At 36.4% G+C, this 60948-nt stretch overlaps 13 protein-coding genes across 15 annotated transcripts; 3 read left to right on the top strand and 10 right to left on the bottom strand.

Annotated features, from left to right (window-relative positions):
- Window positions 1-2758: 2758 nt before the first annotated feature.
- On the top strand, window positions 2759-4570 carry LOC116136626 (diphthamide biosynthesis protein 3-like). Its single transcript, XM_031422296.1, has 2 exons — window positions 2759-3092; window positions 4295-4570. The coding sequence occupies exon 1, from the start codon at window positions 2825-2827 to the stop codon at window positions 3071-3073; it is 249 nt and encodes an 82-aa protein (XP_031278156.1). The 5' UTR covers window positions 2759-2824; the 3' UTR covers window positions 3074-3092; window positions 4295-4570.
- A 912-nt stretch (window positions 4571-5482) lies between these two features.
- LOC116136633 (pentatricopeptide repeat-containing protein At2g15630, mitochondrial) lies at window positions 5483-7948 on the top strand. The gene is given in 2 exon segments (XM_031422305.1): window positions 5483-7657; window positions 7853-7948. A coding segment is annotated over 1 exon segment (1938 nt). The 5' UTR covers window positions 5483-5606; the 3' UTR covers window positions 7545-7657; window positions 7853-7948.
- A 2472-nt stretch (window positions 7949-10420) lies between these two features.
- On the top strand, window positions 10421-11493 carry LOC116136643 (transmembrane protein 45A-like). Its single transcript, XM_031422315.1, has one exon. It carries the CDS (start codon window positions 10591-10593, stop codon window positions 11476-11478), a length of 888 nt encoding a protein of 295 aa, XP_031278175.1. The 5' UTR covers window positions 10421-10590; the 3' UTR covers window positions 11479-11493.
- A 715-nt stretch (window positions 11494-12208) lies between these two features.
- On the bottom strand, window positions 12209-15508 carry LOC116136639 (xanthotoxin 5-hydroxylase CYP82C4-like). Its single transcript, XM_031422310.1, has 2 exons — window positions 13782-15508; window positions 12209-12997 (listed from the first exon to the last, which is right to left on the bottom strand). The coding sequence occupies exons 1-2, from the start codon at window positions 14733-14735 to the stop codon at window positions 12362-12364; spliced, it is 1590 nt and encodes a 529-aa protein (XP_031278170.1). The 5' UTR covers window positions 14736-15508; the 3' UTR covers window positions 12209-12361.
- A 137-nt stretch (window positions 15509-15645) lies between these two features.
- LOC116136640 lies at window positions 15646-16304 on the bottom strand. The gene is made up of 2 exons (XM_031422311.1): window positions 16163-16304; window positions 15646-16062 (listed from the first exon to the last, which is right to left on the bottom strand). The coding sequence occupies exon 2, from the start codon at window positions 16040-16042 to the stop codon at window positions 15668-15670; it is 375 nt and encodes a 124-aa protein (XP_031278171.1). The 5' UTR covers window positions 16043-16062; window positions 16163-16304; the 3' UTR covers window positions 15646-15667.
- Window positions 16305-17052: 748 nt separating this feature from the next.
- Window positions 17053-19959, bottom strand: LOC116136627 (B3 domain-containing protein At5g60140-like). Its single transcript, XM_031422297.1, has 5 exons — window positions 19477-19959; window positions 19067-19152; window positions 18018-18477; window positions 17740-17888; window positions 17053-17372 (listed from the first exon to the last, which is right to left on the bottom strand). The coding sequence occupies exons 2-5, from the start codon at window positions 19145-19147 to the stop codon at window positions 17076-17078; spliced, it is 987 nt and encodes a 328-aa protein (XP_031278157.1). The 5' UTR covers window positions 19148-19152; window positions 19477-19959; the 3' UTR covers window positions 17053-17075.
- A 695-nt stretch (window positions 19960-20654) lies between these two features.
- Window positions 20655-23779, bottom strand: LOC116136628 (putative B3 domain-containing protein At5g66980). Of its 3 annotated transcripts, none has more exons than XM_031422299.1 (5): window positions 23467-23779; window positions 23029-23110; window positions 21974-22433; window positions 21696-21844; window positions 20655-21328 (listed from the first exon to the last, which is right to left on the bottom strand). In XM_031422299.1, the coding sequence occupies exons 2-5, from the start codon at window positions 23104-23106 to the stop codon at window positions 21032-21034; spliced, it is 984 nt and encodes a 327-aa protein (XP_031278159.1). In that variant the 5' UTR covers window positions 23107-23110; window positions 23467-23779; the 3' UTR covers window positions 20655-21031. The 3 variants fall into 3 exon arrangements, with proteins under 3 accessions (XP_031278159.1, XP_031278158.1, XP_031278160.1); XM_031422298.1 differs by having other exon boundaries at window positions 23490-23779; XM_031422300.1 differs by having other exon boundaries at window positions 23574-23779.
- A 441-nt stretch (window positions 23780-24220) lies between these two features.
- On the bottom strand, window positions 24221-25584 carry LOC116136673 (B3 domain-containing transcription factor VRN1-like). The gene is made up of 3 exons (XM_031422349.1): window positions 25442-25584; window positions 24808-25350; window positions 24221-24717 (listed from the first exon to the last, which is right to left on the bottom strand). Exons 1-3 carry the CDS (start codon window positions 25550-25552, stop codon window positions 24445-24447), a joined length of 927 nt encoding a protein of 308 aa, XP_031278209.1. The 5' UTR covers window positions 25553-25584; the 3' UTR covers window positions 24221-24444.
- Window positions 25585-30948: 5364 nt separating this feature from the next.
- On the bottom strand, window positions 30949-32059 carry LOC116136589 (B3 domain-containing transcription factor VRN1-like; the record flags this gene model as incomplete). The annotated part of the gene is made up of 3 exons (XM_031422263.1): window positions 30949-31269; window positions 31360-31902; window positions 31994-32059. Coding segments are annotated over 3 exons (930 nt in total), but the record flags the coding sequence as incomplete, so codon positions are not given.
- An 8671-nt stretch (window positions 32060-40730) lies between these two features.
- On the bottom strand, window positions 40731-42665 carry LOC116136588 (heterodimeric geranylgeranyl pyrophosphate synthase small subunit, chloroplastic-like). Its single transcript, XM_031422262.1, has 2 exons — window positions 42648-42665; window positions 40731-41543 (listed from the first exon to the last, which is right to left on the bottom strand). Exons 1-2 carry the CDS (start codon window positions 42663-42665, stop codon window positions 40977-40979), a joined length of 585 nt encoding a protein of 194 aa, XP_031278122.1. The 3' UTR covers window positions 40731-40976.
- Window positions 42666-45386: 2721 nt separating this feature from the next.
- Window positions 45387-50036, bottom strand: LOC116136587. The gene is made up of 6 exons (XM_031422261.1): window positions 49695-50036; window positions 47931-48891; window positions 47335-47552; window positions 46616-46860; window positions 45997-46381; window positions 45387-45887 (listed from the first exon to the last, which is right to left on the bottom strand). Exons 1-6 carry the CDS (start codon window positions 50034-50036, stop codon window positions 45459-45461), a joined length of 2580 nt encoding a protein of 859 aa, XP_031278121.1. The 3' UTR covers window positions 45387-45458.
- Window positions 50037-52623: 2587 nt separating this feature from the next.
- Window positions 52624-53729, bottom strand: LOC116136586 (B3 domain-containing transcription factor VRN1-like). Its single transcript, XM_031422260.1, has 3 exons — window positions 53619-53729; window positions 52973-53527; window positions 52624-52881 (listed from the first exon to the last, which is right to left on the bottom strand). Exons 1-3 carry the CDS (start codon window positions 53727-53729, stop codon window positions 52624-52626), a joined length of 924 nt encoding a protein of 307 aa, XP_031278120.1.
- Window positions 53730-58577: 4848 nt separating this feature from the next.
- LOC116136585 (B3 domain-containing protein At4g01580-like) lies at window positions 58578-58995 on the bottom strand. The gene is made up of 2 exons (XM_031422259.1): window positions 58933-58995; window positions 58578-58847 (listed from the first exon to the last, which is right to left on the bottom strand). Exons 1-2 carry the CDS (start codon window positions 58993-58995, stop codon window positions 58578-58580), a joined length of 333 nt encoding a protein of 110 aa, XP_031278119.1.
- Between the last annotated feature and the right edge of the window lie 1953 nt (window positions 58996-60948).

Here is a 60948-nt window from a genome sequence, read left to right as displayed (position 1 = left end):
TTAAGACTTGGCGAATTTTAGAATTTCAGTCTTCGCCACGGCGACGTATGTCCTGAATTTCTTCGCTGGGGCGAAGAAACTTGCTTCGCCGCAGCGAAGAGCTGACTGAGATTTTTGTTGAAGTTTCTAGATATTTTTTCCCTAAGGGCAAAATGACCATTCTACCCCTAATTAGCAGGAAAAGTGGGGAGTAAAATGTAAGGAAATTTCATGGAGAATATGTTAGAGTGAGGGTGTGAGTGTAATGAATTAAAGGACAATAATGGAATTTCTAAGAAAGTGCAAGGGCAAAATGGGAAAGAGTGGTTATATTATGAGCTAATAACGGTTAAGACTTAGCAAACCCTTCATTCTTCTTCTTCCACCGCCATTCCCATTCCCCATTTTCTCTCAACCTTCCACTCAATTTTCCAAGAATTTTTAAGGACTTTTGGAGGGCTTTTGAGTAGTTTTTGGTAGAGAGTTAATCTAAAGCATCCTAAGGTAAGGATTCATGCTTTAGATATGAAATTTGATTATGGATGTGTTGAAGTCTTATGGTGTTATTGTTTAAAGTTGTAGAGAAAATATAAGCTACCAAAGGGAAAAAGAAGTGCTAGTGAAGCCACTCACTCACAAGGTAAGTAAATCTAACACAAGTTAAGATTTAAGCAATCAAATGATTTGATATGTATTTATATACTTATAATTGTGAGATTGATTGCTAAGTTTGTAATTGTTGATGAGTTGGGTTGATGAATGGTTTTTGAGCCATGAGAAGTAGAGTCAAGGTTGGGATAGCCAATTGAAGTTTGGCTAAATTTGAGAAGAATTTGAGTAGATATTTTTGAATAGATATTTTTGAAGTGCCTTTCCTTGACAGGTTTAGAATTATTATGGAGGAGTTTTACTCCAATTATGGATGGTCAAGAAAGAAATAGAACTATAGTTAAAGTAGAATTTATTTATGCATGCTTATTATTTGATGAAATGCTTGAGAGAAGCATATGCATGAGTAGAGAACCTTAATTCTTGCAACATTACATATTGGCATTTCATAAGTGCATTAATGAGCATGAGCCATCCATATGCATTAATTGTGCACTTGAGAAGTAGCTCAAGAAAGAGTAGAGAATTGGAGTGTAAGCTACTCCAAGAGTAAAGAGAAAGAGAGAATAAGCACTAGAGAACAAATAAAGAGTAGTGCTAAAGAAGAGAATATAGTAGGTTGTGCGATGGGGAACCCGTGAGTGATGAGTAGACTTGTCACGAGAGTGGGTGCTTTGTGATCTCCCAGCCATGCCTCCGATAAGATGGGGTCATGACATTTGAGTGAGTAAAAGTCACGAGAGTGGGTGCTTTGTGATCTCCCAGCCGTGCCTCCGGTAAGATGGGGCCATGACATTTGAGTGAGTAGAAGTCACGAAGAGTGGGTGCTTTGTGATCTCCCAGCCGTGCCTTCGGTAAGATGAGGCCGTGACATTCAAATAGAAAGAATGAGAGAAGCCCTAGAGAAAAAAAAAAAAAAAAAAAAAACAGAAGTCATGAAGAGTGGGATGAATCCCAGCCGTGTCTCCGATAAGATGAGGCCGTGACATTCGAGAGAGTATGTAAGGAAAGAATTAAGAGAAAGAGTTACGGGGATAGATGAGTAGATGATTTACTTACTAAGCATTATTTGTGCTCACCTCGTTGTTTCTATGTGTTTTGTAAGATCTAGGTGAGGATGTGATCGGATGGACGTCAGCAAGCGAAGAAAAATAGTTACACTGTCCACCACATTTTGATGACTTTTTGTATATGATACTTTATTTTGTGTAAAGAATATGTATTTTTAATGAAAGCAAAAAATTTGGGCCCATCTATTTATGTTATCATACATGTATCTTATTATATGTATTTTTATGAGTATATGAGTAGAAATGAGTCGTTACATAAGATCAAATCCCTATTAAAAATCCAACCAAAAACCTTCAATTTCCTTAGCAAATTGGATGAAGAGATGAGAGAAATAGAGAGTGGAAGTGGTGTATGGGGTGTAGAGAATGGGAGGGTTTGTAAGGCTAAACCCTTATTAGCTCATATAAATAAACATGCTTTCCCATTTTGCCTTTACACTTTCTTTAAATTCCATCATTGCCATTTATTTCTTTACAAATACACCCCTATCTCCAATGCATTCTTCATGAAATTTTCTTACATTTCACTCTCCACTTTTCCTGCTAATCAGGGATAGAATAGTCATTTTACCCCTATAGAAAATTTCTTTAGAAACTTCACAAGAAAATCAGCTAGCTCTTCGCCTCGGCGAAAAATTACAAAGTGTACGTTGTCGACGAAAAATTACAGAGCGTACGTCACCGCAGTAAAGCTTGTTCTTCCCCCCGGCGAAATCTGTAATTCTACAATTCGCACATCCTTCACCAAAATCAGGGCATCCAAATAACTTTAACAACTTGCAAAATTAACCAAGGGCAATTCAATCAACAATATGATCAAACAAGTTCATCACCAAAGCAAAATAAGCATATAGAATTACATATCTCAAAGTGGGCGTTACACTAAATCTCTAACATCTAGTTTAATAAGCTTTACTAGAAAGTATAATTAGATGAATTGAAGTGGAAAGCTTAGGGGGTAAAAAACACTCATATAAACTTCTGGGGGGAAAAATTATAAACATAAAGGGACCAACAAAATATTTGAAGCCCACAAAAACTTATAAAGGCGAACGCCGCCTCTGTGGAGACCAGAGAAGAAACCGTCATTATTCTGGTTCTATCGTTCTTCTCCTTAAAACAAATAAACCCTAGGCCCCCAAAAAAAGACCCTAAAACCATAGATAATGTCGTACGACGACGTGGAGATCGAAGACATGGAGTGGAACGAGGAGCTGCAGGTGTATACGTACCCCTGCCCATGCGGCGACTTGTTTCAAATATCCAAAGACGAGCTCCAACGCGGCGAGGTAATGGCGAATTGCCCCAGCTGTACCCTTTTCATAACGGTAATTTACAACATCGAAGATTTCCTCGACAAGAAACAGAAGGATAAGTTCGAACCCTCCAAACAACAGCCAGTTGCCGCCGCGTAATTTGATGAAACGTTTCCAGGTGATTATTACTATTAATTTTTTATTTGTTGTCGATTACACTATGTTAGTTTTTATTGTGTATGAAAAATGGCTGTTATTTTGGTTTAATAAATTTTGATTTGTGCTATGATACACACATTGTTAAAAGACAGGGTTGGAATTTATTGAATCGGTTTTTCCATATTTACTTAGGTTGTTTTTATGAATTAAATGATTGTGGCTTGTGAAATTGATATTGTTAACGGCTGATTTGACCGTACTGGTAATTCTGTGGTAGTGGGTCGTTGTTTAGCTTATATTGTGTTGCTACCATTTTGTCGACTTTTGTCTTGCTTAGCGATATATTCTTATATCATAAAGATGGATGCTTTCCTTCATCTGACATCTATCTGTTGGAGATCTATTCTTATCAGTTATAGATCTATTCTCATGTCATAAAGGTGGATGCTCCCTTCATTTGGATCAGTTAGAAATCTATTCTTATGTCATAAAGATGGACGTTTCCTTCGTTTGACATATATGAGTTGAGCATATTGTTAGAGGGTTTGTCAAGTTGCTAGGCTTGTGGTCGGCCTTGTCAAGGTATAGGGTTGGAGTAGTAAGGATCACCTACCCCACAAATAGCATTGTGTTTCCTCTTTTCCAAATATTCTTGAGTTCGTTAAGGCGGGATCCTAGTTTTGAACTTGAGTTTGTTAAGTGGGTTTGAGAATTTTTTAGGTTCTCAAAAAATTGAAATTCTTTGTTTTAGGTTTTCCTTTCTACTTTCTATTTTAGTTGCCTAAATTGGATGTAACAAGTGTGCCATTTACATAAGTTGTATCTTTTTCTCACGGAGGTAAATTATTATTATTTTCTTAAAATTACAGCTTATTTACCATGGCTTCCTCACTGTTGCCCTTGATGTATGGACTTTTAGAGTCATTTCTTGTCTCAAAGAGAAAATTAATGAAATTTTCTCTCTATATGAGCATTGGATGATCAAATCCTGTATCACCTATTTCCTCGGTTCAGCTTGTTTTCTTTCTTTGAAACGTTCTGTTCGATCTGCTTTCTTGGCACCATTTTATTCAGAAAAATCAAAGCTGGCTTAGAAAATACTATTATCATTTCCAAGGATAAAGAAGATATGTATTTTCATGCACTAATTATGATTTTATTTGCAACTTGGGTTTTCAGTTTTTGTAGATTCTGCGCATTGCTGATTATCTCACTTTGCAGGTAGCTTGGGCTAAATATGGATACTAAATGGCAGAAGATATCTTTCCTAAAGAGTTAAGAAGTTTTGTTCGGGATTGTCAGTAATTGATAGTGTTTTTTTTTTTACTATTATATATATCTGATTGGCGTGATTGTTACAAGGGTCTTATTATGGATACACAATGGCATAGAGGGATCTTTACAGGGGATTTTAAGTAATTAGTGAACAAATTTTTGTGTCCGGGTAGAGTGATTGTTGTAAGGTTCTTGTTATGTATTTATTATGACTTGATATAATTCTTTTGTCTTCTTAAATTGTTTGGTCCTGTATTATGGAGTTCCGGATTAAAGACTTCTTAGATATCTAATATAATTTGATGCATTTAATATTCTTGATTCGCATTTGAAAGGGATGTGTTATAAAATGGAAAACAAAGCTAAAAACTATTTCTTGAGCAGATCATTGTTCCTATGGGCATGCCAGCAGAAAGGGTTTCTGGAGCTCTATTGTATGTTTATGTGGTTTTTTTTAAGCTTTCTGTGGAGAATTTTCACAGCTTTTCTAGGAGCATTATATCCAAACGAATTTGATCATCTGTACTCAAAATTTGTAGAAGTAAATGGGTTAACGCAAAGATGAAACTCTTTACCTAATATTTTCTCAGATTTTCAACGAACTCGTATATTTAATATGTGGTGTGACGCGAATTTAGATCCTTTTAGATTATCTGGACACAGACAATGGCTTCAAGTTTCGACTCTTGCTTGAACTGTCGAACCAGAATATGTTCTACTCACCCTTAGGTGGTTAGATGGGACGATAGAGACTTTTGAGTGTATTATTCAAAAAAATTTGTAGTCAATTTTCTTTGGTTGTTAATAGGAATGGCTATTGGATCGATAACTTCAGGATCCAAAGAAATTAGTCGAGATGTGTAAATTGATCTGAAAATCGCTGATAAAGAACAAAAAAAAAAAAAAAGAGATTAATATAGGATTGTTCCTTCAAACTCAAGCCAATTTTAATGATACTAATCTGATGATAAAAAGATCAGAATGACTAAAAGCTATGGACCTCTTGTGGAATATGTAAATAATTAGACTGAAAATGGAAAGACATTTATCACAAATTTTGAATTTCCACGACTTATCATCTTCATATCTACACGGGGAATTACATAACCCATTATGTAATGATTAATGAGCCTGTACAAGGTTTCAGTCGCTGCAGGCAGCGTATAAGTACCCATTAAGCTAAAACCCCTCTCTGGTATGCACTACTCTCTCCCTCTCCCTCTTGACATTCACAGAAAGCATTCTTTCTTTCTTTAACATGAAACTTCTCAAGGTCTGTCCATTATTCAAACACTGTAACGTCAAAACTATAATTTCTACAGTACAATCTCACTCCTATAAGGTTTTCTCTTCAACCCCACGATCAAACCCCACCCGACAACCTCAGATTCTCTCCCCAAACGCTCCGACAGAAAACCCAGTTGATATAACCCATGAACAGCTCGTTAACTAAATCCACTCTTCTCAGTGGCATTCCATCAAACACCTTGCGCCAAAACTCACTCCCGCTCTTATCAGAACAACTCTTTTAAGTCTTCACAAAACCCCTGACTTAGCTCTCCAATTCATAACCCATATCGATTTTAGTCGCGTTCTTGATATCAAAACCCGTTGCCTAGCTATAGCTATAGTCTCCTGGTTACCTTCACCAAAACCAACATTGCAGCTCTTAAAAGAGACCTTACTTAGTGGCATTACTTCAACTAACGTGCTCTTTGATGAGCTGACACTTGCCCGCGATGAGTTAAGTACTGAGAGTAGTATTGTTTTCGATTTGTTGATAAGCGCTTGTTGTGAAATGAAGAGAGGTGATGATGCTGTTAACTGTTTTAATATTATGAAAGAAAAGGGTTTTGTTCCAAAGACTGAGACTTGTAATAGTATGCTAAGTTTGTTTCTGAAGTTGAATCAAACGGAGTGCGCATGGGTGCTGTATGCTGAGATGTTTAGGATGAGGATTAAGTCGAGTGTGTACACGTTTAATATAATGATAAATTTGTTGTGTAAGGAAGGAAAGCTAAAGAAGGCGAAGGAGTTTATAGGGCTTATGGAGGGTTTAGGAGTTAAGCCTAATGTTGTTACGTATAATACAATCATTCATGGGTATTGTATGAGAGGGAGAATCGAAGGGGCTCAAATGATTTTGAATAAAATGAAGAGTAAAGGGGCTCAACCGGATTCTTATACATATGGATCGTTTATCAGTAGGTTGTGTAAGGAAGGCAGGCTTGAAGAGGCAGCTGGGATGTTACAGAAGATGAAAGAAAACGGGTTGGTTCCAACTGCTGTGACCTATAACACCTTGATTGATGGGCATTGCAATAAAGGGAATTTGGAGACGGCCTTCGGTTACAGGGATGAGATGGTGAAGCAGGGTATAAGGCCGACTGCTTACACTTATAATTTGTTGATTCATGCTTTATTTATGGAAGGCAAGATGAGCGAAGCTGATGATATGATAAAAGAAATGGGGGAAAAGGGGATTGTTCCTGATTCTATAACATATAATATCTTGATTAATGGCTATTGCAGATGTGGGAATGCAAAGAAAGCCTTTAGCCTCCTTGATGAAATGGTGACTAGAGGCATTCAGCCAACTACTGTAACTTATACATCACTTATCTATGTTTTGAGTAAGCGAAATAGAATGAGAGAAGCAGATCAATTGTTTGAAAGGATAGTTGGTAAAGGCATTTTGCCAGATGTTGTTATGTTTAATGCCTTGATTGATGGACATTGTGCTAATGGTAACTTTGAGCGTGCATTTGCACTATTGAAGGAGATGGAAAGGAAGAAAGTTCTTCCCGATGAAGTGACCTACAATACCCTAATGCAAGGGCGCTGCAGAGAGGGGAAAGTTGAAGAAGCCCGTGAGCTTCTAGATCAGATGAAGAGAAGAGGGATTACGCCTGATCACGTTAGTTACAACACCCTTATTAGTGGTTATAGTAAGAGAGGTGATATGAAGGATGCTTTTAGGGTTCGGGATGAGATGTTGAGTATCGGTTTCAATCCCACCCGTCTCACTTACAATGCCCTTATACAAGGTTTATGCAAAAACCAGGAAGGAAAACTTGCTGAAGAGCTCCTCAGAGAAATGGTTAGTAATGGAATCAATCCTGATGACAGCACATACTTCTCTTTGATTGAGGCAATAGGGAATGTTGGTAGTGTTGCAGAAACCAGTGATTCATAGCAATTTGTTAGCCTGCAGCAACTTAACTACTAACATAAAATGGAGTGCTTCAGAGGTGCATTCTTGCTTGTTCACCAGAAAAGGTTCTTATTTGGGAGACTGTAATTACTTTGGTAAGATTTGGTTCTTCTACAGCTCAAGTCTCTGTAATGTTGAATTGTTTGAGACAGTAGACTAAAAAATTTATTTATTGTGGTTAATAAGAAATTATTTATGTTAGTTTAGTGAGTTGGCACATTTTGTTGTCACTTGTAATATTCTATGGAATTCTTTCTCTCTTTTCATTTTCTTCTCTTTTTGTATACCAGGACTCAGGTCTGCTGCTGTATACATCTTGTATCTTGATGTCTTGGATATGTAATTGGTGTATTGAGCATAATTTCAAAAACAAGTGATATTTCTGATTGCAATTTCTGTTAGCTTACCAGAGAAATTATTCATTTGACTACAAATTAACCAAGCTTGAAGGTCCATGACAGATATAACCACTGCTCGTTGCCAGTTTAAGACTGGTTGAAAGTGAAGTGAGTGTTTTTGGTTCTGGGACTTGCCATGGATCTAGATCTGGCTATCTCAAACTGGAAGTGTAGTTTTTCACCCACTACCAAACCAGTACTTCATATTAATGATCACATCAATGTCTTATTGGTTTGTAATAATGTGACCATTATATATCAAGTATTGGTTTGGTTTGTGTTGATTAAAGGGAGAGATTTTGCTAGCATCAATAAATGGGTAACAATACAAAGCCATCACTTTAATCCATTTATTTCATGATGATTTACATATTGAAGGTTTATAAAACAAAACAGTAAGCTTATTACTACCTTATTATCAATATCTCTCATTTCGTATTCCTGTATCTGTGAGATTCTAATCACTTTAGGAAGGGGATAAGATGGGGAATAGATTTTCAAACCCCTCAAAGTGGCTCAACTAAGGTTTATTGCAGTGACAATCCTGAGATTTGGCCATAAAGTTCTATTTCTTGAACAAAACTCTTTCTCTTTTCATTTTCTTTCTTTTTATTTAAACCAGGTCTCAGCTATGCCGCTGTATTCATTTTGTATCTTGAAGTCTTGGATATGTAATTGATGTATTGAGCATAATTTTCCCTGCAAACTTCACTGTAATGGGGACATGCTTTTCACAATATCATTGCAAAACAAATGGAACTGAAATCGACCAGCAGGGTTAATCTGTAGCTCTGAAGAATCATGATCGACAACAGTTCAGTCTATCATGCTGACAGCTGACAAACTTGATCTGCAGAATAAGCAACCTCAAACTTGTCATGCCACTGAATATAGTTAGCTTATTACAGAAATTTTTCATCCAACACCAAAACCCAGCACTTAATATTGATCACAGTAATGTCTTATTTTCCTTCAAGAAATCTACTTTATTCAGTGGCATTAATGGCTTTATCTTATCTTCGTTCAGGGAATCCCCCATATTCAATGGCTTTATTGGCTTGTAATAATGTGATCACTAAAATCAAGTACTGGTACCGCTTTGGTTTGTGTTAACTAAAGAAAGAAACCATCACTGGATAGTCGAGCGGTAAATTAGGACTCTTAAGTGTATTACTTAAGAGGTCTTCAGTTTGATTCATCTCGACTGCTAATAGGGGTGGCCATTGGAGGCGAGGGATTTGTTGAGGTGCACACAAGCTAGCCCGAACACTCCCGATCATAAAAAAAAAAAAAAAAATTTGCCAACATCAATAAATGGGTACAATACAAGAAGACTTACATGATGCAGGTTTAATGAAACAGGAAGATAATTAAATGCTACCTCAGTATCAATTTCTGTAATTTCAGTATAATAGAATATGTGAATTATTTTGTTATTGTAATATTTCCCATCGCCAAAGAAAGGGGATAAGATTGAGAATAGATGTTCAAGCCCTTGAAAGTGTCTCAATAAGGGTTTATTAAGTAAGAGCTACACTTGAGGTTTAACACAAAAAAGATTTCACTTTCATTTTGAGAAACTAATGCTGTTACCTTCAATAGTGTTTATGTCAGATAAATGTACAGGTTTAAATGGCAAACATCTATATGGGGGTGTTGGTATAAATTTCTCAAAATTGGAGGGGAAAAATGTTTATACACAAAGCTTTAGTGGTGGAGATTAATTAACTCGGCTCAATAATTCCAAGACTTTACTGAAAGCTTGAATTAGAGGCCTAGGTGGTCACTATGGTGCATCAGATTTTGTATTTATTATCCTCAGGAAGGTGGTCACTATAGCTTCACTAAATTTTACTTTTTCTTTTGCAGGTGCTGTAAACTTCAACTTTAAGAAGTGGGGCTGGACAAAAATTGATGCAACAAGCTCTTCTATTCTGAGAAACCACTGTAATATGAAGGGGAATATACCTGGAATCTGCAACTTCAATATTAATTGTCATTACATTTCTAGTGAAATGAGTTTCCCATTAGAATTATCTTGACAAATGGAATCATATAATTTGCCATTACATTATATTGGAGACATCTCATTCTCCACTATCTGCAGATTGATTGGGGTGACTAAGTGGCTCTCATAGTCTCTAAGGGACAAGTCTTCTTCTTCCCTGACACATAGGCAAAAACTTTATTTGGTTATATAGAAAGACATGGAAAGTAATCTATGCATAAATGAGTCCATGAAGGTCGATTCTTTTGATTTTTTGACAAGTTTAAAGTTGAAGAAGATCATGAAAGCTATGTAGGACACTTGAATACTCAATTAAAAAAGATTATTTGAATGGTCTTGAAGTAACAACCGATTGTCATTTAGTTCTTTAAGATGTATTCTTTTAAAACAGTATTTCCTTTATGATAACCCATCTTCTTTATTTATTGCACTATATGTGTGTCTTTTTCTTGGCGTTTTTTGTTTGTGGAAACACATGCACCATGCACCAAAGATATGAATAGATTACCATCTTGTTCTTTTGTTGCCAGGACGTATCTGCAATTGCTTCTGGTATTTAAATTTTTGAGTGGAGAGCAAAGCAAAGACCAAGTATTGTTTCTCTTAAAGAAAAGGAGCTTCCATGGGAACGTTTGTTGGACACTTAGTCCCGGGTTTAGCCCTCACTGTTCTTGGCCTATGGCATACCATCAACACTATCAGAGCTTACTGTCTCAAAGGCTCTAACAACTTTAAAGTAAGGTTTTGGTTTCCATTCAATGGCCCTTCATCGAAGCTTAAACATTTGGAGCTCATTTTCATCTTATGCTTCTCTCTTCTCGCGATTTTTATGCAAGTTCTTGACTTCCCTTTTCTTCACTTGGCGTTCAAGCTTGACAACTTTGAGCATGCTACCATGTTTCTCCATCTCGCCATATTTGCAGGTTTCACTCTTTGTGCGGATATAACTCATTCATCTGACATCCTATCTGGAGTTCCAGGAATGCTTGTAGCTTCCGTTTTCGGTCAAGAGCTGTTCCTAATTCATTTCCACTCCGCTAATCATGTTGGCCTGGAAGGCCATTACCATTGGCTCTTTCAGCTCATAGTGTTCATCTCCTTTGTGGCAGCTATATCAGCAACAAGTTTCCCGAACAATTTTCTTGCTGCTCTTGTTGTTTCGATTTCAGTTGTGTTCCAAGGCTGTTGGTTTGTGAACATGGGGTTCAATCTTTGGTCTCCAGAGTTTGTTCCTCAGGGATGCAGTATGCAGCTTGCAGAGGAAGTCAGTAGCAACATGCATGGAGCAGTCATTTGCGCATCTCATGAGGCAGATTTTCGAGCACGGGGACTAGCTAACTTGCAATTCAGTTGGGTACTCTCTGGAATATTGGTATTTACAGGATCCGTTTGCCTAATGTTAGCTAGAAAATATGCCCCCAGATGTCAGTCAACCCAATATGAGCAACTTCACAGTAGAGTCATAGATGTTTCCATAGCAGCTGATGGCTTAAAGCTAGTTCATCCCTAAGATGTAGAAATTTAAACATGAAAATATCATGTTCACTTAAGATCATTGGATCACTCAGAAGCTGCTATCAATAATAAATAGATTGTATTATTATTCCTATAGCCGCAATACTTCCTCAGTATTGTTTGTATATTATGTGCTCCTTGCTTATTGTATTTTCTTTTTCATGCTTCGTATGATTTCTTTCACCTCAAGTTGATGTAACATCTGGCCTAGGGTTGAAAATCGAGTCGAGCTACTCGAACTCGACTCAACATTAGTCAAGTCGAGTTCGATCATAATAGAACTCGACTTGATATCTTTGCCAGTATTTTCAAGTTTTATGGTTAAGTTGATAGTTTTTAAAGTAATAAAGGCTATATGTAATTTAAAAGTTATAAAAATTATAAATCCACCCCTGTTAGATGAGGTCGAAATCAAGTTCGAATTTGAACTTGATTAAAACTCAATTATACGAACTCGAATTCGAACTCGATTTCCAATTTCAAGTACCGAGTTCAAGTTCAAACTTGATTTCTCATACTCGACCAGGCTCAAACTCGATACTATAACGATCAAGTTGAGTTCGATTTACAAGATGCTCGACTCGACTCGATTCGATTTCACCCTTAATCTGGCCCTCATCAATCAAACGTTACAATTACAAGATTATTGAAAAATGAAAATATTAAAATTTTAGAACAGGGAAAAGAGGGTCTTAGTAGAAACACATATTGTGATTTTACTTGTAAATTCTGTTTTAAAAGTATCACAATAATGAGATAAGTGATAAAACTTTTAGACTCAATAGTTTTGAGTTTGTTTTTACATAAATATGATCCTGTACATAGTTTACATGTTTGATACATCGATGAGCACGAAGCAGAAGAGGCTATTACTGTTCTTAGTTTTTAGTACTCGAATAGCAGATGGAATCTAGCCTTGGAGTAAGGGTGACCTCCAATGGTGTTGCTTTGGGGACAGTCAATCCAGGACCTTCAGTCATATCCACTGGTGTATCCGAGACTGTCCCTAACTCGAATGCATGAAGCAGCCTAGCCAGGGTCAAATGCAGGACTTGAAGTGCAAATGAGATCCCTGGACACTTCCTCCTTCCAGAACCAAATGGTATATATTCAAAATCCTGACCATTAAAGTCCAACTTGGCATGGTCATTAAGGAACCTCTCAGGTATGAATTCTGAAGGGTTTGACCAAATGCTGGGGTCACGCTGCAACTTCCACAGGTTAACAACGAGGTGTGTGCCTGCTGGAATGTGGAAGCCAGATATGGTGCAGTCCTCCATGGCCTTGCGTGGTGCTGAAAGTGGCAGTGCAGGGTATAATCTCAATGTTTCCTTCACAATGGCTTGTAAGTATATCAGGTTCTTTATATCTGACTCCTCTACTTGCCTATGTTTTCCGACATGGACGTTGAGCTCATCTTGCGCTTTCTTTAGCACATGGCGATTGTTCAGTAACAGAGATATCACCCATGTAAGTGTTACCACTGTGGTGTCATTGCCACCTAAAATAAGGCTCTGCAAAGAAGATATAATAGTTTAGGAGATAAAGATAAGCTGACAAACACTTCTCACTAACTTCTCTCACAAAAGCTGATATGACAACTCACAATTGGTCGGTTCACATTTGGGTATTTTATGCATTAGTTTTGACTGGTTCAAAAACCTCACACTCACAGAACCATTGTAGTGTATTTTTTAAGGGTGTTTTGGTTGGTTTTAAATTTTTATTCCACAAATACCCCATCCAATATAAAACTATCCTAATTATATCCAAAAATCACTATTGCCTATAAAATACTCACAAAACAGCAGGAAAGAGAAAAAGACTTGACTTCTTTTCATTCGATTATTTGTTCTTCAGCTTTTATTTTTATGGGCATATATGTAAATTTATTATTTTAAAAAACTGTCAAAGTCGTTAGAAAATAAACTCTCAAGCACAAGTTGGTATTTTAAACCCCTCAAAACCGTTATAGTGGTTTATCCTCATAACCGCTACCGTGAAACTCCTAAACAGACCCCAGGATTGAAAGGTCATATCATTAACAATTAAAATTTTTCTACTTTTCTCTACCATGGTTTAGTTGATTAGCCATGATCTTCTCCAGTGGGATTTTTGCAAGTTCACTTTAGATATGTGAGGAGAGATCTATAATAAGTTCTATTAACACTTTACATGTTAATCAAAATGGTAGTGTTTTGACAATGAAAGACAGAAAATTCCTTTCTTTTCTTTTATTTTCAATTCATAAAATATGATTTGGGAAAATTTGGAGTAACTGAATAGCCAGGAATTTACCAAGCAAGTTGCCTTAATGACAGTATGTGCATCATCTTGAGCTGAAATCCTGCCTTCATCCATGATAGACAGCATCACATCTATCAAGTCATGCTCCTCCTCATTGATGTTTCTGTTGAGCCTTTTTTGATGATGCTCTTGCACCCAACTCTCAAAGATGGAATCTAACTCCCTTGCAGTCCTCTTCATTTCACCTACATATCCCTTCACATAATCTAACCAACCAAGACATGGAACTGCATCTGAGGCCAAAAATAATCCCACAAAGTAGAAGAAATCACCCAAGGCCTTTTGGCACCGCCTTGACTCTGGATCATCACCACTTGCATCAGTACCAAAATATCGTTTACCAGCCATCAGTCTTACTATGATATTCATTGCTAAGTCCCCAAACCTTTCCTTCAGGTCTACAGCAACAAGGCCTCCATTTTTGACACTTTTTTTATATAACCCTTCTATGAAACAGTTGATTTCTGTGTCACGGACATGCTTGAGCAACTCAAGGCGGCGATTTGAGAGAATCTCAACTGCGACTAGCTTCCTAATCTCGCGCCAATATGGTCCATAAGGAGCAAAGCCAAACATGGCATGGTCATATCCCATAAGTTTTATAGCAAAATACCTTGGACGGGTAGGGAAAATCCTGTCATTTACTGTGAAACATTCTTTTGCCACTTCCCAGCTACTGATTACCAGCACTTGATGAATTCCAAGGTGGATCAACAAGGTTGGACCATACTTATCAGCCATGGCTCCAAATGTTCGATGCAGCAGCTGGTTTGATCCAAGAAGATGAAGATGACCGATAAAAGGCCATGCCCCTGCTGGCTCCGGTGGCCTCCTGCCTTTGTTCTTGCTCCCTTTGGCAGTTTTTACAATCACACAGAGAAAAATAATAGCAAAAACAAGTGCCAACAACGCCATGGTATCTCGCAGCTGAAGGTAAAATCCCATCGTTTTTCACTGTCCAAGGAAATAAGATGATTGAAGATGAGGATTCAACGCATATAAACCCAGTTTCTGCAGCATGAAATAAATATCAGACTTTGCACAAAAAGACAACATTGATGACTGTACAAGTTGTGGAATTTCCTCATCCACAAACAATGTGGACCATTCTCCATAAGTAAATGACAGTTTAATGTGGCCTATGCCAGATTCTTCCTTCTGTAAGTCGTTCAACCCAGTAATGAGTCATAGTCATAGCAGCAGTTCCTGCGCCTAACTTCCAAGCGACGGCAGGGCTAACAAGTCAAACATACCCAGTTTCTCATCACAGATATTACAGAATCACAAAACTTCAACACAACACTTGATTTTTAATTGTTGCCTGCATTTACACATTACTTGCAAATGTGAAATCTTTAGTTCATGGATGCAGCAAAAATGAAGAAGTTAAAGATTACCATGCCCAGTTTAAGAAAATACATCAAATAATCAAATTGATAAACTCATTTCACTGATAGCTAATCAAATTCTGCTTAGTGCCAAAGCAAGTTAAGATGGATTGATCCTAAGTTCATAATCATCTATTGGTTGCAGGAAGATGACACCCCCTTACTATTTATCTTAATGTAGTTTTATTGTTAATTCTGACAGTCCAATAGCAAATGATGTAGCATTGTTGATATGACCAGAGTTTCATTTCTATTCAACAAACGGCCAGTCATCCACCATTTAACAACATAAACGACTTGTCAGCTGCCCTTTGAATGTATTTACGACGTGTAATACATTGGTGTGAAAATAATTGAGAACTCAGCTTATGAGTTTGGTTTATGTATGCAAAACAATCAAGTTCTACATCAAATGATGAGATTTGTAAAGATACAAGCTTGATGAAAAAGAACACATAAAATCAAACTTTTTTTTTTTGGCTTCAATGCTCACTCAGCCTCCTCCACAGATGCTTCAATTCGGAGAAGAACAAACCCGACTGCAACTCCAACAAGCACAAGGCCATTCATGATTGCTGCAATCCTGAAGATCTCACTGGCTGCATCGCATGTTGAAGACAAGGCACCCCCACTTCTTCCTTTGCCTTTTCCAGGAGCTCTCAATGAGCTCACAATCTTAGCAAAACTTTGCTCAGTGCATACTGGCAAGCCTAGTGAGGCCACATTGTTGTGTGCTTTTAGCCCACCAAATGAGTTCAGCCCTGTTATGTAACTCACATTCATGCTTCTTCTTCTCCTACTGGAGCCTGCCACTGTGGCAGCAACAAACGTTGATGAAGAGAGTGTAGCTGAGGCTGCTGCCATTGTTGATCTTCACCCACTACCTGAAAAAGAACAAAGAAAAATGGAAGAAGATTGTGAGAAAAGTACTATAAGTTTATGCTTTGTTAGCAGTAGTAGCAGAGATTAGAGAGGTTGGGTTACCTGATTTTGTTGGTGGTTTTGTGATTCTTGTTTATGTGGGTGGAATTACAAAGACGATTGGAAGTGAAGGAAATGAAGATTTGTATGGAAAAGATAGGATAAGGTGGGGAGAGGATGGTTGGTTCACAAGTAGAATAGATAATTCAGTAACTTTTAATGTTAGCCAAGAAAAATGAGACACAGAACTTGCAAATAAAGACCGCCACCAGTTTGAGCCACCTTTATATTATCATCTTCAGGCCCCAGTCCTTGATGAACCAATCAGGACCCTTGAAATAATTTTTTTTTTCTTTTCTATTTTTTTTTTTTTTTTTTTTTTTAAAAGGAAAATAATATAAAGAGCAAATAGTATCAGATTAGTAATCAACATGGCCATTTTAGATTTTGCCATTTGGCCAGCAGAACTTATGCAAGCCCAGAAGTAGAAGAGGAAGTGTTGCATAATCATTTTCTTCTCAATTTCACAAAATAAATGAACTTTAGACAGCTTACCATCTGCAGGAGAAAATGTAAGAAGCTGGAAATACTTGAACAAAATAGAAAAGAAAATGATATCTATTACAAGCACAGAAATAACTGTTCTGGAAAAGGGGGCTCAGAACACAAAAGCCTAGAAATTGGTCTATTTGGATGAAATAAAACCTGATAGGTCAAATCATCAATATGAGGGAAGTCATAAGCTTCTTGTATAACAAAGTAAATAGTTGTAGAAACTCCATAATACTGCAATTCGACAAGACCCTATTTCGAACTAACTTGTACCCAACCCAACCCTTGACAACAGAGACCTACAGAAAAATTCTAAATATTGTTCATCATTTCATAACACATCTTGTTCTTGAAAGCATAATATTTATATAAAACATTAGCAGAGTTTGATGTGGAAACTTAAACAAAACAGTAGCCCCCTACTTCACTGGTCAGCCTGATTTGGTTCTTGGTTGGTGGGTTGGCTCTGTGAACCATCACCTCGTTTAATATGCACCAAAATATTATTCTTTGTCCCACCTGCTTCCGGAAATTCACATATGCAAAGATCATCTTTTTCCACATCGTTCCACCGGCAGACTGAGCCCCATCCTGTAATCCAGGTTCGACCATCCTTCCAGCGCATAACCTTTCCAGGCCATTCCCTCTCCAGCTCATCATGAAAGGTTACATCTTCAGCTAATTTAATTCTAAAATCTCTCAAGACATAAGATGGAACCAACTGCAATATTGAATAGAAAACTCTACCATTAGCAACTATATATATTGTTTAATAAGCAAAATAACAATCATGGCTTGACCCCATAAATTCAAGCCAAATGAAGTCATTTACATGGGGTTTCTAAATGGTGCAAGAAATCATTATAATGCCAGCAACTTTTCCTATTATGAATTAAAACAAAAGAGAATTCGGCCTCCATGTCAAGCAGAGAGTACCATAAATCCTAACAAATTGAAAGAATTAGCATTTCACAGATTAGTTTAACTGATAAACAGTGAAATTAACGGCTAATGCAAATCTCACCAACACTTATTGACTATACTAAGCAGATCAGGTATTTTAGTAATAGATGATTTTAGCTCGTTACCAGTAGGCTTTTCCTAGTTTGTTTTTGCTTTGACACAAAGTAGGGATTTTGACGATGAACATATTTTCTCACTTCATCTCTGGTCAAAACATTGTCAAGTTCTCGAGAAGTTCTTGCCCTAACACCGGCACTTTTCTTGGATCCTTCCCCTGAATCAAATTAACAATGGGTTACATTTATCTCGCACAAATCCTATTACATATCTCTAGGGCATTCACACATACACATAGAATTATTTTGAAATGAAAAAAAAAAAAAAAAAAATACTTGATGTTTACCATCATTTTCACAAATCCTTTTGCCTCTCTGCTTCAATGTAACTGTTCCTTCTGATGCTTCTTCATCCATTTCCTCCTGCTCCTCCTCTTCTTCAACATTATATTCACTGTCACTACCATGACCATCATCAAAATCAGTACCTACATCAATAATTTCGTGCTCCTCCTCTTCTTCCTCCTCCTCTATATCAATGCCCGCATGAGGACCAGTTTCATTCTTCTCACAGCCAGATTTCCCCCATATTTTAACATTAAATCCATCATCACCATTGTATTGAAAAACTAAAAAATCTCCATACACTAAAGAATTGTCTTTCACAAACTGTTGCCAACCATTTGCAAAATATAACCTATTGTCAGCATATTCCATTTTCATATGCCAAACTTTTCCGATTTGATTCTGAAGTACAACATTCTTTGGTAATGCATTCAAGTGTTGTACCCAAGCATCCGGGATTTTCTACAGAAGAAATCGATTGCGTCATTAAATTTCAATCATAACATGTAAAAGAGGATTGAAAACTGTTAAAATCTGTTTCTTCAGTAATTTTACTCTTTCACATACTAATTTGTGCATATATGTAAATGAAACGATTAATTAACATCAAATAATGTTGTAGAATGAAAATTTAATGAATCCCAAATCATAAAAGAATATTAAATGAGTTATATATATATATATTTTATGAACCGAACAAATTCTGCCCAAAGTGAACAAACATCAAACTAGCTTCAAACACAAATAATTTTCCAGAAAATCACAACAAAGAGAAAAAGAAACAAATCTTATGTACAGGACTCACATGGACATGGAAAACCAAATATATTCTGTTTGTTTGCTAAAAACAACAGTACATGAAGCTTTCTCAAAAGCAAGCTCTGAGAAAGGTTTAAGCTTTCTCCCTCTCTCTCAATGTTTCTCCCATTAATCGACCAAGAAATGTAGAGAGAGGATTTCATCGTGCCAACCAAAAGAACTTCAAAAAGAAATAAATAAATAAACTAAAAAAAACTACAGATCATAAGAGCAGAAAGGAAGATGAAAATACCAAACTGGCAGAGCCGCGCCGCCTTGGGTTGAAGACCTTGAAGAATTTAGGCAAGCTCTTGCTGGTTCTGTTGGGCGCCATTTTTTCTGTGTTTCAGAATGAGAAAAACCAAAATGAGTAGGGTGTGGAACATTAATTAAACAAGACCAACTAAAATATACAATAATTTAATAAATTGTTACTAAACGAGCAATAGATATACATAAACGATAAGAAAAAACTTCAAATCAACAAATAATAAAAGCATCCCACAAGCGATAATAGTAAAACTCATCCAATTCTGAATGGTCTCCCACATTTCAGTAAACAAAATTGAACTAAACGAAACAAAACCCTCGAACTCACTGCCGTAAATTTTGGGTTTTGCAGGTTTTAGATTGGGGTGAGGGTTCTGGTTTTGGGGTTCCTACCTGAAGAGGTAGCTGCGTGAGAGAGATCAGAGATGGCAGCAAGAGAACTCAAAATTTTGTGATTGAGAGAAATGGCTGGGCGTCGGCGTGCAGGATGGCTGCGTGAAGGAGAAATGGCGAAATGGGCGACTGCCGACTGGATAGATGGCTGCGAGTCTGCGTGACAGAGATCAGAGATGGCTGAAAAATTGTGTGTGGGCTAGGAGCTGTAAGAAAGAAGTTATTTTGACGAAGAAAGAGAGAGAAAAAGAGAGGTGGAGTTTGCCAGGTCTAGTTGGGGGTGTATAGGCGTGAAGTGTGGTACTTTACAGCAGCTTTAGAATGGAGTAACAGCAGCGTGAGTAGCATTTTGGGAACGGTTGTTGACTGGGCAAATGAGGCAGTAAGAACGGGCAGTGCTACGACAAAAAACTCTTTTTATTTGGCAGTAGGAATCGGGCGGTCCAAGTTTTTCTCCAGAGGGTGGACTGGTACAATGGGATCAATAAAAGGTAAAGCAATTTTCTTAAGAATTATTCTTCCTATGGTTTTCAGTATAGTGATGGGAGAAATTTTTTACTGTGGGGACGTCTGCTCGGATGGATGTTTGAGTACCCTACTTTTGTTCCAGTTGGGTTTTTTTTTTTGCTGGGTGGACATTTTTAGTTAATGGGGTTTGGGCCTGGAGTTTCTTCGTTAAGTTTACAGAGATGGTGGACTGGGTTTATAAGGGGTTGGATTGGGTTCTGTTTGGGCTGACGGCAGGAGGCGAGCTTGTGGGCTGCTGCACAGGAAGAGATTGGATTAAATCTTTGGGCTTCTACATGATAAAGGGCCCGGCTGCGAGTTGGGCAGGGAGAATTTCTGGCTGCTGCTGTCTTGCTCAGTATTGTTTGTATATTATATGCTCCTTGCTTATTGTATTTTCTTTTTCATGCTTTGTATGATTTCTTTCACCTCAAGTTGATGTAACAGCTGGCCTAGGGTTGAAATAATATAAAGAGCAAATAGTATCAGATTAGTTATCAACATGGCCATTTTAGATTTTGCCATTCGGCCAGCAGAACTTATGCAAGCCCAGAAGTAGAAGAGGAAGTGTTGCATAATCATTTTCTTCTCAATTTCACAAAATATATGAATTTTAGAAAGCTTACCATCTGCAGGAGAAAATATAAGAAGCTGGAGATACTTGAACAAAATAGAAAAGAAAAATGATATTTATTACAAGCACAGAAATAACTGTTCTGGAAAACGGGGCTCAGAACCCAAAAGCCTAGAAATTGGTCTATTTGAATGAAATAAAACCTGAAAGGGCAAATCATCAATATGAGGGAAGTCATAAGCTTCTTGTATAACAAAGTAAATAGTTGCAGAAACTCCATAATACTGCAATTCGACAAGATCCTATTTCAAACTAATTTGTACCCAACCCAACCCTTGACAACAGTGACCTACAGAAAAATTCTAAATATTGTTCATCATTTCATAACACATCTTGTTCTTGAAAGCATAAAATTTATATAAAACATTAGCAGAGTTTGATGTGGAAACTTAAACAAAACTGTAGCCCCCTACTTCACTGGTCAGCCTGATTTGGTTCTTGGTTAGTGGGTTGGCTCTGTGAACCATCACTTCGTTTAATATGCACCAAAATTTTATTCTTTGTCCCACCTGCTTCCGGAAATTCACATATGCAAAGATCGTCTTTTTCCACATGGTTCCACCGGCAGACTGAGCCCCATCCTGTAATCAAGGTTCGACCATCCTTCCAGCGAAAAACCTTTCCAGACCATTCCCTCTCCAGCTCATCATGAAAGGTTACATCTTCAGCTAATTTAATTCTAAAATCTCTCAAGACATAAGATGGAACCAACTGCAATATTGAATAGAAAACTCTACCATTAGCAACTATATATATTGTTTAATAAGCAAAATAACAATCATGGCTTGACCCCATAAATTCAAGCCAAATGAAGTCATTTACATGGGGTTTATAAATGGTGCAAGAAATCATTATAATGCCAGCAACTTTTCCTATTATGAATTAAAACAAAAGAGAATTCGGCCTCCATGTCAAGCAGAGAGTACCATAAATCCTAACAAATTGAAAGAATTAGCATTTCACAGATTAGTTTAACTGATAAACAGTGAAATTAACGGCTAATGCAAATCTCACCAACACTTATTGACTATACTAAGCAGATCAGGTATTTTAGTAATAGATGATTTTAGCTCGTTACCAGTAGGCTTTTCCTAGTTTGTTTTTGCTTTGACACAAAGTAGGGATTTTGACGATGAACATATTTTCTCACTTCATCTCTGGTCAAAACATTGTCAAGTTCTCGAGAAGTTCTTGCCCTAACACCGGCACTTTTCTTGGATCCTTCTCCTGAATCAAATTAACAATGGGTTACATTTATCTCGCACAAATCCTATTACATATCTCTAGGGCATTCACACATACACATAGAATTATTTTGAAATGAAAAAAAAAAAAAAAAAAATACTTGATGTTTACCATCATTTTCACAAATCCTTTTGCCTCTCTGCTTCAATGTAGCTGTTCCTTCTGGTGCTTCTTCTTCCATTTCCTCCTCCTCCTCCTCTTCTTCAACATTATATTCACTGTCACTACCGTGACCATCATCAAAATCAGTACCTGCATCAGCAATTTTGTGCTCCTCCTCTTCTTCCTCCTCCTCTATATCAATGCCCACATGAGGACCAGTTTCATTCCTCTCACAGCCAGATTTCCCCAATATTTTAACATTAAATCCATTGTCACCATTGTATTGAAAAACTAAACAATCTCCAAACACTAAAGAATTGTCTTTTACAAACTGTTGCCAACCATTTGCAAAATATACCCTATTGTCAGCATATTCCATTTTCATACGCCACACTTTTCCGATTCGATTCTGAAGTACCACATTCTTTGGTAATGCATTCAAGTGTTGTACCCAAGCATCCGGGATTTCCTACAGAAGAAATCAATTGCATCATTAAATTTCAATCATAACATGTAAAAGACGATTGAAAACTGTTAAAATCTGTTTCTTCAGTAATTTTACTCTTTCACATACTAATTTGTGCATATATGTAAATGAAACAATTAATTGACATCAAATAATATTGTAGAATGAAAATCTAATGAATCCCAAATCATAAAAGAATATTAAATGAGTTATATATACTATTTTATGAACCGAACAAATTCTGCCCAAAGTGAACAAACATCAAACTAGCTTCAAACCCAAATAATTTTCCAGAAAATCACAACAAAGAGAAAAAGAAACTAAACTTATGTACAGGACTCACATGGACATGGAAAACCAAATATATTCAGTTTGTTTGCTAAAAACAACAGTACATGAAGCTCTCTCAAAAGCAAACTCTGAGAAAGGTTTAAGCTTTCTCCCTCTCTCTCAAAGTTTCTCCCATTAATCGACCAAGAAATGCAGAGAGAGGATTTCATCGTGCCAACCAAAAGAACTTCAAAAAGAAATAAATAAATAAAATAAAAAAAAAAAAAAAAACTACGGATCATAAGAGCAGAAAGGAAGATGAAAATACCGAACTGGCAGAGCCGAGCCTTGGGTTGAAGAACTTGAAGAATTTAGGCAAGCTCTTGTTGGTTCTGTTGGGCGCCATTTCTCTGTGTTTCAGAATGAGAAAAACCAAAATGAGTAGAGTGTGGAACTTTGTGTTTGTTGTTGGGGGTAGACCTGGCAAACGGGCGGGCACGGACCGGGTAAATACGGGTCACCCGCAAAAAATGATTTTTGTTTTTTCTCAATGTATCAAATTTAGCAGCATAAACATTAATTAAACAAGACCAACTAAAATATACAATAATTTAATAAATTGTTACTAAATGGGCAACAGAGATACATAAACGATAAGAAAAAACTTCAAATCAACAAAAAATAAAAGCATCCCACAAGCGATAATAGTAAAACTCATCCAATTCTGAATGGTCTCCCACATTTCAGTAAACAAAATTGAACTAACCGAAACAAAACCTTAGAACTCACTGCCGTAAATTTTGGTTTGGTGTCAAATATTGGGTTTTACAGGTTTTAGATTCGGCGTGAGGGTTCTGGTTTTGGGGTTACCACCTGAAGAGGTGGCTGCGTGAGAGAGATCAGAGATGGCAGCAAGAGAACTCGAACTTTTGTGATTGGGAGAAATGGCTGGGCGTCGGCGTGCAGGATGGCTGCGTGAAGGAGAAATGGCGAAATGGGCGACTGCCGACTGGAGAGATGGCTGCAAGTCTGCGTGACAGAGACCAGAGACGGCAGCGTGAGAGATGGCTGAAAAATTGTGCGTGGGCTAGGGCCTAGGAGCTGTAAGAAAGAGGTTATTTTGATGAAGAAAGAGAGAGAAAAAGAGAGGTGGGCTGGTGAGAGGATTTTTGGGCCCTTGTTTTTCTTTCAAAGTTGTACAGCTTATTGTCAGGCTGGACAAGGCCTGGTTTTTTATGGGCCTGGCGGTGGGTTCAGCAAAAATTGTCAACCTGGAAATTACAAACACAAAGTCCAATTAGGTTCTGGTTTGGCTTGATGAACCACACTCTAATTTTTTGAGATACGTCCAAACTGATTCGGACACTTTGGTTATTAAAAAAAACTTGGAAATTAGTTACAATACTCGAGTTTTTTAAACCATACATGCTGAGATTGTTTTTGGATATTGGGTTTGCTCAATTCCTCACAAATGGCATAAATTGTCAACAACAAACTTTTTTCCATATATAATAGGCAAAATCAATACAATGTTGCTATCTAATTCATTATTTTGAAAGATTACGAGCCTTTTTTACCATTAACTTTAATCGGGCAATACTACACGTACAACCTAATCTTACAAATTTTCTCTTACAATCCTGCAATTGGTTAGGTCACAAATAGGTCCCGTCTGCTCGCTATAAGTCTCGCATGTCTAATTACGAGTTGACTGAGCTACTATATCGGAGTTGTACGAGAAAGTTTATAAGATTAGGTTGTCAGTGAACTTTGCAGTTGCAGGGTATACTGAAAGTTTCAGAATGAAGTCTTTCATCTTGATCAACTCAAAGATACCGATATCTCCTTGCTTCAAATTCTCCTCTCTAGAAAATTTAATCCATCCCTGTTGTAAACGAAAGCCTCCACGAGTCGACTTCTTAATTTTAACACACAGCACTCTTCCATCAGGAACCTGTAGATTAATAGTTCTTGAATTTCTACATAAATACTTATCCAAAAATTTCACTGGCACACTCTGCAGAATCCAAAAAAGAATGGCAAGTTAGAAGATATGAATGTCATCAATATGAGAAGATTCATAACCAAATTTTATCTACAAACTCACCACACGGTGTTCAATTGTGCTATGAGACCGCAAAAACACCATGAATGAAGGATTTCTTGGCTTCAACAATCTGGCGATGTGGATTGCTCTGTGTCTGTCTTTTTTTGAGACAAATCTACATTTAATAGGAAGGTAGATTCCCATTTCTTTAAGTAAAGCTAGAAAATTACGTTTATTCTCATAATCTGATTCATTTATCTCTGCCTTTTCAACCATTTTAGACTTGTTTTCATGCTTCGATTTTGAGTTGTCCGCATTGCATTGTAGCTTAGACTTCACTGCATTATATGGGTAGTGAATCTCGCAAGCAGTAGAATCAAAAATAAGAACCTGGAAAGTTGAGTTCTTCAGATATTTGAAAACCAAGAAGTATCCAACAGAGATTGAATGATACTGAACAAAGTCGTGCCAACCATCCCGAAACCAAATTTTGGTCCCATCCTTGGTCAATCCAATTAACCAAACTCGACCATTGGGAACTTCCAGTGTTGCGATGTCAGAAAGTTCATTCCCAAACTTCTTCACGAACATTTGCGGAATCTCCTGCAATCATACAAAAAGGGTCAGCTGATCCATTTAATCCCTGCACAGATAGGCAAACTGATCGACATAGTCAATAATCCCTACAGCTTACCAGCTTCTTCTCTTCCAAGGAAGAGGGAAGGATAACCTTGAAGAAATGTGACGATTTCTCCATAAAAGAATTTGATGTAACGGGTTCGCCTTTCCTTCTAGTGCAAGCCATTGTTTAGTTGCCAGAGATGAAGCTATGGTGGTGGTTGATAATGATACATAGGTTCAGGCTTCATAATTTTATATGTGCTGCATAAACTTTGTGTTTCTGGTTGATCGTTTCATATCCCCTTCAGATGTTTAGAGCTCCAATGCAACTCTCATTTCCAACTTTCCAGGCACCAACTGTCACTGTGTTTAGACTTCCAATGTTTGAATCAAAGCTCATATTGTATATGAAGTGAAATAATAAAGAGCTTTAAATGAGAATCAAATTCCCTCCACAACAAAATAAAATCTCCAGGCTCATGGCTATTTCTGTCGTTTCTCTCATGTCTGATAGATACTGATTTGATCTTTCGATTTTAAAAGCAGTGAACGATATCATCTAATAGATTAATGCTGGGATTAAATAACTCTAATCATTTGTTTGAGACAAAAAATATCTGTTCACTTTAAACAAATATTACAAAAGAAAGAGTAAACGACTTTTTCCCACCCAAGGTTAAATATTCAGTTTTTACCCAAAGCCGACTCTGATGGCAAACCCCTAAACCCTAAACCATCATTTGAACCTCCGGTCTCTTCTCTATAAAACCCCTCTCCGGCACCTAATTTCTTACCAATTTCCGGCCACCGCAAAGCTAAGGTTTCTTGTTCTTAACTGATTTCCGACTTATTTCGACAATAATATTTCAATTGTTTACCACCATTGGATCCACCCTACAAACAGTCCTAGTAACTCGCCAAACATCGGCTGAGAAAGTGAAATGTTTTTGGGTATTAACATAATATAAACTTTAGTGAAAAAATGGTATTTGTGAAACTTTGGGTAGGAAAGTGTCATTAACACAAACCCTGGGTGGGAAAAAGTCGTTTACTTCCAAAGAAATTGGAAACTGGCAAGTGTTTGTGCTGGAAATGAGGAGAGTGCGAAGACAGGTTTTTGATAATGAGAAAAGGGTCTTTTTCCATTTTTGACAAGCTATTGCATTATGTTCAGGACTCACATGGACATGGAAAACCAAGTATATTCTGTTTGTTTGCTAAAAACCACATTACATGAAGCTCTCTCAAAGCAGGCTCTGAGAAAGGTTTAAGCTTTCTCCCTCTCTCTCAAAGTTTCTCCCATTAATCGACCAGAAATGCAGAGAGAGGATTTCATCGTGCCAACCAAAGAACTTCAAAAATAAATAAAAAAATAAAAAAAAACACAGATCATAAACAGAAAGGAAGTGAAAGTACCAAACCGGCAGAGCTGAGCCTTGGGATGAAGACCCTGAGAATTTAGGCAACCTCTTGTTGGTTCTATTTGGCGCCACTTTCTCTGTGTTTCAGAATGAGAAAAACCAAAATGAGTAGGGTGGAGCCTTATGTTTGTTTGCTGGGGGTGTAATGCCGTGAAGGTGGTATTTTTACTGCAGCACGAGTAGGATCTTTGGGAGGGTTGTTGACTGGGCAAATGGGGCAGTAATAACGGGCAGTGTACGGCCAAAAACTCTTTTTATTTGGCAGTAGGAATCAAGCGGTCCAAAGTTTTTCTCCAGAGGTGTGACTGGCACAATGGGATCAACCAAGGAGAGCAATTTTTCTTAGGCTATGGTTTTATTGGTAGCAGTTTTGAGGGTCAATCCTTGCAACGTTTTAAGGGTAAATTAATGTAATCGTTTTGAACGTTTTTAGTAATGTTTTTATTTTTTTTTTTTAAACGGTTTTGATAGTTTTTTAAAAATAAATTTATGTATATATTCATAAAAATACTCAAATTTCAACCAGTATTTTTTTAGTTTTTTTTTTTTTTTTAATTACCAATGCTTAACATTAAAATTCCTTTCAAGTTTAATTTAATTGTAAGTTCTTTCATTGTATATTATTTAATTTATCACACAATCATTCGAAATATATCATTTTAAGAGAATAAATATACTGCCACAATATTGGACTTCGCAAATTATCAATATAATAGCCGCAACAGCATTTCTAAAAAATAGTTTTTTGTTCTTTTCTTCAATCAGTGAAGCAAAGCCATCAAAAACAATATTTATTCAACAAACTGACAAGGATTCAATCAATTGCCTAAACGCAAATAGAAAGAATCAAATAGAAGAAAAACCACTTAATTTTGTAAAACAACTGGTAAAGAAATGCAATTAAATTATATACAGCTTGCAAAGGAGTTTACTAGATTAAAAGAACAAAAAGTTGAAGGGGAAAATGAAGAAGAAAGAAAGAAAAACCTTCATATCTCTAATGAAGGATTAGAAAGCCGAGGATAAAAGATTCAGAAGCATTGTAACAATGATCTAAAAGTTGAAGATTGAATGGGGTTTGAAGAAATTTTTAAACCAGCAAAGGGATTATTGTATATCAATAACAGAGGAAATGGGTTTTTTTGGGGATAAAATTTTTAAACCAGCCAAAACACTCTGATTTGGGGTGTTTTATAAACCCCTCAAAAATATACTATACTGGTTTCAGGGGGTTTTTAAACCAGTCAAAACCAGTTCATAAAAAAATCTGGCAAGTAATGGTTTTTAAACACCTCAAAACCAGTGAAAAAAAAACTCCCAAGTTGACCCTTAAGAATTATTCTTCTGATGGTTTCCAGTATAGTATGGGAGAATTTTTTTAATATGGGGACGTCTGCTCGGATGGTTGTTTGGGCTCCAATGGGTGTTGGTTAGAGATGGCGGTGGGCTATGCCGTGCCGTGCTTTGCTAAACAATCAAAACTCAAAGCCTACGACACGGCCCATGGCCCGGTGAGCTGTGTCATGTCGTACCTTCGTGGGTCGATCCATGTATTGTATAGGTTGTTCTTAAAAATTTTAAAAAAATTATTTTTTAAATTCATGGGCCGTGTCTTATCAACCCACATGTCAAATCCTAAGCCTACGACACAGCCCACATGGCCCAGGGGCCAGGGCAAAAAATTTGTGGGCCGTGCCAGTGCTGGATGGTTACGGTGTTTATGCTCGGTTCGGGTTCATGAAGGAACAATTGGGTGTTTTTTGCTGGGTGGGTTTTTTAGTTAATGGGGTTTGGGCCTGGAGTTTGGATCGATCTTTTGATTTTAAAAGGCAGTGAACCTATCATCTAATAGATTAATGTTGGAGATTAAATAATCATTTGTTTGAGACAAACAATATCTGTTCACTTTAAAACAAATATTACAAAAGAAAGAGTAAACGACTTTCCACCAAGGTTAATATTCAGTTTTTACCCAAAGCCGATTCCAACAGCGAAAACCCCTAAACCTAAATCCTAAACCACATTTGAACCTTCGGTCTCTTCTCTATAAATCTCTTCACTCCGACACTAATCTTACCAATTTCGGCCATCACAAAGCTAAGGTTTTGTTCTTAGTTGATTTCGACTTATTCGACAAAGAATATTCAATCAGTTACCACCATTTGATCCACCCTACAAAAATCCTAGTAACTCGATGAGAAAGTGAAGTATTTTTGGGTATTAAAATATATAAACTTAGGTGAAAAGTGGTATTTTGAAACTTTTGGGTAGGAAGATGCATAACACAAACCTGGGCGGGAAAAAGTCGTTACTCCAAAAGAAATTGAAACTGGCAAGTGTTTGTGCTGGAAAATGAGGAGAGGTCGAAGACAGGTTTTTGTAATGAGAAAAGGGTCTTCCATTTTTGACAAGCTATTGCATTATGTTCAGGACTCACAGGACATGGAAAACCAAGTATATTCTGTTTGTTGCTAAAAACAACATTACATGAAGCTCATCTCAAATGCAAGCTCTGAGAAAGGTTTAAGCTTTCCCCTCTCTCTCAAAGTTTCTCCATTAATCGACCAAGAAATGCAGATAGAGGATTTCATCGTGCCAACCAAAAGAACTCAAAAGAAATAAATAAATAATAAAAAATAAAAAAACACACTCAAGAGCAGAAAAGGAAGATGAAAGTACCAAACGGCAGAGCTGAGCCTTGGGTGAAGACCTGAAGAATTTAGGCAACCTCTTGTGGTTCTATTGGGCGCCACTTCCTGAGAAAAAACCAAAATGAGTAGGGTGTGGACTTTATGCTGTTGTTGGGGGTGTATAGCCGTGAAGTGTATTTACTGCAGCACGAGTAGGATTTGTGAAGGTTTGTTGACTGGCGGAAATGGGGCAGTAAGAACGGGCACTGGTACGGCAAAAAACTCTTTTTATTGGCAGTAGGAATCAAGCGCTCCAAGTTTTTCTAGGGGTGGACTGGTACAATGGGATCAATCAAAGGAGAGCAATTTTTAGGTATGATGAGAGTTTTATGGTAGTAATTATGCGGGTGAACCATTATAACGATTTTTAGGGTAAACAATTATATAGTTTGAGGGGTTTTTAGTAAAGGTTTTAAAATAACCTAACCTGTACTTGGGAGTTTATTTTTTAGGGATTCTGATAGTTTGTAAAATGATAACTTTTACATGGATGTCCAAACAAAACCCTAGAACTCACTGCCGTAAATTTTGGTTTGGTGTCAAATATTGGGTTTTGCAGGTTTTAGATTGGGCGTGAGGGTTCTGGTTTTGGGGTTCCCACCTGAAGAGGTGGCTGCGTGAGAGAGATCAGAGATGGCAGCAAGAGAACTCGAACTTTTGTGATTGAGAGAAATGGCTGGGCGTCGGCGTGCAGGATGGCTGCGTGAAGGAGAAGTGGCGAAATGGGCGACTGCCGACTGGAGAGATGGCTGCAAGTCTGCGTAACAGATATCAGAGATGGCTGAAAAATTATGCGTGGGCTAGGAGCTGTAAGAAAGAGGTTATTTTGATGAAGAAAGAGAGACAAAAAGAGAGGTGGGCTGGTGAGAGGATTTTTGGGCCCTTGTTTTTCTTTCTAAGTTGTAAAGCTTATTGTTAGGCTGGACAAGGCCTGGTTTTTTATGGGCCTGGCGGTGGGTTCAGCGAAAATTGTCAACTTGGAAATTACAAACACAATGCCTTCATCAACTTGGAAATTACAAACACAAAGTCCAATTAGGCTCCGGTTTGGCTTGCTGATCCATACTCTTAAGTTTTTGAGATGTGTCCAAACGATACAGACGTTTTTGAGATGTGTCCAAACTGATACAAACGCTTTGGTTATTAAAAAAAAAAATTTGGAAATTAGTTACAATACTCGAGTTTTTTAAACCATTTACGCTGAGATTGTTTTTGGATATTGGGTTTGCTCAATTCCTCACAAATGGCATAAATTGTCAACAACAAACTTTTTTCCATATATAATAGGCAAAATCAATACAATGTTGCTATCTAATCCGTTATTTTGAAAGGTTATGAGCCTTTTTTTACCATTAACTTTAATCGGGCAATACTACACGTACAACCTAATCTCACAAATTTTCTCTCACAATCCTATAATTGGTTAGGTCGCAAATAGGTCCCGTCTGCTCGCTATAAGTCCCGCATATCTAATTACGAGTTGATTGAGCTACTATATCGGAGTTGTAAGAGAAAGTTTGTAAGATTAGGTTGTCAGTGAACCTTGCAGTTGCAGGGTATACTGAAAGTTTCAGAATGAAGTCTTTCATCTTGATCAACTCAAAGATACCGATATCTCCTTGTTTCAAATTCTCCTCTCTTGAAAATTTAATCCATCCCTGTTGTAAACGAAAGCCTCCACGAGTCGACTTCTTGATTTTAACACACAGCACTCTTCCATCAGGAACCTGTAGATTAATGGTTCTGGAATTTCTACATAAATACTTGTCCACAAATTTCACTGGCACACTCTGCAGAATCCAAAAAAGAATGGCAACTTAGAAGATATGAATGTCATCAATATGAGAAGATTCATAACCACATTTTATCTACAAACTCACCACACGGTGTTCAGTTGTGCTATGAGATCGCAAAAACACCATGAATGAAGGATTTCTTGGCTTCAACAATCTGGCGATGTGGATTGCTCTGTGTCTGTCTTTTTTTGAGACAAATCTGCATTTAATAGGAAGGTAGATTCCCATTTCTTTAAGTAAAGCTAGAAAATTACGTTTATTCTCATAATCTGATTCATTTATCTCTGCCTTTTCAACCATTTTAGACTTGTTTTCATGCTTCGATTTTGGGTTGTCCACATTGCATTGTGGCTTAGACTTCACTGCATTATATGGGTAGTGAATCTCGCAAGCAGTAGAATCAAAAATAAGAACCTGGAAAGTTGAGTTCTTCAGATATTTGAAAACCAAGAAGTATCCAACAGAGATTGAATGATACTGAACAAAGTCGTGCCAACCATCCCGAAACCAAATTTTGGTCCCATCTTTGGTCAATCCGATTAACCAAACTCGACCATTGGGAACTTCCAGTGTTGCGATATCAGAAAGTTCATTCCCAAACTTCTTCACGAACATTTGCGGAATCTCCTGCGATCATACAAAAAGGGTCAGCTGATCTATTTAATCCCTGCACAGATAGGCAAACTGATCGACATAGTCAATAATCCCTGCAGCTTACCAGCTTCTTCTCTTCCAAGGAAGAGGGAAGGATAACCTTGAAGAAATGTGACGATTTCTCCGTAAAAGAATTTGATGTAACGGGTTCGCCTTTCCTTCTAGTGCAAGCCATTGTTTAGTTGCCAGAGATGAAGCTATGGTGGTGGTTGATAATGATATATAGGTTCAGGCTTCAGAATTTATATGTGCTGCATAAACTTTGTTTTCTGGTTGATCGTTTCATATACCCTTCAGATGTTTAGAGTTCCAATGCAACTCTCATTTCCAACTTTCCAGGCACCAACTCTCACTGTGTTTAGACTTCCAATGTTTGAATCAAAGCTCATATTGATATATGGAGTAGAAATAATAAAGAGCTTTAAACGAGAATCAAATTCCCTCCACAACAAAATAAAATCTCAGGCTCATGGGTTATTTCTGTCGTTTCTCTCATGTCTGATAGATACTGATTTGATCTTTTGATTTTAAAAGCAGTGAACAATATCATCTAATAGATTAATGTTGGAGATTAAATAATCATTTGTTTGAGACAAACAATATCTGTTCACTTTAAAACAAATATTACAAAAGAAAGAGTAAACGACTTTTTCCCACCCAAGGTTAAATATTCAGTTTTTACCCAAAGCCGATTCCAACAGCGAAAACCCCTAAATCCTAAATCCTAAACCACCATTTGAACCTTCGGTCTCTTCTCTATAAAATCTCTCTCACTCCGACACCTAATTTCTTACCAATTTCCGGCCATCACAAAGCTAAGGTTTTTTGTTCTTAGTTGATTTTCGACTTATTTCGACAACGAATATTCAATCAGTTACCACCATTTGATCCACCCTACAAAAATCCTAGTAACTCGCTGAGAAAGTGAAATGTATTTTTGGGTATTAACATAATATAAACTTTAGGTGAAAAAGTGGTATTTTGAAACTTTTTGGGTAGGAAAGTATCATTAACACAAACCTTGGGCGGGAAAAAGTCGTTTACTCCAAAAGAAATTGGAAACTGGCAAGTGTTTGTGCTGGGAAAATGAGGAGAGTACGAAGACAGGTTTTTGATAATGAGAAAAGGGTCTTTCCATTTTTGACAAGCTATTGCATTATGTTCAGGACTCACATGGACATGGAAAACCAAGTATATTCTGTTTGTTTGCTAAAAACAACATTACATGAAGCTCACTCAAATGCAAGCTCTGAGAAAGGTTTAAGCTTTCTCCCTCTCTCTCAAAGTTTCTCCCATTAATCGACCAAGAAATGCAGATAGAGGATTTCATCGTGCCAACCAAAAGAACTTCAAAAAGAAATAAATAAATAATAAAAAATAAAAAAACACAGATCATAAGAGCAGAAAGGAAGATGAAAGTACCAAACCGGCAGAGCTGAGCCTTGGGGTGAAGACCCTGAAGAATTTAGGCAACCTCTTGTTGGTTCTATTGGGCGCCACTTTCTCTGAGAAAAACCAAAATGAGTAGGGTGTGGAACTTTATGCTGTTGTTGGGGGTGTATAGCCGTGAAGTGTATTTTACTGCAGCACGAGTAGGATTTTGGGAAGGTTTGTTGACTGGGCAAATGGGGCAGTAAGAACGGGCACTGGTACGGCAAAAAACTCTTTTTATTTGGCAGTAGGAATCAAGCGCTCCAAGTTTTTCTCCGGAGGGTGGACTGGTACAATGGGATCAATCAAAGGAGAGCAATTTTCTTAGGTATGATTGAGAGTTTTATGGTAGTAATTATGCGGGTGAACCATTATAACGATTTTTAGGGTAAACAATTATAATAGTTTTGAGGGGTTTTTAGTAACGGTTTTTAAAATACCTAACCTGTACTTGGGAGTTTATTTTTTAGGGATTCTGATAGTTTTTTAAAATGATAAATTTACATTTATGTCCATAAAAATACCCAAACTTCAATCAGTATTTTTTGAGTTTTGTTTTTTTCAATTACCAATACTAAGTATTAAAGTTCCTTTCAAGTTTAATTTATTTATAAGTTCTTTCATTGTATATTATTTAATTCATCACACAATCATTCAAAATCTATCATTTTAAAAGAATAAATATACTGCCACAATGTTGGACTTCGCAAATTATCAATATAACAATTAACAGCCGCAACAGCATTTCTAAAAAACAGTTTTTTGTTCTTTTCTTCAATCAGTGAAGCAAAGCCATTAAAAACAATATTTATTCAACAAATTGACAAGGATTTAATCAATCACCTAAACGCAAATAGAAAGAATCAAATAGAGAAAAAAACCACCTAATTTTGTAAAACAACTAGTAAAGAAATGCAATTAAATTGTATACAGCTTACAAAAGAGTTTACTAGATTAAAAGAACAAAAAGTTGAAGGGGAAAATGAAGAAGAAAGAAAGAAAAACCTTCATATCTCTAATGAAGGATTAGAAAGCCTAGGATAAAAGATTCTAAAGCATTGTAACAATGATCTAAAAGTTGAAGATTGAATGGGGTTTGAAGAAATTTTTAAACCAGCAAAGGGATTATTGTATATGAATAATAGTGGAAAGGAGTTTTTTGGGATAAAATTTTTAAACCAGTCAAAACACCCCGATTTGGGGTGATTTATAAACCCCTCAAAAATATACTACATTGTTTTAGGGGGTTTTTAAACTAGTCAAAACCAGTTCATAAAAAATCTGGCAAGTAATGGTTTTTAAACACCTCAAAACCAGTCTAATTAAAAACCTCTCAAAACCAATGAAAAAAAAACTCTCAAGCAGACCCTTAAGAATTATTCTTCTGATGGTTTCCAGTATAGTATGGGAGAATTTTTTTAATATGTGGACGTCTGCTGGGATGGCTGTTTGGGCTCCAATGGGTGTTGGTTAGAGGTGGCGGTGGGCTATGCCGTGCCGTGCTTTGCTAAACAATTAAAACTCAAAGCCCACGGCACGGCCCATGGCCCGGTGAGCTGTGTCATGTCGTACCTTTGTGGGTCGATCCATGTATTGTACAGGTTGTTCTTAAAAATTTAAAAATTTTTATTTTTTTAAATTCATGGGCCGTCTCTTATCAACCCACATGTCAAATCCTAAGCCTACGACACAGCCCACATGGCCCAGGGGCCAGGGCAAAAAATTTGTGGGCCGTGCCAGTGCTAGACGGTTACGGTGTTTGTGCTCGGTTTGGGTTCATGAAGGAACAATTGGGTTTTTTTTGCTGGGTGGGTTTTTTAGTTAATGGGGTTTGGGCCTGGAGTTTCTTCGTTAAGGTTTACAAGATAGTGGACTGGGTTTTTAGGAGGTGGATTGGGTTCTTTTTGGGCTGAAGGCAGGAGGCGAGCTTGTGGGCTGCTGCAAAGGAAGAGCCTGGATTAAATCTTGGGGCTTCCACATGATAAAGGGCCCGGCTGCGAGTTGGGCAGGGGGAGTTTCAGGCTGCTGCTGTCTTCGGATTTGTGTGGACTGGGCTGGTGAGAGGATTTTTGGCCCTGGTTTTTCTTTCTAAGTTGTACAGCTTATTGTTAGGCTGGACAAGGCCTGGTTTTTTATGGGCCTGATGTCGCGTCCAGCAAAAAGGGTTATCCTTTTTGGGGCCTGCTGATCTTTTTGTTTGCTGGTTTTTGTAGTTCTTGTTTATTAAGGGCTTTTCCTTTTTGAAATTTTTTGGGCTCTTTTTGTAAAGGATAGTATATCCTTTTGTTCTTCCAAGGCCTTGTTTAGGTTTCCTTGGGCTTGTCCAAGGGTGTTAGCTTGTGAGGGGATTCTCGGGCTGCATTTTTATATTATTTTCTCGGGGTTTTCCTTTAAAAAAAAAATAATAATAAATAAATAAATAAATCCTGAAGGTAAAATAATCTATGGTAGGAATGTCATGAGCTGCATTATATAACAAAGTAAATAGTTAACCATTAAGATTTGATACTTTTTATTCTTGAAACCTAAATATTTATAGGAAAATAGACAGTTGATAAGTACCAAACAATAGTTTAGCCTCCAACTTTTGTAGGTTTGGTCCGATTAGGTTCTGGTTTGGTTTCGTGAACCATACTCTAATTTTTTGAATTACGTGTAAACTGATCCGAACACTTTGATTATTAAAAAAAAAAAAAACTTGAAAATTAGTTACAATACTCGAGGTTTTTAAACCATGCACAATGAGATTGTTTTTGGTTTTTCTCTCTAAGTTGTACAGCTTATTGTTAGGCTGGACAAGGCCTGGTTTTTTATGGGCCCAGCGGTGGGTTCAGCAAAAATTGTCAACTTGTAAATTACAAACACAATGCCTTCATCAACTTGGAAATTAGTTACAATATTCCAATTTTTTAAACCATGCACACCAAGATTGTTTTTGGATATTGGGTTTGCTCATCAACAACAAACTAATTCATTATTTTGAAAGGTTATGAGCCTTTTTTAGCATTAACTTTAATCGGACAATACTACACTTATAATCCAATCGCACAAACTTGCTCTCACAATCTCACAATTGGTTAGTTCACAAATGGGTCCTGTCTGCTTGCCATAAGTCCTGCATATCTAATTACGAGTTGACCAATTATGAACTACTATGTCAGGGTTGTATGAAGAAAGTTTATAAGATTAGGTTCTCAACCAATCTTTATGGTAAAATTCCCCTCAAAGATATCGATATCACCTTGGGTTAAATTTTCAAAAGCGTCAAATTCTCCTCTTTTGAAAATTTAACCCATCCCTGTGTTAAACGAAAGCCTCGACGAGTCGACTTCTTGATTTTAACACACAACACCTTCCATCAGGAACCTGTAGATTAATTGTTCTGGAATTTCTACATAAATACTTGTCCACAAATTTCACTGGCATACTCTGCAGAAGCCGAAAAAGAATGGCAACTTAGAAGATATGAATGTCATCAATATGAGAAGATTCATAACCACATTTTATCTACAAACTCACCACACGGTGTTCAGTTGTGCTATGAGATCGCAAAAACACCATGAATGAAGGATTTCTTGGCTTCAACAATCTGGCGATGTGGATTGCTCTGTGTCTGTCTTTTTTTGAGACAAATCTGCATTTAATAGGAAGGTAGATTCCCATTTCTTTAAGTAAAGCTAGAAAATTACGTTTATTCTCATAATCTGATTCATTTATCTCTGCCTTTTCAACCATTTTAGACTTGTTTTCATGCTCGATATTGAGTTGTCCGCATTGCATTGTGGCTTAGACTTCACTGCACTATATGGGTAGTGAATCTCGCAAGATAGAATAAAAAATAAGAACCTGGAAAGTTGAGTTCTTCAAATATTTGAAAACCAAGATGTATCCAACAGAGATTGAATGATATTAAAAGTCGTGCCAACCATCCCGAAACCAAATTTTGGTCCCATTTGGTCAATCCAATTAACCTAACTCGACCTTGGAACTTCCAGGTTGCGATATCAAAATATGGAGCTGGTTAATCGATATCAGCGATTCGATTAACCAGCTCATATTCTCGTAAATCGGTGACCGAATCGGAAAATTGATTTTTTTTGATTCTTTGAACTGAAACCGCGTGAAAACTAGTTTGGTTCGGTTTTTGCTTTTTTTAAAACCCCTAATTAAAATGAGCCTTATGTATTACAGAAATTTGTAACTCAGCTTCTTGGGATTATGATTTATACTAGGTTGTATCAAGTGTATATCAACTTCTGAGAAAATGCAGAATATTACGGAAGCTTTAACAGTAAATAAGAAACCATCATCCATTCACTAAAAGGGCAAAAAATTTATTGGTCTTCTGTCTTTTGTGGCACTGATTTTTGTAGCTATATACATTAGCTGAAGGCAACAGGCTGTGCATGAGTGTCTACACTTCTTATATCAGATTACAACGCAGATAATACTGAAAGTTTCAAAAGAAACCCAAATTATACTTTGAATTCTATCAGGTTATATATGGATCCTTTGATCTGAACTTTAAGTCAAAAACCAAACCCATTTAGGTCAGAGAATAATTCAAAATTGGGAAGGGCTCAATGTTGCGTTTAATACACTCTTTTAAAAGATTATGAACATATTTGAGCTCTAAATTCCTTAAACATGGCAACAGAAACATCTCATCTTCATTTTCATATTAACTTTGCAGCTGCATGATATACTGAAAGCTTCAGAATGAAGACTTCATCTGATGAGCTCAAAGACACAGATATCTCCTTGCTTCAAGTTCTCCTCTTTTAAAACACACCATCCCTTCGTTAAAAGAAAACTTCCGCAAATCACCTGCCTGATTTGGACGTCACACATAACTCTCTCAGAAGCCTGTAGTTTAATCCATCTGACGTTTCTACTAAATCAACTTGTCCACAAATTTCATAGGCACAATTGCAGAAGCCAAAATATAACAAATGAGACATTAATTATATGTTGACGAGCAACGCTATGCGTAAACTAAGTCATATAACAGGAAAAAACAAAGTCAGAGTGGTAGTTACATAATTTTATAATTTTTGTCTGTTGTAAGACTTAACTGTAAGCAAAAATTATGAATGTGGATATGAGAAGATTAAGGCAACATTTTATCTAAAACTTACCAACGGGGTCGTTATCTTATGAGATCGCAAAATAACCATGAAAGAAGGATTTCTTGGCTCACAATCTGGCGAGGGATTGCTCTCTGTCTGTCTTCTTTAGAGAGAAAACTACATTTATAGTAATGTAGATTCCCATTTCTTCAAGTAAAGCTAAAAATTATGTTCATTCTCATAATCTGATTCATTTATTTCTGCCTTTAACCATTTTACACTGTTTTTAGGCTTCAATTTTGAGTTGGCAGCATGCATTCTGGGTTAGCTTCCATTGCATTATATGGATAGTGAATTTCGCAAGCAGTGAATCGAAAATAAGAACACTGGAGATGTGAATTCTTCACATATTTGAAAACCAAGAATATCCAACAGAGATTGAAGATATTGAATAAAGTCGTCCCAACCATCCTGAAACCAAATTTTCCTCCCATCTTTTGTCAGTTCACCAGCCAAACCGACCATTGGGAACTTCCAGCGTTGCAATATCAGCAAGTTCATTCCCAAACTTCTTACAAACATTTCTGGAATCCCTGTGATCATACAAAAGGCTCAATGACTGATGGAAATGACAAAAATCTCAGTGCAGCAAAGAATAAAAAAAGAAGTTGTGAATTACCAGCTTCTTCTCTGCCAGGGGAGAGGGAAGGATAACCTTGAAGAAATGTGGCGATTCTCCATCAAAGAATTCGATGTAACGGGTTACTTTCTTCAAGCACAAGCCATTGTTTAAGTTACCAGGATGAAGTATGGTGGTTGTTAACACATAAGTTTAGGCATGAAAAAGTTGCATATACTTCGTTTCTGGTTGATTATTATTATACCATTCAGAAGTGGACTTTTTTTGGGAGTGTTTGGATTCCAATGAGTGATAATGCAACTCTCATTTCCAACTACCCGGCACCACTCTTGCACTGTTTTTGACTTCCAATGTTTTGATCAAAGCTCATTCTGACATATGGAGTACGATAGGATTAAATCGAGTCTGAGTATTGGTAAATAGAACTAGACTCAATCACACAATACGAGTTGAGTTCGAGTTGAGCCAGAAATCAGTTCGAACTCAAACTTGGTACTTCAATGGGAAATGAGTAGCTCGAGCGGCTCAACTCGACTTTCACCCCTAAGTAGAATATACACTATGTATTATTGCCATGTTATTGGAGTAGGAGTAAATTTAAAGAAGAGTATCAAGCATGCAGCTGAATGTGCACAAGAGTACTAAATTTTTTGACTTCCAATAAACTAATATGGAAGAGACACCCACACAAGGAGTCTAGCAACTAATATCAAGCAGCAACTGAAAAATAGCATAAGGGTATTAATCATTAATATTTAAGGCATCTGGAAAAACTTTTTAAGTACTGAAGTCACAGAAACTTGCTCGGCGCTCAAATGGAGCCTTTGCCATATTAAAAAACATTCTTGGAGGAATGACCGAAACTAGTAGAATCCGCATATCATATAATATGTGATCAGAAAATATGCCTAAATGCATACTAAACTTTCTTATTAACCCAATGATTGACTAGAAAATCATCAAAATAAATAAACTGGAGCTTTCATGCAGAGGACCGATCTTCCATGCGAGTAGAACAATAGATTAATTTAATCAAGACCAGCTCGTACTGTTGTACAGTTTTTAAGGACATAAAAAGGTCTAGTTTTCTTATTTTAACCAAACATCTCAGACAGCAAGGAATAAAAGTTATGAATTACCAGTTTTGACTTCAAGGGAGGAGGGTAAGATAACCTTGAAGAAATGAACAGGCAATGAAATTGGCACTAACAGATGACTGCCATTACAGCTTTAGACTTTCTGCTTCTCAAACTCTGTTTTGATGCAGTGATGCACTTTATTATACGATAATCAAGAAAAGATATGACTGTTATACTTTAAATGCTATCAGCTGGACTTTAATGCCATTCTGGAAGTTGAAAAGTTTAACATTACGATAATCCATAATGCTACCGACATCGAGATTCCGTTCCTAATCGACGTCGTCCATACTTTAAAAAAAAAAAATCAAAACATTCTAAAACACCTTGCTCGTTAAATCTTTTCTTCGTCTTCATTCCCCATCTCCTCTCTTTTTCTTCGTCTTCATTCCCCCAGCCTCACCTTCCTGAACATTAGTACCTCGGATACAATCCAGCAGCTTTGTTTTACCAGTATCAACATGGCCCATAATGTATTCTCAGGCATTCCACTTGGGTGGACAAGGGCTCTTCCTCTAACTTTAAGCAACATACTTACAATGTTGAAGAACAGCTACAAACATTCAACTAAATACAATTACAAAGCTTGACATCTCCATTTTCAATGGAAAAACATTCTATATGAGCCGGCTTTAATGATTCAAACGTGTACTATGTATCAAACTCTGAGAGTATTCACTGCAATCAACACTGCGAAAAATCCTTAATAAACTTAAAACAATAATATTCAGCCCCTTCTCAGCAGTGTGATGCACAAAGAAAACTGTATCAACTTGAATCACCAACAGAAAATCCTCTGTCGGCAGCATAATCCACAAAGCTATAAAGTGGCACCATTTTCTCACCGTACTTCTCGAACCCATCCAATTCTTTCTTAGATTTGGTTCTGAGTTCCTCAGCCACCTCCATAGCCTTGTCAGCGCCATAGACAGGAACATAACTCTTCCCCTTCTTTTTTGTTTTCTCTTCATCTTCCTCACTCTGTGTTTTCGCATCCAACAAATCATCAACCACTTGATACAATAGCCCAACAACTCTTCCATACCTCCTCAATTTCTGCACTTCATCATCTTCTGCACCAGCCAACAATCCTCCACACACTGCAGAGCACTCACCCATTTCACCGAATTTTTTCTCTTGCACAAATTCAACAGAATTAGGCCCACCTTCAATATCAAGGAACTGCCCGGCAGCCATGCCAGTTGATCCCACAGCACGGGCGATCTCAGCAATCACACGAAGGATGCAGGTTTCAGGTACAAGGTCAGAGGGTGTGTGGGATACAATGTGTTCATATCCAAGAGGGAAGAGTGCATCCCAGCAAGGAAGATGAGGCTGGGGGAATGAAGACGAAGAAAAAGAGAGGAGATGGGAAACGAAGACGAAGAAGAAGATTGAAGAAGAAAGGTGTTTAGAATGTTTTGATTTTTTTTTTTTAAAGTATGGACGGGCGTCCATTCTCCGTCCAAACTTAAGGGACCGCCGTCCAAAATGTATGGACGGTCGTCCATTCCTAATGGACGCTCGTCCAAACTTAAGGGATAGCCGTCTAAAATGTATGGACGGTCGTCCCCAATTTTTTTTCTTTTTTTACTTTCATATTTTGAATAAGGGCGGCCGTCCAAAATGAAGGGACGGTCGTCCCTAATTTTTATAAAAAAAAAATTATTCTATTTTACTTATGGACGGGTGTCCTTTAATTGGGGACGGCCGTCTTTGGTATATGGACCCCCGTCCATATAATATGGACGGGCGTCCATGTGAGTGAACGGCCGTCCAAATTTGATGGACGGTCGTTCACTAGAAAAAAATTGTTAAAAAAATCAGAGACGTGTTACACGTAGATCGATACAATATTTCGGTGTAAAAATCCTGGTGTCCATAGTATTATTGTTACTATATTGAAGACAGTATTAAAGCTAACATTAAGACAGCAAATATCCACAAATCCAAATGATATTTCGAGTTAATAATGTGGTTGTATAAAACTGCAATTTAATTCCAAACCAAACTTATTTGTAGAGTTATACAATATATCTGAAATGGGAAGGCTCAGTTCTAGTTCCAAGTTCGAACACCGTCCATTTAATGCCTAGTTTTTTCTAGAGTAAACTCACTTTTTCACGCCCAAGGTTTGCCTTAATGATGCTTTCCACCCTAAAAGTTTCAAAATACCACTTTCTTATCAAAAATTTATATTTCGTTAATACTCAAAGCTAATTCCGATGGCAAAAATTCTCTCCGTCACCATCATTTAAAACTCTGATCTCTTCTCTGTAAAACTCTCTCATTCTGACACTTGATTTCTTATCGATTGCAGGCTATCACGAATCTAAGGTTTTTTGTTCTTAGGTGATTTCTAGCTGATTCTGACAGTAAATATTCAATAGGACAGCACTGTTCGATCCACCAGCCTCTATTTTAGAAAAATTTTCTTACCTTGGCTCTTGGCAACATGTCTAATATCGACTGAGTAAGTAAAGTATATTTTAAAAATCAACGGAATATAAAAATTGGATGAAAAAGTGATATTTTAAAACTTTTTAGATGAGAATGTTATTAAAGAAACCTAGGGTAGGAAAAAATCAATTTGAAATGGGAAGACTCAGTACTAGTTCCAAGTTCCAACACCCCTCATTTAATGCCTAGTTTCTAGAAACCACGCATGCCTGTTTGTTTTTGGTCATTGGGTTCACCTAGCTTTTCACCATAAATCAACAAACTTATCAATGCTGTTATTTAATAAGCCTTAGTCAAAGAGGAGAAGCTATATATATTATATATATATATATATATATATATATAGAGAGAGAGAGAGAGAGAGAGAGAGATTTTTGAAGCTTTATGGTTGTTCTATTTTGATACATTGGATTGACGAATGAATTAAATTGTTTTATCTTGACACGTTGGATTAGTATTTATTACTTCATCTATAATTATTAACTAATTTAAAAAATAAAATATGTATTAATAATTAATAATAATAATAATACATGTGCACTGTATTAGCATTCTAAAGGTTTAACCATAATGACACTTTGGATTTGTGATTGTCATTTAGTTGAATTTTATTGGTAATGATGTAAACAATATTAATTACTGCATTGGTGTTCCAAAGTCTAAATAATTAAACATAAAGATTGGATTACATAGGTGCATTGAATTGATTGTATTAATAATTAATAATAATACTGATTATAGGTGTACTACTTTGACATTCTAAAGGTCTAATCATAATAACACATTGGATTTGTGATTGCCATATGATTGAATTTTATTGGTGATGATGTAGACAATGTTAATTGCTATATTGGTATTCCAAAGTCTAAATAAATAGACAAAAAGTTTGGATTAGATAGGTACATTGTATTAATAGTAAAAACATACATGTTTATTAATAATTATATATGTGCATCGTATTGATATTGTAAACATTTCTTCGTATTCAATTCATATTTAATTGTGTTGGTGAATAAAGATCTAAATAGAGGGTTATAAAAGGGGCGTATGTTTAATTATGTATTATCACAATATATATTAGTTGGTGTCAACAATACGTCTGGTCTTTTGTTAATTGTTTATAGGTCATATTAGTTTGTGTCAATAATACATATGTTCTTCATGATTTTGTTAATTGATGATTTTTTATTTGTTTTTGTTTTTATTGTTGTTTACAGGTCAAAAATTCATGAATTGACATGGAATAAAGGAAGGATGTCCGATTGACATTGACAAATGAGTTGTTATTTTGATTCGTTCTTCTGAACTGTAAGTATATCTTCTAACTATTTTACTACGAAATTGTAAGCAGAATTTGATTAGCTATCAATGAAATGAGGTTATCAGTTTGATTATTTGATGTATTTTCTTATCAATAATGCTACAAACACCGACGCTTTGTATCGAAATGTTAAACCGAACGACGTGTCACCTAAGTCAGACGAACCACATAGCACGTTAAGAAATATTTCGCAAATGAAAGGCCGTCCATCAAATATGGACGGCCGTCCATTTTTATTGGATGATCATTCATTTGAAATGGACGGGCGTCCTTACTTATTGGATGAGAGTCCACCTATAAGGACACCCGTTCATAGTTTAAATTAAAAAAATTTGATAACAAAGGGGGTTGATTAAAACAGGTTTGCACTTGATCTCCTTTATGTTCTTTTTTCATAAGTTTGACAAAGGGGGAGAATGTGAAATATTTATATTTGTCAAACTTATGAGTTATGTGTGCATAACGATTATGTGTGCACACTGGTTGTCAATCTTATGATTTGGCTAGTTTCCTTTGTTGTGTGTGTGCACATCTTTCTGCGTGCACACTGGTTGCCAGACTTGCATCTTGGCTTGTTTCGTTTCGAGTGTGTGTGCACAATAGTTTGTGCTTACACTCTCGCTTTAGATATTTGCAACCCAGCATGAGTTGCATGTCTGATAAAATGAAAAAAATATTTTTCATCTTTGACTCTTACTTTTTATGACCTTTCTACACATGTCATAGTACCCTTAAGTGGTCCTAGGGAATAAAGTTTCTTTTCCCGATTTGCTTTGTGGTCCAAACCGAAAGAAGGAGTACTTTCCTTATTTGGACAAACATGGGTCAACTCCTTGTTGGCTTATGTGACACTAATGTGTTGAGCAAGAAACCGTACACTGTATATCATCTCATCTTGCGTCTTTAAATCTAACCTTTTTATTTTCATTATACTCTGGATTTTCTTAGAGTATACTTTCTCTTAAGGTTCATAGGTTCATTTCCATTTTGTGCCAAAACCTCACCACATCAAACATAGACTTGAGGCTCTTCGAACATGGTTCTTTTGCTGATGCTGGTGCGTGGCGTCGGTGTTTGAAGCTTGGTGGTTCACAAGTTGTTCAGGGTGTGTTAAAGATGATCTAAGGAGTTACTACACGTTAAGGATTCAGAGTGTGGTGCTAAGTGTAAAGTTGAATAGCGAGTTCTTTTTGCTGTATCTTTGATCAACTTTGAACTATATCTTGTAATGTGTTTTTTATTTAGTGGATTGCCTGAATCTGAACAAGGTCCCATGGATGTAGGCTAAAAATGGATTTAGCCGAACCATGTATATGTCTGTATCATTTATTTTCTGCACTTGTGTTTGATGTGGTTAAATTAGAAATGTCTTAAACAACTTAGTAATATTTCCACTATACTTAAAATGGGTAACCATACACTGAAGTGAGTTAACCAACAACTCTCTCCCCAACAGACTATATATAATACTAAATCTTGCGTAAGATCATGTGAGCACCATGTTGTGGTTGTATAGCTACACCACGAGCTGGGGCATGAACATATGTTGGAGAAAGTTGAAAAGAGAAATTCTGCACAATCATTGTTAAAGCTAGTTTTGCTTCTAGTAATGCAAAGTTTTGTCCAATGCATATTCTAGGACCCCAACCAAATGGGAAGAATGAGACTTGATCATTCTTTGATGCCTTTGAAACACCCTGGGAAAATCTATCAGGATTGAAGTCCTTTGCATCCGCTCCCCAATATTGTTCATCCTGATGAACTAGAATCATTGGTAATGCAATTAAAACTCCAGGTGGTATTTTCATTTCCCCCAATTTGAACTCCTTCATAGTTGCTCGGATAAACAAAGCTACTGGTGGATATAACCTCAGTGCCTCGTGGAGAATTTTGTTTACCTGAAACACATATGTTCCAGGGAATTAATTAACTAATGTGAAGGAGGAGTCTTAAAACATTAAATTCTCTCAAGTAAAATATAACTTTATAAGGGATATGTTTACTTACTTCTTTCAAGCGGTTTAACTCATCAAATTGCGGTTCTTTGCTCCCGAAAACTTGGAAAACTTCTTCTCTTGCTCGTTCTTGCCAAGTTTGATGCATACACAACAAAATCATCGTCCATACAATCAAACTTGCAGTAGTCTCTTGTCCAGCAAGATAAAAAAGTTTACATTCCTCAATCACCTCTTCAATACTCATTCCAGTCTCTTTATTCCCATGCTCTTGAATTTCTCTATGATTTGATTCTACCAACAAACCCAACAAATCATCGCTACCTGCTTCGCCAACTTTCAGTGCTTCTTCTCTTTTATTTATGATGCCTTTTATCAATTCTATAATTTCTATGTTATTACTTTTCAATTTTCTATTGGCTTGAGTGGGCAAAAACCTGAGAAGAGACAAATTAATCTCATAAGTGCAAGCATGAAATGTACTGACTAACATTTATTAGAAAATAGATTTAAAACCTTACAATAAAAATATTATTGAGTTGTTTGATATTTTATCAATTTTATGTAATAATACTTTCTAATTGTATTGAGCGTTGTTTTCATTTCTGAATTTATTTATCATAAACTTCAACAAAATAAATATAAAACGACCCCAAGTTAGTTTAAATTACCTCCATCCAGGGATGTGGAAGAAGTAGAAAACTGGATTCAAAAGGCTAATTTGTTCCGTTATGAGTTCGAATATTTTTCTTCCGTCTTCAAAACTACTACCAAATGCTGTTTGAGAAATCACATCTGCTGTTAAAGTCTTAATGTCAGGCCATACGTCTAATTCACAAGATTCTTCATTTGCGATTGAGCTCTTCCATTGCCTTATCATCTCATTGCAACTCAAATATATTTTAGGTAACATATTCTACAAAGAAAAAGAAACAGAAAGACCATGTGAGGTTATCTCAATATAAGAGTGCATGAATTTTAGATTCAGTACACTACTAAAGAGAAATTCTTAATATTTACAGTCCTATTTCAAATTTTGTACTAAATAATATGTTTAATAATGTAAGAACAATACATTATATAATAAATCATATCGACTGACATATCACAAGCTTAAAGCAAGAAAGCAACGACACAACTTACAATCTTAAAATATAATTAAATCAGTCTTAATACATCAGATTTCATACAAAGAGTATTGTCATATTATCAGGATACGGTCCAATCAATCTTTAAATCATGACTCAAGATGTAGGTAAAATGAAATAATAAAAGCATGACTTTCATTAGAAATCAAAGATTGTATATCTTCGAATGGGCACCGCATAATTATATTATTATGTTTGGTAAGATAATTTCAAGAGTATTGGAGGATAGAAAGAAGAAAAACCTTCAACTTTTCTAGATGGAAAGCTGGGTTGGCTGTCTTTCTGACTCTGAACCATTGTTCATCCTCATACATCACCATCCCGTTGAATACCAACTTGCCAAGTGGGCTCATCTTGGGTTTTTGAAATATTTCATACCTTGACATTATTTCTCTTATCAATTTGGGGTCCGTGATGTTTATGCTTGGTGTTGGACCTAACCATATGAACGAATTCTTTCCTGCATTTTATATTTTTTTAGTAGCCCATAACAACGGAAAACACTGATTTAATTACTATTAAAATATAATAATAATAATAAATTTTTATTGATATAATTTCAAATTTTTATTATAATTTTCGAAACCTTGGTCAAATAAAGATGTTTTAAGATAGCGGTGCATTTGCTCCGTTTTGATTCCACCAATGCAAAGTTTTGTCCGACGCATATTCTAGGACCCCAGGCGGAGAATGAGACTTGATCATTCTTTGAGGCCTTCGAAACTCCTTAGGAAAATCTCTCCGGATTGAACTCCATTGCATTTCCCCAATATTCTTCATCCTGATGAACTAGAATTTCATTGAATGAGGTTGGGTCCCAAGTAAATAAAATAGCCACTTGTAGACCTCCTATCATTAAGATTACCACCCCAATCTGCATTGGTATAACATTCAACATAGAAGGTAGCTGTTGGTTTGAATTGTAACTCATGGAATTGAGTTCCTTTAATATATAGTAATACCCTTTTGCAAGCCTGCCATTGAAGCTTAGTTGGAGCTTGAAGAAATTGACTAGGCTTATTCATTGTGAAGCTTATATCTGGTCTTATCAAAGTCAAGTATTGTAGAGCCTCGATGATACTCCTATACAGACTAGGGTCTTTAAACAACTCACTATAAGAGGAGAAAAGTTCAGTGCCAGTAGCCTTGAGATTTGGACAAACATGAGTATCTTGCATCTTTGTTTTAGATAGCAAATCGCCAATATACTTAGTCTGCTTCAAGTGAATACCTTCTGCATTTCTAGTGGCTTCCAAACCAAGAAAGTTATTAATAGATCCAAGTGTTTTTAATGAAAATTCATTGTTTAGATTTACTACAAGTTGTAAAATAGAGGCATTGTCTGATCTAGTAATGAGGATATCATCTGCATAGATGAGAATATAGAGAACTTGAGTTGTATCCTTAAGAATAAAGAGGTTGGAATCTGAAACTAAATTTTGGAATTCTCTATTCAACAAGGCTTGCTTGAGTTTGTCAAACCAAGCTCTTGATGCATGTTTGAGACCATACAAGGCCTTATCAAGTTTACACACATGAGAAGAAAGTTGAGGATGCTCAAACCCAATAGGTTGGCTCATGTAAACTATTTCACTCAAGATGCCATTGAGGAAGACATTGTTCACATCAACTTGTTGGATATCCCAACCTTTGGAAACAGTAAGAGTAAAGATGATTCTAATGGTGGAAGGTTTGACAACTTGGCTGAAGGTCTCAAAATAGTCTAAACCAAGGGTTTGCTGAAACCCTTTTGCTACTAACCTAGCCTTATACTTGTGTAATGAACCATCAACATGATACTTGGTTCAGAAAACCCATTTATTACCAACAATATTTATGTTAGAGATCTTGAGAACAAGGGTCCATGTTTCATTTTTCATGAGGGCAGTGAATTCATCATGCATAGCCTTTCTCCACTCATTACAAGCAAGAGCTTCATTTACTGAGGTAGGTTCGGGTTGGACACAAGGAGGTGTCGAGGCTACAAGAAAAATTCTATTTTGGTTACCAAACCTGGCTCTGGTTATCATATGATGGACATTAGCAGGTGAAGGAGAGGTAGCTGGAGTGACTGATGTGCTAGAGGGTAGGTTATGAGTTGTTGGGAAGGATGGTAATTGGGTTGAAACAAGAGAATGGGAAGCAGAGAATTGAGATAAGGACAAATCAACTACATGACTACAGTCAATGTTCTGTCGAGACAGAGGAGCTTGTGTGTGGGTTGAAATGATTGAGGGCTTGGGTTTGTAAGGTATAGGTGGAAAACAAGTGAGGTCCACGATAAGTGGACTAGCAAGATATTGTCAGACAAACTTAGAAGATTGTGTTTGAGAGGTAGTTAACAAGGGTGAGTTAGAGGAAGAAGTGAGTGACTTAGAAGATGAACAAGACTAAGTATTAAAGTTAGAATCAGAGGTTTGTAACACAACAAGAGATTGACTAGAAATAGGAGTAATGGAGTGTGGAACTTGCTTACTAACTGCTATAGAAGAACAAGGTGAAGAGCAGGGCACTGTTGAAGGAACTTTCCTGCTTGGATCAATTGCACAATTTATAAACAAAAGGAAAACTAGATAATGATGTAGGATAATGATGTAGTAACATCATTAGAGCTTAGTGATCCCCTTAGACCAGTAGAAGGCAATGGTGTAACATAAGGATTGTTGAGAGAAACCATATGCACTGAGCTATTTGCAAAATCAATACTATTGAATTTCTCAAGTCGCATCTCATATTTTTGAAGCAAAAATTGAGCTTCTTGTGGAGAAACTGAGTCAAATTTAGACTCAATTCTTGATGTTAGGTTGACTACGACAACATCAAATTTTGGACCTAGGTCATCTAGCTCATATTGAAGTAGATCTTCATCACTTATGACTTGACCACTACCCGACAGAATCTCAGCAATACCTTTCAGTTTCTTGAAAAATTCACTAACACTCATACTTCCTTTTTGAGTGGTATGAAGTAGATTCTTTAGGTGAAGAGCTCTTACTTTAGAGTCAATAATGAACTCATTCTCAAGATTGTACCAAATTTAAGTGGCAAATTGACATTTAAAAACGTGACTAAACATGACTCGGAGATAGAGGCTAAAAGCCAAGTAACAAGGAATTTATTAGTCTTCTTCCATGCTATATAAGCTGGATTGATTTTTTCCTTAGTTAGGTTTTCACTCGACTGAGTTGAACTATCACTATCAGAGACAATTAAAGGTTTTAGACATGAAATTGAACCTGTTAGGTGTTCTTCCACTTCATAAGCTCCAACAGCCGAGAGTACTTGAGACCACCAGAACCCATAATTATCCTTGTAATTGTCTCTAGTAAGCTTTGGAGTAATTACTTGCAGACTTAACGAAAAAATTGAAGATTGAGTTGAGCTGAGATCCATGATGCTTCAATTGAACGAAGAACCAGGAATCTTAGCTGTAGATGTTTGTCTTTAGCTCTGATACCATGTGAGATTTGAGAGAAAACGAAAAATGAAGACAAGCTAATTGAGTAGAAAAATTCAGTGTATTGATTAACTGATATTACAAGAAGTCAACTCTCCTTTATATGAAATGGGAGAGACAAAAGCACACTGTTACAAGAGACAGGTAAAGTTACAGTTTTGACCTTTTCAACTTTCGTCAACAATGGACCACTCACATCTAATAAAGAATATCCTAACATCTAATGAAGACACGACATGTGTAATGGAATTAGACTGGACTACTATCTCGACACTAACACTGAGTGTCATGACAACATAAGCTACAAAAATGATTGTGCATAAACACTATGATGTCCCGACATCAGAACTTAATGTATCTATACAAAATTCATAAGTTGATAAAAATACTTACAATATTTATCAGGATAGTCAATTATTGTAGGGAAAATGGAAAACTAGTTAAATTGTGGAGCCAATTATTAATGGTCAAGTCATCCTGGTGGAAAAGTTTCAAGTGAGATTTGTTAGTAGGGATGTTGATGGGTCGGCTATCGTATGGGTAAAAATAGATCGGACCCGAATCCATTGAAATAGAAAATCACAAACCACGGGTTCGTTTGTTTTGTTATTTTGGATAGGGTTTTAGGAATAATATAGGATAGTTGAATAGGGGAGTATTACGAGGTAAAATTTAAAAATCAACAAAAAAACCCCTAGGTTTGCTAATTTAACTAAACACCCCAATATATAAAATTTTTGTAAAATGACAAAAACACCCCCACCCACCCACAGTGTCAAATTCTGGCCACCACCACCAAAATCTGGTAAAAAAATGGAGTTATCACGTAGACCAATCAGCTCTGGTGGGTAGGGCATCGATATGGCCTTTTGCGGCTATATTCATCACAGATTTGGCAAGAAAAGGCTAGATCTACGATCAGATCTGGCCGTCGACGACCACAAAAGTCTAGATTTGGCCATCGCTAACGGCCAGTTCTAGTCGTTTGTAGACTGTTGTGACAGATTTCAGCTACCACCGATGGTGGTTTCCGGAATCTGACAAGTATGGGTGGGTGGGGGTGTTTTTGTTAATTTTTAAATTTTTTTTCTTGAGGTATTTAATGAAATTAATAAACTTAAGGAGTCTAAAAATAATTAAAGAATATACTAATATTTCTCAAATAATAAAATAAATAAGTATTTTGAGAATAGAATTGAGAATATTGATAGAAATAATAAGTCAAACGGAGCATATGGTGTTTGTGCTTGGTTTGGGTTCAAGAAGGAACAGTTGGGTTTTTTTTTCTAGGTGGGCTTTTTAGTTAATGGGGTTTGGGCCTGGAGTTTATAAGGGGGTGGATTGGGTTCTGTTTGGGCAGAAGGCAGGAGGCGAGTTTGTGGGCTGCTGCAGAGGAAGAGATTGGATTAAATCTTTGGGCTTCCACATGATAAAGGGCCCGGCTGCGAGTTGGGCAGGGAGAATTTCGGGCTGCTGCTGTCTTCGGATTTCTGTGGACTGGGCTGGTGAGAGTTGGCCCTGGTTTTTCTTTCTAAGTTGTACAGCTTATTGTTACGCTGGACTAGGCCTTGTTTTTTATGGGCCTGGTGATGGGTTCTGCAAAAATTGTCAACTTGGAAATTACAAACCCAATGCCTTCGTCAACTTGGAAATTAGTTACAGTACTCCAAATTTTTTGAACCATGCACACCAAGATTGTTTTTGGATATTGGGGTTGCTCAATTTTTTACAAATGACATAAATTGTTAACAACAAACTTTTTTCCATAAATAATCAATACAATGTTGCTATCTAATGCATTATTTTGAAAGGTTACGAGCATTTTTTAGCATTAATCTTAACTGGGTAATACTGCATTTACAATCCATTTTCACACTCACAATTCTGTAATTGGTTAGCTAGTAAATGAGTCTTGTCTGCTCGCTATAAGTCCCGCACGTTTAATTATGAGTTGACCAATTATAAACTATCATGTCGAATTGTGAGAGAAAGTTTATAAAAGTTTGTAAGATTAGGTTGTCACTCAATATTTATAGTAACCTTAAATATTGGCTCACAAAAACATTTTTCATTTTCATGCTAACTTTGCAGCTGCATGATATACTGAAAGTTTCAGAATAGAGTCTTTCATCTTGATCAACTCAAAGATACCGATATCTCCTTGCTTCAAATTCTCCTCTATTGAAAATTTAACCCATCCCTCTGTTAAACAAAAGCCTCCACGAGTCGGCTTATGAATTTTAACACACAACACTCTTCCATCAGGAACCTGTAGATTAATAGTTCTGGAATTTCTACATAAATACTTGTTCGCAAATTTCACTGGCACACCCTGCAGATGCCAAAAAAGAATGGCTAACTTAGAAGATATGAATGTCATCAATATGAGAAGATTCATAACCACATTTTATCTACAAACTCACCACACGGCGTTCAGTTGTGCTATGAGATCGCAAAAACACCATGAATGAAGGATTTCTTGGCTTCAACAATCTGACGATGTGGATTGCTCTCAATCTATCTTTTTTTGAGACAAATCTGCATTTAATAGGAAAGTAGATTCCCATTTCTTCAAGAAAAGCTAAAAAATTATATTTATTCTCATAATCTGATTCATTTATCTCTGCCTTTTCAACCGTTTTAGACCTGCTTTCAGGCTTCGATTTTGAGTTGTCCGCATTGCATCGTGGCTTAGACTTCACTGCACTATATGGGTAGTGAATCTCGCAAGCAGTAGAATCAAAAATAAGAACCTGGAAAGTTGAGTTCTTCAGATATTTGAAAACCAAGAAGTATCCAACAGAGATTGAATGATATTGAACAAAGTCGTGCCAACCATCCCGAAACCAAATTTTGGTCCCATCTTTGGTCCCATCTTTGGTCAATCCGATTAACCAAACTCGACCATTGGGAACTTCGAGCGTTGCGATATCAGAAAGTTCATTCCCAAACTTCTTCACGAACATTTGCGGAATCCCCTGTGATCATACAAAAAGGGTCAGCTGATCTATTTAATCCCTGCACAGATAGGCAAACTGATCGACATAGTCAATAATCCCAGCAGCTTACCAGCTTCTTCTCTTCCAAGGAAGAGGGAAGGATAACCTTGAAGAAATGTGACGATTTCTCCATAAAAGAATTTGATGTAACGGGTTCGCCTTTCCTTCTAGTGCAAGCCATTGTTTAGTTGCCAGAGATGAAGCTATGGTGGTGGTTGATAATGATACATAGGTTAAAGGCTTAAGAATTTATATGTGCTGCATAAACTTTTGTTTCTGGCTGATCGTTTCATATACCCTTCAGAAGTTGCACTATTTTTGAGAGATGTTTAGAGTTCCAATAAGTGATAATGCAATTCTCATTTCCAACTTTCCAGGCACCAACTCTCACTGTGTTTAGACTTCCAATGTTTGAATCAAAGCTCATATTGATATATGGAGTAGAAATAATAAAGAGCTTTAAATGAGAAAAATTCAGTTCTTGATCATTTAAAAAAGCTTTGAAAAGTATTAATCACTTTCAATAAGAACCTTGCTTCTACAGGACACTGAAGACACTTAAACTTGACGGCCATATAAACAAATTTGGAAAGCTGAACTTTGTTCTTACCTTGAAGGTGAAGATGGAGATGAAGAAAGAGAAGTGAAATGAATTTGTTTAAGAGAAAAAGCAAAAGGGTTTTTATATGGTGACAGACTGACAGTCGCAATCGAATTCCTGAAAACTTGAGGGAGGCTTTATGGGATCGCCATTCTCTTTCTTGGTGACTTTGGAGAGAAAACGGAAAGGTTTTAATGGTGGCAGATTGGGGCATTAAATAATGGAAATTTATTTTAAAGTTGATCGAATTGATAAAAGTTTAATTTAATTGGGTGTGAAGTCCTGGTGGAGACTAGAGAGTGGCTACTGTTAGGCTGTTATGATATTTCAAAATAATAATTTTTTAATTAAATGTTTGGAATATTATGATTTGAATGTAATTAAAATTTTGGACTGTTATGACTTAGAATGCAATTGTAATTGCTTCGGTTACTTTACAATTCAAATCATGGCCGGCAATTTCATTTTTTTGATTAAAAATGGCTGTTATAAAAACTAGGCAGTTTTAATGTTAATAATTAAAAAAATGGCTGTTACATGTAAGAAGCAAGTATAAAAAGGGGTATTTTATTCTCCTTTATGCAGAGACAATTTTTCTACTTGATAAAATTCATTTTGCCTCTACCTTTTTATAACTTCCAACTCTCTTTCACCGCTTCTATTTTATCTTATATTGTTCTAAATCTCTATTAGAATGTGTATTCTAAAAGAAGATTCTTCATTATATCCTGTAAGTCAATCCGCTGTTGAGTATTTTGCATCACGAAGATTCTTCTAGTAGGCGCGAAATTCTGATTTTAAAGACAGTGTTTTTGCATGCCTTAACGCACTGTTCTAAATCTCTATTAGAGTGTGTACTCTAAAAGGAGATTCGTCATTGTATCCTGTAAGTCAATCCGCTGTTAAATATTTTTGCATCACGAAGATTCTTCCAATAGATGTGGAATTTTGATATTAAGGACAGTGCTTTTGCACGTCTTAACGCAGCTGTCTTGCTGCTATTTCGCTGCTGTGTTTTGTTGCTGTTTCACTGCTATATTGTTGCCGTTTTGCTGCTGTCTCTCTGCTATTCTTACCGCTGTTTTCCTGCTGTCCTCTTACTGTTTTCCTGCTGTTTCACTGTTATCTCTCTACTGTTTTTCCTGCAGTTCCCTTGCTATTTTCTGCTGTTTTTATTACTGTTCTTTCACTGGTTTACTGTTGCTTTTTTGCTGCCAATTTTATTATTAAATTCCCATCAACATCAACATTAACATCATGAATGTCCCACACAGATAAAAAACCAGAAAAAATTGATGGCTCAGATTCCCAGTAACACAGAAAAACCTGCTAAAGATGTTGGTTTGACAAGGCCCGTATCCTCCGTCATCAATACTTGGTCTCATTAGAGTTTGATTATATTTATGGTGTGTCACAAGGGCTGGTTTGTTGGCCAACTAAAGCTTTGGTACTTAAGGGTTGTTTGTTTGCTAGTCAAAATAGTATTTGGTTTCGAGGGTTCATATTTTGGGGCGAAAAACACAAGTTAAGATTATAGACCCAAAAAAAGGGGTAAAAATTGAACATATCTTTTTATAACTGAATGCATTGAAATAAGAAAAAAATCTGTAGGTAACATTAAGGATGCTATTATCAAAAGCAGTGAACAATATCATCTAATAGATTAATGTTGGAGATTAAATAACTCTAATCATTTGTTTGAGACAAACTATCTCTTGCATTTTCTACCGCAATGCCCTCTATTACAAAAAAATTGGAACCTTTAAGTATGGATCACTTTAAAACAAATATTACAAAAAAATTGGAACCTTTTAAGTATGGATCACTTTAAAACAAATATTACAAAAGAAAGAGTAAACGACTTTTTCCCAGCCAAGGTTAATATTCAGTTTTTACCCAAAGCCGATTCCGATGGCGATAACCCCTAAACCCTAAACCACCATTTGAACCTCATGTCTCCTCTCTATAAAACCCCTCTCATTCCGACACATAATTTCTTGCCAATTTCCTGCCACCGCAAAGCTATGATTTCTTGTTTTTAGCTGATTTCGGGCCTATTTCGATAATGAATATTCAATTAGTTATCACTATTTGATCCACCCTACAAAAATCCTCTTACCTTAGCTCCTAAAAACTCGTCGAACGTCGACTGAGAAAGTTAAATGTATTTTTGATATTAACATAATATAAAGTTTGGGTGAAAAAATGGTATTTTGAAACTTTTTGTGTAGGAAAGTGTCATTAACACCAACCTTGGGTGGGAAAAAATCGTTTACTCCAAAAGAAATTGGAAACTGGCAAGTGTTTGTGCTGGGAAAATGAGGAGAGTACCGAGACAGGTTTTTGATATTTTATAATAAACCGATTTTTTAATACTTTAATTTGATATTTTGATAATAAACCAGTTTACAAAACCGGTTTCGATTAATTAGCTCTCATATTCTCGTAAATCGGTAACCGAATCAAAAAATTGATTTTTGTATTTCTTTCAACTGAAACCGCCGAAAAACCGGTTCGGTTTGGTTTCTGCTTTTTTTTTTAACACCCTTAATTAAAATAAGCCTTTACGTATTACAGAAATTTGAACTAAATTTCTTGGGATTATGATATATACTAGGTTGTATCAAGAGTATATCAACTTCTGAGAAAATGCAGATAATTACAGAAGCTTTAACAAATATGTTAAATAAGTGAAGCCTGTGACGTCGTTTAGGCTAGGGAAAAAACGCTGCCGTTTTACCTATTAGTCCAAATCAATCATAGCCATCAAAGTTAAAGAGAATCCGACGGCTCCAATTCAATCACAAGTCAACAGTATAAAAGGGGAACCTTTTCACGCATTTTGAAAATTGTTCGTGTATTAGGGTTTTCTCTCTTTTCTCTGTAAATACGTTTTGTAACCTGGGTTAGGGTTTGTGATTCATTCTGGTTCTTCTCTGTGTAAATCATTCTAGAGTCTTATTTTGAGGGCAGGGTGTTCCTTAAACGGTATAGAGTACTTTAGTGTTAGGATTTGCGGGATAAAGAGAAGTGAATGAGTGTGTGAATGTTTGGTTGACAGTGAAGGAGATTGGTCTGTAATCTGTAATCTTTGAAGTGATTAATCCTAGTACAGCGAGCTTCATATTCTGGAGTTCAACGTGGATGTAACTTGTTCTATATTGAATAAGCGAACCACGGTAGATCTTGTGTTGTCTAATTTTCTTTGTTCTTGCGTTTTCTGTTATGATCTGAGATTGATTTGGCAGGTTGAGAAATTAGTATTGATTTACAACAAAATAAATAAGAAACAATCCTCCATTCACAAAAAGGGCAAAAAATTTATTGGTCTTCTGCCTTTTGTGGCACTGATTTTTTGTAGCTTTATATACATTAGCTGTAGGCAACAGGCTGTGAATGAGTGTCTAAACCTCTTATCAGTTAGATTACAATTACTGAAAGTTTCAAAAGAAACCCAATATTATACTTGGAATTCTATCAGGTTATATGTGGATCCTTTCATCTGAACTTTAACTAAAAAACCAAACTCATTTATGGAGTCAGAGAATATATTCAAAATTGGGAAGGGCTCAATGTTGCTGTTTAATACACTCTTTTAAAAGATTATGAACATATTTGAGCTCTAAATTCCTTAAACATTGGCTAACCAAAACATCTTCATCTTCATTTTCATATTAACTTTGCAGCTGCATGATATACTGAAAGCTTCAGAATGAAGACTTTCATCTTGATGAGCTCAAAGACACAGATATCTCCTTGCTTCAAGTTCTCCTCTTTTAAAACTCTAAACCATCCCTTAGTTAAAAGAAAACTTCAGCAAATCACCTGCCTGATTTGGACGTCACACATAACTCTTCCATCAGAAGCCTGTAGTTTAATCCATCTGACGTTTCTACCTAAATACTTGTCCACAAATTTCATTGGCACAATCTGCAGAAGCCAAAAATAATAACGAATGAGACGTTAATGGTAATGTTGACGAGCAACGCTATGCTTATAACTAAGTCATATAACCAGACAAAACACAAAGGTCAGAGCGGTTATTATACATAAATTTTATGTAATTTTTGTCTGGTTGTATGACTTAACTGTAAGCAAAACACTATTGAATGTGGATATGAGAAGATTAAGGCAACATTTTATCTAATAACTTACCACACGGGGTTCGTTCATCTTATGAGATCGTAAAATAACCATGAAAGAAGGATTTCTTGGCTTCAACAATCTGGCGAAGTGGATTGCTCTCTGTCTGTCTTCTTTAGAGAGAAAGCTACATTTAATAGTAATGTAGATTCCCATTTCTTCAAGTAAAGCTAAAAAATTATGTGTATTCTCATAATCTGATTCATTTATCTCTGCCTTTTTAACCATTTTACACTTGTTTCCAGGCTTCAAATTTGAGTTGTCCGCATTGCATTATGGGTTAGATTACATTGCATTATATGGATAGTAAATTTCGCAAGCAGTCGAATAGAAAATAAGAACCTGGAATGTTGAATTCTTCACATATTTGAAAACCAAGAAGTATCCAACAGAGATTGAATGATATTGAATAAAGTCGTCCCAACCATCCTGAAACCAAATTTTCCTCCCATCTTTTGTCAGCCTCACCAGCCAAACCTGACCATTGGGAACTTCCAGCTTTGCAATATCAGCAAGTTCATTCCCAAACTTCTTTACAAACTTTTCTGGAATCCCCTGTGATCATACAAAAAGGCTCAATGACTGATGGACATTGACAATAATCTCAGTGCAGCAAAGAATAAAAAAAGTTGTGAATTACCAGCTTCTTCTCTGCCAGGGTAGAGGGAAGGATAACCTTGAAGAAATGTGGTGATTTCTCCATCAAAGAAATCGATGTAACGGGTTCTACTTTCCTTCAAGCACAAGCCATTGTTTAAGTTACCAGAGATGAAGCTATGGTGGTTGTTAACACATAAGTTTAGGCATGAAAAAGTTGCATATACTTCGTTTCTGGTTGATTAATTATTATACCCTTCAGAAGTTGGACTTTTTTTGGGAGATGTTTGGACTTCCAATGAGTGATAATGCAACTCTCATTTCCAACTTCCAGGCACCAACTCTTACACAGTTTTTTGACTTCCAATGTTTTGAATCAAAGCTCATTCTATATGGAGTACAATTAGGGGTTAAATCGAGTCGATTCAAGTATCTGGTAAATAGAACGAGACTTGATCATTACAATACCAAGTTTAAGTTTGAGTTCGAGCCTCATAAATCAAGTTTGAACTCAAACTTGGTACTTAAAATGGGAAATCGAGTAACTCGCGAGCTACTCAACTCAATTTTCACCCTTAAGTACGAATAATACACTACGTATTATTGCCATGTTATTGGAAGTAGGAGTAAATTTTAAAAGAGAGTATCAAGCATGCAGCTGAATGTGCACAAGAGTATTAAATTTTTTGACTTCCACTAAACTTAATATGGAAGAGACACCCACAGGAAGGAGTCCAGCAACTAATATCAAGCATGCAACTGAAAAATATGAATAAGGGTATTAAATCCTTAAATATTTTAAGGCATCTGAAAAAACTTTTAAGTACTGAAGTCACAGAAACTTGTTCAGCAGCTCAAATGAGCTTTTGCCATATTAAACAACATTCTCTGGAATGAAAGAAACTAATAGAATCCGCGATATCATATATCATGTGAACAGAAAAATTTATGCCTAAATTTCATGTATACTAAACTTTCTTAGCACCCAAATGATTGACTAGAAAATTATCAAAATAAATAAACTTGGAGCTTTCATGCAGAGGACCGATCTTCCATGCAGAATAGAACAATAGATTAATTTAATCAAGACCAGCTCGTACATGTTTTAAGGACATAAAAAGACGTCATTTGCTTAATTTTCTCCTTCAAAGTTAGGTAGCTCTTCGCATGCAAAATCAAAACTGCATTACTTATATGTTATGTTTGGTAGCCAAGAAACTTTCAGAAAATGAAAGTGCATGTATGTGTTCATGTAGCTAAGTTAAAAGAAAAAAAAAGGTCTTGTTTTTCTTATTTTAACCAAACATCTCAGCAGAGCAAGGAATAAAAGTTATGACTTACCAGTTTCTTGACTTCATGGGAGGAGAGTAGGATAACCTTGAAGAAATGTGAACAGGCAATGAAATTCACCTCTCTGCCAGACCAGAGCCATTAATGTAGTTAATTAGCATTTAAAGATGACTGCTATTACAGCTTTAGACTTTCTGCTTCTCAAACTCTGTTTCTGATGCTGCGATGCACTTTATTTTATTACAGTAATCAAGAAAAGATACTGACTGTTATACTTTAAATGCTATCAGCTTGGACTTTAATGCCATTCTGGAAGTTGAAAAGTTTAACATTAAGATATTGAAGACAATATTAAAACTAACATGAAGGCAGCAAATATCCACTAATCCAAATTACAGTTTTTTTTTTTTTTTGGGCATGATATTTCGAGTTAATAATGTGGTTGTATAAAACTGCAATTTAATTCCACACCAAACTCATTTATTTGAAATGGGAAGGCTTAGTTCTAGTTCCAAGTTCCAACACCCTCCATTTAATGCCTAGTGTTTTTTTAGGGTAAACAACTTTTTCCAAACCCAAGGTTTGTCTTAATTACACTTTTCACCTCAAAAGTTTCAAAATACTACTTTCTCACCCAAATATTATATTTCGTTAATACTCAAAGCCGATTCTAGTGGCAAAAATTTTTTTTATCACCACTATTTAAACCTTCGATCTTTTCTCTGTAAAACCCTCTCACTCCGACACCTGATTTCTCGTTGATTACAGG

The sequence above is a fragment of the Pistacia vera genome, unplaced genomic scaffold (genome assembly GCF_008641045.1).
Source record: "Pistacia vera cultivar Batoury unplaced genomic scaffold, PisVer_v2 Contig317, whole genome shotgun sequence".
Taxonomy (NCBI): domain Eukaryota; kingdom Viridiplantae; phylum Streptophyta; class Magnoliopsida; order Sapindales; family Anacardiaceae; genus Pistacia; species Pistacia vera.
This window is presented reverse-complemented; position numbering and strand designations above follow the sequence as displayed.

Bases quoted from the DNA above. Each gene is read 5' to 3' on its own strand.
- LOC116136585 (XM_031422259.1), bottom strand. From the start codon at position 58,995: ATGGAGAAATCACCACATTTCTTCAAGGTTATCCTTCCCTCTACCCTG. The intron at 58,848-58,932 runs GTAATTCACAAC...GTATGATCACAG, and splicing joins CCCTGGCAGAGAAGAAGCTG to GGGATTCCAGAAAAGTTTGT.
- LOC116136626 (XM_031422296.1), top strand. From the start codon at position 2,825: ATGTCGTACGACGACGTGGAGATCGAAGACATGGAGTGGAACGAGGAG.
- LOC116136673 (XM_031422349.1), bottom strand. From the start codon at position 25,552: ATGGCTTGCACTAGAAGGAAAGGCGAACCCGTTACATCAAATTCTTTT. The intron at 25,351-25,441 runs GTAAGCTGTAGG...GTATGATTGCAG, and splicing joins CCTTGGAAGAGAAGAAGCTG to GAGATTCCGCAAATGTTCGT. The intron at 24,718-24,807 runs GTGAGTTTGTAG...TGGATTCTGCAG, and splicing joins GCACAATTGAACACCGTGTG to AGTGTGCCAGTGAAATTTTT.
- LOC116136643 (XM_031422315.1), top strand. From the start codon at position 10,591: ATGGGAACGTTTGTTGGACACTTAGTCCCGGGTTTAGCCCTCACTGTT.
- LOC116136587 (XM_031422261.1), bottom strand. From the start codon at position 50,036: ATGAGTGTTAGTGAATTTTTCAAGAAACTGAAAGGTATTGCTGAGATT. The intron at 48,892-49,694 runs GTTACTACATCA...TTCTGAACCAAG, and splicing joins GATCACTAAGCTCTAATGAT to TATCATGTTGATGGTTCATT. The intron at 46,861-47,334 runs GTTTTTCTTCTT...TTTTCTTTGTAG, and splicing joins TCCATCTAGAAAAGTTGAAG to AATATGTTACCTAAAATATA.
- LOC116136640 (XM_031422311.1), bottom strand. From the start codon at position 16,042: ATGGCAGCAGCCTCAGCTACACTCTCTTCATCAACGTTTGTTGCTGCC.
- LOC116136586 (XM_031422260.1), bottom strand. From the start codon at position 53,729: ATGGCTTGCACTAGAAGGAAAGGCGAACCCGTTACATCAAATTCTTTT. The intron at 53,528-53,618 runs GTAAGCTGCTGG...GTATGATCACAG, and splicing joins CCTTGGAAGAGAAGAAGCTG to GGGATTCCGCAAATGTTCGT. The intron at 52,882-52,972 runs GTGAGTTTGTAG...TGGCATCTGCAG, and splicing joins GCACAACTGAACGCCGTGTG to GGTGTGCCAGTGAAATTTGC.
- LOC116136628 (XM_031422299.1), bottom strand. From the start codon at position 23,106: ATGGCGCCCAACAGAACCAACAAGAGCTTGCCTAAATTCTTCAAGTTC. The intron at 22,434-23,028 runs GTATTTTCATCT...TTTCTTCTGTAG, and splicing joins GGCTCGGCTCTGCCAGTTCG to GAAATCCCGGATGCTTGGGT. The intron at 21,845-21,973 runs GTAAACATCAAG...AATTTGATTCAG, and splicing joins AAGGATTTGTGAAAATGATG to GAGAAGGATCCAAGAAAAGT.
- LOC116136639 (XM_031422310.1), bottom strand. From the start codon at position 14,735: ATGGGATTTTACCTTCAGCTGCGAGATACCATGGCGTTGTTGGCACTT. The intron at 12,998-13,781 runs GTAAATTCCTGG...TCTTCTTTGCAG, and splicing joins TCATTAAGGCAACTTGCTTG to AGCCTTATTTTAGGTGGCAA.
- LOC116136627 (XM_031422297.1), bottom strand. From the start codon at position 19,147: ATGGCGCCCAACAGAACCAGCAAGAGCTTGCCTAAATTCTTCAAGGTC. The intron at 17,889-18,017 runs GTAAACATCAAG...AATTTGATTCAG, and splicing joins AAGGATTTGTGAAAATGATG to GGGAAGGATCCAAGAAAAGT. The intron at 17,373-17,739 runs GTAACGAGCTAA...TCAATATTGCAG, and splicing joins AAACTAGGAAAAGCCTACTG to TTGGTTCCATCTTATGTCTT.